Source organism: Osmerus eperlanus, chromosome 13 (assembly GCF_963692335.1).
Source record: "Osmerus eperlanus chromosome 13, fOsmEpe2.1, whole genome shotgun sequence".
NCBI classification, from domain to species: Eukaryota; Metazoa; Chordata; class Actinopteri; order Osmeriformes; family Osmeridae; genus Osmerus; species Osmerus eperlanus.
The window spans coordinates 10784060-10853896 of record NC_085030.1 but is presented as its reverse complement, the minus strand read 5'-3'; the positions used below and the strand labels follow the sequence as shown (position 1 = coordinate 10853896).

General features: G+C 46.4%; 5 protein-coding genes across 9 annotated transcripts in view; 4 read left to right on the top strand and 1 right to left on the bottom strand.

The window, feature by feature from the left end:
- Positions 1–20600, top strand: part of LOC134032558 (neuronal acetylcholine receptor subunit alpha-7-like) — a 21360-nt gene extending 760 nt beyond the window's left edge. Inside the window, exons 2-9 of one of the 2 annotated variants that reach the window (XM_062476553.1) lie at positions 7241–7380; positions 9487–9531; positions 10108–10217; positions 15612–15859; positions 16780–16974; positions 17328–17414; positions 19525–19634; positions 19964–20600. In XM_062476553.1, the coding sequence (XP_062332537.1) occupies positions 7241–7380; positions 9487–9531; positions 10108–10217; positions 15612–15859; positions 16780–16974; positions 17328–17414; positions 19525–19634; positions 19964–20563 (1535 nt within the window). In that variant the 3' untranslated portion in view covers positions 20564–20600. Of the gene's footprint in view, positions 1–7240; positions 7381–9486; positions 9532–10107; positions 10218–15611; positions 15860–16779; positions 16975–17327; positions 17415–19524; positions 19635–19719 lie in introns of both variants that reach the window. The other variant, XM_062476554.1, reaches the window with a different exon arrangement.
- Positions 20601–30469: 9869 nt separating this feature from the next.
- Positions 30470–33782, top strand: LOC134032597 (ubiquitin-conjugating enzyme E2 K). The gene is made up of 7 exons (XM_062476601.1): positions 30470–30871; positions 31827–31920; positions 32166–32224; positions 32392–32474; positions 32672–32771; positions 33181–33309; positions 33681–33782. The coding sequence occupies exons 1-7, from the start codon at positions 30809–30811 to the stop codon at positions 33753–33755; spliced, it is 603 nt and encodes a 200-aa protein (XP_062332585.1). The 5' UTR covers positions 30470–30808; the 3' UTR covers positions 33756–33782.
- A 4359-nt stretch (positions 33783–38141) lies between these two features.
- Positions 38142–42864, top strand: LOC134032462 (neuronal acetylcholine receptor subunit alpha-9-II). Its single transcript, XM_062476432.1, has 6 exons — positions 38142–38218; positions 38541–38686; positions 40192–40346; positions 40513–40693; positions 41484–41835; positions 42075–42864. The coding sequence occupies exons 1-6, from the start codon at positions 38170–38172 to the stop codon at positions 42842–42844; spliced, it is 1653 nt and encodes a 550-aa protein (XP_062332416.1). The 5' UTR covers positions 38142–38169; the 3' UTR covers positions 42845–42864.
- Positions 42865–44663: 1799 nt separating this feature from the next.
- LOC134032667 (putative methyltransferase NSUN7) lies at positions 44664–65486 on the top strand. 3 transcript variants are annotated; one of them, XM_062476685.1, is made up of 13 exons: positions 44664–45035; positions 45663–46060; positions 51161–51219; positions 53817–53944; positions 54154–54306; positions 55078–55261; positions 56323–56554; positions 56738–56881; positions 56997–57098; positions 58566–58695; positions 59223–59355; positions 64542–64830; positions 64934–65486. In XM_062476685.1, exons 2-13 carry the CDS (start codon positions 45727–45729, stop codon positions 65434–65436), a joined length of 2391 nt encoding a protein of 796 aa, XP_062332669.1. In that variant the 5' UTR covers positions 44664–45035; positions 45663–45726; the 3' UTR covers positions 65437–65486. The 3 variants fall into 3 exon arrangements, with proteins under 3 accessions (XP_062332669.1, XP_062332671.1, XP_062332670.1); XM_062476687.1 differs by lacking the exon at positions 44664–45035 and adding an exon at positions 45061–45157; XM_062476686.1 differs by lacking the exon at positions 44664–45035 and adding an exon at positions 45145–45277.
- Positions 65487–66153: 667 nt separating this feature from the next.
- Positions 66154–69837, bottom strand: part of LOC134032669 (amyloid beta precursor protein binding family B member 2-like) — a 5462-nt gene continuing 1778 nt past the window's right edge. The window contains exons 3-6 of one of the 2 annotated variants that reach the window (XM_062476688.1): positions 69020–69100; positions 68653–68768; positions 67729–67911; positions 66154–67438 (exon numbers count right to left, since the gene is read on the bottom strand). In XM_062476688.1, coding sequence (XP_062332672.1) covers positions 67253–67438; positions 67729–67911; positions 68653–68768; positions 69020–69100 — 566 coding nt within the window. In that variant the 3' untranslated portion in view covers positions 66154–67252. The remainder of the gene's footprint in view (positions 67439–67728; positions 67912–68652; positions 68769–69019; positions 69101–69837) is intronic. The other variant, XM_062476689.1, reaches the window with a different exon arrangement.

Genomic DNA, 69837 nt, shown 5'->3' with positions numbered 1-69837 from the left:
TATATGTTTGCATGTGTTGTAATCTTATACCCCCCCCCTCCCTTTCTCCACACATACACATACACACACTCAGCAATAATGACATCAGGGTGCTTTACTTTATGCACTGTGACGCAGCAGTGGGACTTTATAAGGGTTTTGGCACAGAATTGCATGTCTCCAGCGTGTGTCTGTCTCTCAGCATAAATCTCCCTCTCGCTCTGTGTGTGTGTGTCCAATACACATCCAGTTTGCCTGTCCTTAGCTATCCACTCCTTTCAGATCAACTACTTGTCTGTGGATGGATGGAGTACGGAAGAAGGGAGGGAGATAAGAAAAGAAAGTGACTTGATCTGCGTTACTAGCATTACATGCAACTCTCTCACAGACTTAAGTCAGAGAGCTCACGTCTTGACTGATTGAACACACATGAGCATTGAACTTTAATGAGATGTTTGCTTAGTTTCTGTTGACCTTATCTGAGCGTCAGACTATAAAGCAATGCTGTACCAGTTTTGTGTCATTCCAAAACATTTTACAAGATATATTTATGTTAATCACTTCTGATTCATTGTGTCCAAATTGACCTCTAGATGTTCTTATTAAGACGCATTGTGAAAACAGATTGTGAAATTTGATTAGGCAGAGGAATTTCTTTTCTCCAATGAAACCCTGATAGCATTATTCACTCTTTTGGAAGAGGCTCAGAGATCAATACAGTCTGGAGGAAACAGAGGATGGCACCTGTCCATAAACAACTCTGATTCCCATGCAACACCTCACTCTTTCTCCCCCCTTCTCCTTCTCATCCTCCTACCCCTCCCTCTCTTTTTCTTTCTTCCATGGTCAGCAGTTGCTTCCTCCAGAATTCCTCATCTCTCACTTTCTTTAATCTGTAGTTTATGTGAATAGTCTCACCTCTCCCTCCTACTGTTTATTGAGTGTTTTTGCGGTTTCATGTCATTCAGGCTGAATGTGGGATCCCAAGAAAAATCCTCCATGACCTCTACTCACTATGTGGCTTGCATACTGTAGAGCCCACATAGTCTCTTTTATACTCTGCCCACTATTGACAGGTATACCCCGTACATGATCTAACTAACTTTGAAGCAAGATCCTCACACACACATCCCACAGTACAGTGGTTAGTTACATAAATGCACTGTTGCCATGCTTGCATACAAAGCGTATTCATACAGTTCCATGTAGCTGCACTGATGTGATGTTCAGATATAGGCTGCATTCGACTGTTGTGTCGTAGGTTTTGGCCCATGGATTAGGATTATACGATGTGTGTGAGTGCTGAGATGGAGAAATAGGTCCGAGTGGGGTTGTATAGATTATGAAGCCCTCCCATATTACACGCCCCCTCTAAATCCCCAACCCCCAGCCACCCCCTAGCCCCCCAGCCACCCCCTAGTCCCACCACCCCCTAGTCCCCCAGCCACCCCCTAGCCCCCCAGCCACCCCCTAGTCCCCCAGCCACCCCCTAGTCCCCTTCCCCCAGCCCCCTAGCCATAGCCACACCAGACCGGTCTTGTGGATGTTTAGTCACCTTCTGATTTAGATACAAATGCACATTAAGAGACATTTCAGAAAGTGTAGGATAGTACAAAACTAGTGACATTTTGTTCATCTATTCAGTGCAGCGAGCATATGTGATTCTACTAACATGTAGCCAGGCAGCCCATAAGTAGTTGGCCAGAGAGGGAAAGTTGGGAGTGGAGGGGGGGGGGGGTTCACCAGTCACACAGGGAAGATGATGTGTTAACGAAGAGATACTGCCTCCTCAGCTGCTTCAGCATTAGCATGCACACACGCACACTTCTTCAACGCCACACACACACACACTCACACGTGTGCAGAATAGTAATCGTGGGGGCTACGACTTGAAGTCTGAGTACATTCCGTGAACCCCTGCTGAGCCAAACGCACGCTCGCCCTCACACACACACAAACACATACAGTACACACACGTACACAATAACGTGCCTATCAGCTATAGATAGTGACTGTGGGCCCTCATGTAAAATGGATGGACTTCTTGCAGCATTATTTAAAATCTCATCTCTGCCTTTACTGTTCTTCTGCAGCTTCCCTCCTCCGGCTGCCTCTTCTTTGTGTGTCCTTTAAACTGTTATCCCCTGCTTCTGAAACTCCTTTCTTCCCTCCTCCTTGTCTCTGGAACTCTCTTTTTGGGATATTTTCAAATATATAACCAGTCTACCCTGCCTACCGGTATCTCTCTGGCCCCCACCCGTCTCTGTCTCTCTCTCTCCACCTCTTTATGGGCTGGGTATTGAATTAGGTCAGGGAGAGCAGTAGCGTGCATGGTTGTTATGACACAAAAGGAGGTGATGAACATCTGTAGCTGGTCTTCTCCTTCTGGCTCCATCGCTCCTGGAGGTTCCTGACCACCCACTGGAACACCAGAGAGTCTGCCTTCAGACGTACACTCCAAGGTTAATGCTTTAACTTAGTGGGTCAGATGTAACGTAATGTAATAACTGTGTGGCAGGCCCAGTGGCATGGGGTGGGCTCTCACACTTAAGTTTGACCTGGAGTTTTGATCGACGTGTTCTGGGATTCCTGTGAGTTGTAACGAGATCACGGACTTCTATCTACACAGCATTATGCTAGCTTATCATGTACTTAAGAGGTTACGATACACATTACGTTACACACTTCTACTCATGATCATGCCTACATCATTCAGAGCTGTTTAGTATTCATAACGGATTGTTTTACATTATCGTGACACGAGTCCTTTATTTCTTCACCTTGGGGCTGGTTTTCTGACAGGCAGTTAAAAGGACAGCCATGAAGGTCTCGGTCTTAAGTTTTAAAATGGATAAATAGGACCCATTACTTATATCTGTCTGTCCTCTTATATCTCCCCAGAGGGGATGTGCATGTATGTGTATGAAGTGTGTGTATACACGTGTGTGCTTTTGAGTGTGAATGAAGTGTATCAGTGCTGGAGAATCTGAGGCTTGAGAGTGCAGGGTTGGAAGTATTGCCTCTATTTCACCCTAAAGATGAAGGTCCATGGAAACGTACTGTGTAGCCTGTTCAAACGAAACACTCCTTCTGTAAACACAGCTGTTCCCTCATGTAAAATGTTAAGCCTAATCACCCTTTCACTTAGCACCTATATTGTTCCATACTCGTACCTTGAAATGTTTGTGTTTGTGTGTGTGTGTGTGAGTGTGTGTGTGTGCGTGCGAGTGTGTGTGTGTGTGTGTGTGCATGTGAGTGTCTGTCCTCCATGTCTATTCTTAGCCTTTGATATGATCATCTCCCCACAGGGGTGTAATGCAGGCTGCGTTAGTCCCATGGCAGGCTGTCCTCAGGGACTCAGCCCACCCTGGGGGGTCTGCCTGTGGGGACCCCGGCTCTGTTTGTCTGCCCTGCCATGGTTGTCCTCTCCACAGGGAACCATGTGTGCATGGCCAGTCTGTCTGAGAAGGAATGGGTTTCCTCTCTGTCTGTGGCCTCTGTCTGAGCTGAAGCAGAGAGGGACACACATCTGAGATTGGTGACCCAGTAAACATTTACAGATGGGGTGTGTCGATTGAGAGTGTTTGTGTGTGTTTGTGTGTGTGTGTGTGTGTGTGTGAGTGCGTGTGTTTGTGAGCGAAAGAGAGAAATGTGAATGTTGAATTGTGTAGTTTGTGGGAGTGAGAGAGACATAGAGAGAGAATGAGAGAAAGCGATGTTAGTGTGCTGTCTCTCTGTGTGTGTGTGTGTATGGGTGTATATGAGGAGCTACAGATTGTCTGAACTACAGTATACTGTGACTCTCTGCAGATGCTACCCAAAAGACAGACCCACTTTCCTAGTTGTGCTTGAGGGGAGATCAGCCCAGTGTGAGGAACACATTAGAACATGGACCATGGTCTTCTCACATCTATGCACACACACACCCATGAACATCACAATCAGTCTCTGGTTCCAAAGACAATGTGTGAAATAAAGCAGAACTTCTACGCCTATACAGCCCATGTAGACGCCAATACATGTTTGGTTTCCAGACAAAATGCATCAATCCCTATTTTTTGCAACACCACTCTTGTTTCAAACCTCTCATGTCTGGTTTTACATTCAGGACCGTGACCCTTATCCCCTCGGCTAACTCTGCTTTATCAAGATGGATCCAGAACGCTAACCCCGGCAGCACTCACTTGGTGCCAACGAGCATGTCCAGTTTGGAAGTGTTTAAAAATAGAGGCACCAGAGAGCGGTGAAGGCCTGCCATGAGCGCAGCCCCGCTAACAGGGCCCTGAAACAGACGCTCAGTAGCAGGAACAGGGCCGGGGTGACATCAGCTCCACCGATCAAAAGCCTCTGATACAGTACATGTGTACACCCATAGAGAGATGAAGGTGGTGATGGTGGTGGGGGGGGTGAAAAAAGAGATTTGGAGAAATGATGTATGACGTGTAGTGAAAAAACGCACCACGGAGTGCTAGAGATGGAGAGAGAGGCACGGAGAGAGAGATTAGGGACAGATAGAGTATCAATGATTACTGTCGCTCACAGAGTGAAAGATTGCACACAGTCTTTATTGTGTGTGTGTGTGTGTGTGTGTGTGTCTGTGCGTGTGTATGAGAGAGAGATATCTTCTCGGAGAACCTTGGAGAAAGCCTTGCTATTTGAGTTTAAAAAAAGAATGGCATGCATGCAACACACACTATGTACACTGTGTTTCTGTCCATCCACTTGTTAGGGAAAGGAACATTTATTTCTTTCTTTCTTTTTTCTTTCTCTTTCTGTGTTTCCTTCTGTCGACCTGGCATGGCAGTCTTCTCATTTGTGGTAGAGTTGATGTGAAACAGACCTCAGTTTGACGGATTGCGATGATTGTAAGGTGAGAGAGAGAGATCAGAAGTAAGGTCTTCGACTTCTTGGTTAATAACGGAGAAAGGTCATGGTATTTTACACGCCTTTAATCTACGAACATATGTGGTCGAGAGAGATGGAGTCTCTTTCACAGGGTTTGGTGTGAAACAGAACCCATAAAGTATTACACAAAGCCTCTTGGATTACAACTGTAGATCCCTTTCGAGTCCAACCTAAAGTGTGAATGTAAACAAGGATTCTTTTCTTTCATCTCGTAAAGCAGCCCTGGAACTCCTGAAACCTGTAAAAGACCTGCAGTTTAATAGGTTGGCACTCAGGCTCCTTTAATGAGCAAGAGAGAGAGAGCTGAGGGTGGGGGGATGGATGAGTAGAATACAGAGTTAGAGAGATGGAGATAGGTCCCCAGTACATGTTCGATGAATGCTCTCGCCCTCCCTCCCCCCTTACTTATCGTTGCCGGATGTTGCGCCCCACTGTTATTGGAATGGAGAACCCCTCTTTTCTTATATCACTTTAATTATCTCAGAGAAAGAAAAACACACACGAACAAACCGACAAATAAGCAACGACCAAACAACATGGCATCCAACCTGGAGTCCCAGGTGGATGCAGCTTGCTGCTTGTTCGCTGGTGAATTAAAGTTGGTTTAATAAGTTTTTTTAAATTTGATTACATTACAGCTCTCGGAGCGATTCAGGAGGTTATTACAAGCAGGGATAGAGGAGCTGGGGCGGGGCATTTTACTCTGGCAATATTGACTTGATCAGTTTAGGTGTGTTTGTGCACCTCAGTTTATATCTCACTCTGTGATGGAAAACCTTGGAGAAGGTGGTGGAAGATCTTCCGAATGTTGTTTTGTGTGATGATGGCGCTGAATAGATTGTAACAAGATTAGACAGGGTGCATAGATAGATGCCTAAATGTGGTCTGTATGGATTTGCATATTTCCTCATCTTCAGATAAAAGTACCGTAATACAACGGACTAATGCAGCCCCTCTACAAAGCCTGCATGCACTACACCATACATTCAATATTCATATGAGGGAGAACGTGTGGGTGAATGCTCTCACACTTTGTGTGTGTATGTGTGTGTGTGTCAGACGTGTACTTTGTTAATAGGTTAGTGCATAAAAGATATGAGATTTATACCTGTAACAGTGGCCTGAATGGCTGAACAGGCGTGAGAGTGTGTTTTTGCTGTGGTGGGCAGCTTCCTCCTCCTGTCTCTGACCTCCATCACAATCCTGCTATAACTCACCTCATTATGTCCTTAATGGGACCCATCAGCATGACTCCAGGCCAAAGACACACACACATCCCCCCCCCCCCACACACACACACATACACGCACACACACACACACACACACACACTAATCTCTTTCTTTTTCATTTTGGACTCTTCTCTTGCTTTCTAACTTTCACATTTCTTCTTCGCTACTCTCCCTCTGTTTTTCCCTCTTTGCCTCTCACGCTACCAGTGTGGGAGTGTGTGTGCGCAAGCGTACACGCACCTTGGGTCCGCTGTGCAAATAAATGTGTCAATTAACTCTGAATTGAGCCTGGTACTAAACTGTCTAATACATCAACTCTCTATAAACCCTGTCTGGATGTGAATCTCATATGTACCTAATGCTTCAATGTGCATTAGGAGTTGAACAACATGATGTCAATTAGACAGGTGCTTGCGGTAGTCTTTTTTTCTTTTGTCGAAATCTCTCTCCCGTTGTCCGACACCATACCCAGAAACAAGCTAAATAAGAGGAGGAAGGGATTGGGATACATTTGGAAAGAGTAAAACAAGAGCAGAGAGAGGGCACGGAAGGAGGCGGTACAAAGAGAGAGAGGGGGGGGGGGCGGCACTGGGCCAAAAAGCACATCATCCTAATCACTGTTGACCCAGTGGAACCTTCAGGATGAAGCACACGCTATGCCAACTCAACATCCCACCTACAGGAGGGAACATCTCACCAACACCAGCTCTCCCCCTCAGCCGTTTTGTGTCCTAATTGGTTTCCTTGCTCCATTGTTCTGCAACCTTTGCCATCACCTAAAGACTTTCTCCTCATGGACCCGCTTATAAAATAGGTGAATGTGTGCGAAATCCCTCAAAAACTTTCAGAAACGTCATGCTTGTGCCAGTAAGGACATTTTATCAAGCCAAATGAAAAAGTACTAAACTGCTGAATTGGAATTCAGCCTTTACCTACAGACCATATTCCTAACCACAGCCTAGGACCTTCAGTGCAGACACATTCTTTATTTCTAGTACCTAACCGTGCTTATGGGATCACTTGATTAAAGTGCTCTTCTCTGGAGCATGCTCATTTGAACGACTTGGGCAATTTATGTATCTCTATAAAGGGAAATTGAATGTTTTTTCTCTTGCTCTCCTCAGGTTCTCTACAGGGGGAGTACCAGCGCAGACTGTACAAGGAGCTGATGGCTAACTATAACCGTCTGGAGAGGCCAGTGGTCAACGACTCCTCAGCCATCCTGGTAGAACTAGGAATGACACTGCTGCAGATCATAGATGTGGTAAGTGTGAGTCTGTGTGCATGTGTGAGTCTCATGTATGTGTGTGAGATGGCTAGTCTGATATAGTATGTGATCTGGTTCATGGGATAGTCTGGTTTGTTCCTGAGCTTTAGTTTGGTGCTAGTCTGGTCTGGTCTAGTCTGTAGTCCTGGGGCTAGTCTGGTCTAGTCTGTGCTATAGTCCTGGGGCTAGTCTGGTCTAGTCTGTGCTGTAGTCCTGGGGCTAGTCTGGTCTAGTCTGTATTCCTGGGGCTAGTCTGGGCTAGTCTGTGCTGTAGTCCTGGGGCTAGTCTGTGCTGTAGTCCTGGGGCTAGTCTGGTCTAGTCTGTGCTGTATTCCTGGGGCTAGTCTGTGCTGTAGTCCTGGGGCTAGTCTGGTCTAGTCTGGTGTAATCTGGGCTGTAGTCCTGGGGCTAGTCTGGTCTAGTATGTGCTGTAGTCCTGGGGCTTGTCTGTGCTGTAGTCCTGGGGCCAGTCTGGTCTAGTCTGTGCTGTAGTTCTGGGGCTAGTCTCTGCTGTAGTCCTGGCGCCATTCTGTGCTGTAGTCCTGGGGCTAGTCTGGTCTAGTCTGGTGTAATCTGTGCTGTAGTCCTGGGGCTAGTCTGGTCTAGTCTGTGCTGTAGTCCTGGGGCTAGTCTGTGCTGTAGTCCTGGGGCTAGTCTGGTCTAGTCTGTGCTGTAGTCCTGGGGCTAGTCTGTGCTGTAGTCCTGGGGCTAGTCTGTGCTGTAGTCCTGGGGCCATTCTGTGCTGTAGTCCTGGGGCTAGTCTGCAGGGCCCAGATGGTGAGAGGCCCAGGGGTCCTGACTGGCACTCGCTCAACGCATGATTTAACCCTGATTGGCTAACCGGACGAGCACAGCTGCCTCCGCTCCACTGGGCATCGTGTGTGTGTGTGTGTGCGCGCGAGTGTGTGTGTTCACACATGTGTGGATGTGTGTGTGCATAGTGTACAAGTAGTGTGTAGACGCCCATCTTACCACAAAAATAGTTATGCAATGTTATCAGCAGTCCTTTGTGATCCATGTCGCTGATGCAACATGAGGCTAGCTCACCTTCTCCAGCTTTCAGACAATAGCAGGGCTGCCTAATTTGCTGTCAGAGCCTATACAAAGGCAGGAATGTTTCTAAATCACTGATTGTGATCTCAGCTGGTATCGCAGTTTCTGATTAGCATAGTCCATTTACAGATACTGCGCCTGGTCAGGCTAGCACACTCCATACAAGCTATACTGTGACTAAGCTGAAACCTAGCAAGAATTTCTGAGAAAAGAATCAAGGAACATTTTGTTAACTGTTAATTTCTTCCTAATTACTCTGCTAATTAAATCTGTTAATGTATACTATAGTTAAGTAAGTTAGCAAGAAACATGCAAGGACTTGTGTGGCTTTTGTGATATACTCTGGTATGATGATGAAATGTGTGTAGGTGCGTTACCAAATGGTAGAGTATGAGAACACATTTGTTTTGCAGTAAATTGATGGACCTTTAAATATCGCCTCTTCACAAATTACCAACATTTTACCCAAATGTTATTGCACCCACCCAACCACACCCATACCACTCACACCCATGCCCCCCACTATCTAACTGGCTTCAGGTTTGAAAAACACATATACAAACACACATACACAGACATTTAAATTGTGACATTGACCCAGAGAACAGCAGAAAGAAAGCGAGGAGAACAGTTGAGAGAGCAAAGCCTGTTTGACATGTAGCTCTAACACAGCAGTTGAGCTGGGGTTGCCTCTCCCTCTTCCTCAGATAAAGCTGTTTGTTTCAACTCTGGCTTCTCTACGGCCATGCCTCAGCTCTTCCTGTTTTTATTGTTGTTTAGGTCCATAGGGCTTGTTGTTTTAGATTTAAATAGGGCACCTAATATGTATGATGTCTCCACTGAACCTAATGCAAAGGAAATAACTGGGATTACATAAATCCAGTTTTAGAGACGTTTCACAGCTCAGTTGTTCTGCGTTGCGTTGAGGCATGCACACACATGCACGCACACACATACACACACACACACACACAAACATTCTTGTTTATTCTGTAGAACAGTATCATATTGTACTGACCTATTCTTGTCTTTCTTTTTTTCCTTCATCAGGATGAGAAGAACCAAGTCTTGATGACAAATGCCTGGTTACAGCTTGTGAGTGCAGAGGCTTGTGTGTGTACAGACGTGCTTTTGTGTGAACAGTCGTGCTTTTGTGTGAACATAAGTGCTTTTGTGTGTCTTCACAATCAGCCAGGGACACTGGGAACTTTACAGCTTGCATCTGATAAACAACCGCCTTCCATTAGTCACTCATTGATTGGACACCGCAAGCCTTTCTGCCATGATACCCATATTACAAAATCATCCCAACAGATTCTGGCCATCCAATCAGCCAATCACAATATCTTATCCAATAACTCTGTTATTGGATCTGAGTGTTTATATTAGTAATTTGCTTGCTTAACTACACTTGGGGGGGTTCGGCCCTGGCACCCAGGCAGATGACAGAGCCATATTAATGAAAATCAGCTGTGGTGCTGTCAGGAGAGATAGAAAAGACACCAGTCTTAATGGTTCAACTGACAGACAGCTCTGGAAGGGAGCAAATCTGTTTCAATGTGTAAATGTTGATTTTTTTTGTTGTAATTTTTTCTCTCTCTTTCCCTCTTTTTTTTTTCTTTCTCGCTCTCATCTCCCTTTCTCTTTCCTACCCTTACTCCCTCCCACCAGTACTGGACGGATGCTTATCTGAGCTGGAACCCAGAACAGTACCCCGGGGTTCAGAACCTACGCTTCCCTTCAAGCCAGATCTGGACCCCTGACATCCTGCTCTACAACAGGTCAGAACCTGTCCCTGCTTAGCATCCCTCGTCCTCTCATCCCCCTCTCTTCCTCTCATCCCGCTCTCCTCCTCTCATCCCCCTCTCTTCCTCTCATCCCGCTCTCCTCCTCTCATCCCCCTCTCCCCCTCTCATCCCCTTCTTCTCTTCTCATCCCCCTCTCCTCCTTACATCCCCCTCTTCTCCTCTCATCCCCCTCTCCTCCTCTCATCCCGCTCTCCTCCTCTCATCCCCCTATCCTCCTCTCATCCCCCTCTCCTCCTCTCATCCCCTTCTTCTCCTCTCATCCCCCTCTCCTCCTTACATCCCCCTCTTCTCCTCTCATCCCCCTCTCCTCCTCTCATCCCGCTCTCCTCCTCTCATCCCCTGCTTTCATCCCTTCTGGCTCTGCTGTCATCCAAAGACCTACAAGAGGTCAGGCCCAGTAAATTTCTGCTCTCATCCCCGTCCCCACTGTCCTCCCTCACTTCTCCACACGTAACCCGTGTTACCCACGTAACAATACGTAACCCTTATTGTTCCCAAAGTCTGATCCACTGCGCTCTGCATATCATCCACCATCTCTCAGTCAATGGAAAATGATGACATGAAGTATATCTATGTATAATCTCTCTGTTTTGTCTGTTGGCCTATGTAATCTCCTAGAACTCCACAGTTGCGTTACTGTTGGCTGGGTCTGACTGGGGTGTGGTTAACAAACCAACAGCACAACCTACACTACAATCACAGCACCCACCTCTATGGGATTAGAGGGAACACAACAGTGATTTGGGAATTAATCTGTATCTTTAAAAGCCCTGCTTTTAGGATGGAGATTATACCCTCACTTCTCTCTCTCTCTCTCTCTCTCTCTCTCTCTCTCTCTCTCTCTCTCTCTCTCTCTCTCTCTCTCTCTCTCTCTCTCTCTCTCTCTCTCTCTCTCTCTCTCTCTCTTTCTGTTTCTCTCTCTCTCTCTCTCTCTCTCTCTCTCTCTCTCTCTCTCTCTCTCTCTCTCTCTCTCTCTCTCTCTCTCTCTCTCTCTCTCTCACACACACACACACACACACACACATATACACACACACACACACACGCATGGTCGCCTCCAACTTAATCACTCCATCAGATTGTTGTATAAACTGTATTACGTAGGTATGTCATAGATAGGGTTAACTTCAGTGAGTGCTGAACAGATCCCAGTGAAAACTGGGATGAATTAGAAGCAGGTAGCTTTTGTCTTACAGCAAGTCCTCTAAGGGTCCGGCAGCCCCAAAGGACAGCTATAATTTACTCTCTCCTGCAATGATACGCTCAGTGGACACACACATGCATGACCAGATTCATTATTTCCTGATGTGCACATACAAAATCACCTACACACACAAATATGCATACACAGAGAAACCCAAACACACACACACACACACACACACACACACTCTGGCTTTCTAGCTTTCACACACAAACACATTTTAATGGTGCACCATTAAACACCTCACCATCAGTGTGCAACCAATAACACGCCAGTGGGGCTGCAGTGAATAGCAGAGGAATCCAGACTGATTAGTATGCTTTTCAGACGAGAGCGTGTCCCTGGCCCTTTGTTTTCTTCTATGGTGTGTAATGCGAGGTTAATGGCTCAGTTTAATATCATGAGTGCTGGATTTAAAAAAAGCCCATTTCCAATATGGCATGCATTAAGGAGCACACACGTGCAGATGACAGGAAATGACACACACACTGAATGCGAACGAAGGCGCAGAAAAACAAGCTAAACAACGTGTTGACTGTTGTTCATTCATTCATTGCGTTCGAAACAAACTCATCTTGTTGTGAGTTCGTTTCAGCGATGACGAGGCTGTTCAAAATGTCTCAGATGTGTTTTTCTATTGTTTTCATTACAGAATGTTGGTTAGATTATGTGTACGTTGGTTAGATTATGATTGTTGTTGGCTATACTGACAAGTAAACTCATACACAGAAGCGCAAACTCACAAACAGTTCAAACAGCATAAACGTCACCCTCTTAAGTTCTCACACACACACACACACATGCCTACACACACACATGCCCACACACACACACACACACACTAATAAGAATCACTTTTCTTGAGTTGGAGTGTCTCCAGGAAGCCTGGAGTGGTCAGATGACAGAGTAAGAGAAAGAGAGACAGATAGAGAAACAGAACAGAGAGCGACAAAGAGAGACAGTGACTGAGAAAAAAACAGAGTTAACCAGAGAGAGACGAATGCCAGTGGTCTCATCTCACAGCAGATCCATCAGAACAAGGACAGCCACCAGCCAGCTTAGGATGATGAGATGCTGCTTACATACACGTGGTGTCATTGTCCCTTCTGACCTACAGTACTCTGGCAGAGGACGGAACTCTAACAGAAACTAGCACAAAGTCGGCTACATCCAAATCATTACCCAGGATGGATTGAGCTTTTCTGGTGTGAGACCTAATAGTATAATGTGCTCTTCCAAGTCTTACCCTTTAAAGCAGACTTGCGTGAAATAAAACATGTATTTGATTAAGTACAGAGACAGTGCACATAAAGCTAAACACAAACAGTACTGCAGAAATAGAGTCGAAATCCCCACCTGGAGTTTGTGTCAACTAGACTGATGAACCCAGAGAGTGACCTGTCTAATTGCTGTTTTAATTGAGTCTGACTGGGTGTCAATGGATCTGGTGCTAATAGTTGTCTGGAGTGTTTGTGTGTGTGCTTCGATCTAATACCTGAGCTAAATCATAGCAGACAACCAGTGATACACAGCCTGCTGCTGTGGTCTCCAGCTGTTTGTCAATACCAGAGATGTGGGCTGTGGGCTGTGTGTGTGCACATGCGAGTGTGTGTCTTTTCAAACATTGCTTTAACCCACAATAAAGAATGATCACCCGTCAGCCTCGCTGCAGCACGCTCTCCCCTCCTGCTTTACTTTCCTCTACCTGCCTTTTATTCTTTTCATCTCCTTTCATCTCTGTAGCATGTCGTCCACAGTGTTTATGGTTATTTTTGTTCAAATATCCTGATGACGTCTTGTTTCTAGTCAGTGCAGCAGAGCTCAGTGGGTGGAGGTGTACTGGGTGTCCTGCTCCTACTGTACCCACCCCAGGACCCCGGGGCTGTCTGACGACATGCCTGTGAGTCATGAGATGCCTGTGACCCTAGGGCTCTCTGGACACATCAGCATTGATGTGCATGAGTGATATGCATGGATAACTCTGGCCTAACCCTAACACAGGATGGCATCAGCATTTCCCCCTCTTCTCTCTCTCTCTCTCTCTCTCTCTCTCTCTCTCTCTCTCTCTCTCTCTCTCTCTCTCTCTCTCTCTCTCTCTCTCTCTATCTATCTCTATTCTCCCTCTCTCTTTCCCACCCTCTCTGCTCTGCTCCCCAGGGAATGTTCTTTTCCTTTCTCCTAGGGTCATTTTCTTTTCTGTAGCTTCTGCTTCCCTCTGTGTTTTGCTGTGACCGTATCTCTTTTCATTTCCATTTCTCACAGCTCCCCTTTAGCGGGTTGTGTGTGTGTATGCGTGTGTGTGTGTGTATGCGTGTGTGTGCGTGTGTGTGTGTGTGCATGTGTGCGTGATGGTACAGGAGGCAGGAGATCCAGGTGTTGAGTGAGGAGACAGGACAGTATGGTGACTCACCTCCCTGGGTACAGGAACCTGTCACTACCTCCATTGTTGGTCCACTTCCTCTGTGTCAACCAGACTCCTCGTCCCCTCTCTCTGTCCCAACGTGTCTCGAACATTTTGTGTCTGCCCTGTGTGTGTGTATGTGTGTGTCTGCCCTGTGTGTTGGTGTGTGTATGTGTGTGTCTGCCCTGTGTGTGTGTGTCTGCCCTGTGTGTGTGTGTGTTTCAAATATGGCCCCCCCACTCAGTTCTCTCCCAGGGCTATCACCTGGCCTGTCATATGTGAGTGTGTATGTATCCTTATGTAAGGTGTGTGTCTCTCCTGTTGGCTTGTTTGTGAATGTGTGTTCGGTCTTTCTGTGTTTACGAAACCTTTCTGATTGACCTTTTGGTCTTTTACGTATCGATAGTGGAAATGTGGAAGCGCTATACATTAGCTTATGTGTGCAAGTTCTGATTGCAGCGGTAGAGCAGACAAGCATTCTTATACAATAAAGCTAGACCCTGAATAATTCAATGCTGCCAGCGACACAGCTTCCTCCGTGCGTCCCCAACCTTCTGCCCTATCTCCTGCCTCACCCAGTCTCCATAACAGCACACACAATAGACATGAATTACACCACTAAACCTTGAATAGATCATTGAATGTGATCGGCTGAAAGGACGAACGCGAGAGAGGAAAGAGGGGAGAGAAAAGAGGAATGCGCTAAGCCTCTCCAGGCGGGGCAAGCTTTCTTTTGTCCGTCTGCCAAGTGTGTGAGTGCTTCAGAGGGTCTTCCTTATCTCTCTTAGAGGCTTCTGGCTGTGTGTGTGTGTTTGGAGGATAAGTGGCTGTCGATAGGGGTAAGAATGTATCTGTCAGTAAGATGCTTGAATGGGTCTTCACTGTCTATGGGCCAGTTAGGAAGGGAGGGGCCCATTCTGTTTAAACTGTACCGTCAGAGAACGACAGGAGGAAGAACAGCCTTCCACATGTTCACGCTCCCAGTGCACGACCCCATCAACCATTACATTGAGGATGTAATGTCTGTTACAATTACTTCTTCAGTTTCCCGGTGTGTGTGTGTGTGTGCCTCAATGTGTGTGTGCTTCTATGTGTGTGTGTGTGTGTGTGTGTGACAGTAGAAGACCATGCAGCGTGAAGTTGGCACACAATGCTGTTGGCACTAAGTGGGTTTCTATGTACCATACTCATACACAGGTTTAGTCTCATCTCAGGATCTGCCTGAGATGAGATGTGTGTGTGTGTGTTTGTGTCACGGTACCATATCTGTTCTTCAGGTGCCCAGAGGCTAATAAAATAAACATTTTGTGAAAGAGGAGTGGATAGTGGCCTTGGGTTAGATTTAGTGCATTTTGGTGTGTGCGTGTACTCATCTGCGCGTGTTTGTGTACTGTACATATGCAGGCTTGATAGTGCTTAATAGTTTGATGAAAACGCGTGTAAATATAATGTTGCATTTTACAGTTAACTTGACTGTTCTACTGTAGGGGACTGTGATTGGAAAGATGCTTATAATCTTGTTTTCCTCTCTGTCTCAATGCATGTATCAAAGCAGCTAGCTAGAACGGGATGTAGTTTCACCTGGGTGGGCCAGAAGTGGACTTATCTTGACCTTGTGGCCTTTTTTTTGCCTTTTTTCCAGGCAATAATCGACTGTGTAGTGGTGATTTTCTCCATGTCAGTGCTGGTATGAAAACTGTCTCAGTAGTTTCCCAACCCCCCACCCCCTTCTTCCTCTCCCCCTTCTTCCTCTCCTCCGCAGTGCCGACGAGCGCTTCGACGCCACCTTCCACACCAACGTGCTGGTAAACGCCTCGGGCTACTGCCAGTACATTCCGCCGGGCATCCTGAAGAGCACCTGCTACATTGACGTGCGCTGGTTCCCCTTCGACGTGCAGAAGTGCGACCTCAAGTTCGGCTCGTGGACCCACAACGGCTGGCTGCTGGACCTACAGATGCTGGACGTGGACATATCTACATATATCCCAAATGGGGAGTGGGACCTCGTAGGTATGGAACAGAGCAGAGAGACCAGGTTGAAGCTCTATGTTTACTCTACACTTTGTCTTTCCTTTTTTTTTCTCGTTCTTTTTCTCTCTCTCTCTCCCTCCCATGGCCACACACACGGTTTCTTTCTCTCAGTATATCTGTCTTCAAACAACAGCTCAGAAGTTGCTCTCCCTCAAACTTGAACTCCCTTTCTCTCTCTCTTTATTTCCCTCTTTCTCACTGGCTCCAGCCTGTCCAATCTGTCCTGTCACTCTGTGTATCTCCTATTCTGTCAGCACAGACAATCTCTGGTGGATATTTGTCTGTTGCCACAGTCTCTCTCTCTCTCTTTCTCTTTCTCCCTGTCCCGCTCTCTATCCTCCTCTCTCTTTCCTTCACTCTCTATCAGTGTCTCTGTCTCACTGTGTCACAGTGGGGATGTGTCACACTGTTTAGGATTGGGATTAGAGGAGTTGGGACAGTTGGCCTGGCCAAGACAGTCCCATCTGCGATAGGAGAGAGGGGGGGGGGGGTGTCCCTGAGGTGGAAGCTGGATATTTGTTGGGGGCAAACAGTAGTTGACATACGAGAATAAAGAGCAAGATGTTCTTTGCAACGTGTGTAGGCCTACCATATTGAAAATGGCACTGTCTACCAAATAGCACCCTGGATACCAATGTGTGTACCTGTGCATGTACATATGTAAACAGGGAGTCAGATGGCTGAGCGGTTAGGGAATCGGGCTAGTAATCAGAAGGTTGCCGGTTCGATTCTTGGCCGAGAAAAATTACTTTGTGTCTTTGGTCAAGGCACTTAACCCTACTTGCCTCGGGGGAATGTCTCTGTACTTACTGTCGCTCTGGATAAGAACGTCTGCTAAATGACTCAATGTAAATGTAATGCATGTGGGTGCTTGTGTGCGTGTTTCTCTCGGTGCCCAGGAGTGCCAGCCAAGCGTAACGAGCTGTACTATGACTGCTGTAAGGAGCCGTACCCCGACGTCACCTTCACGGTGACCATGAGGAGGAGGACGCTGTACTACGGCCTGAACCTGCTCATCCCCTGTGTGCTCATCTCTGGGCTGGCCCTGCTGGTCTTCCTGCTGCCCGCTGACTCTGGGGAGAAGATCTCCCTGGGTGAGGAACCAATCAATCAACAAGTAGCTTAGACGATCAACCAAAAAGTAGATATACTTTTCACCAATCAATCAACCAATCAATCAAGTTGGAATCCTTGTTTATTAAGGAATTCTGTCTAGATAGTTCGATTTGACAAATAGATCGCTGTAGCTGCAAACTTCTCAGTGTTTTTGTGGAATGTTTGGAGCAGATCTTTAGTGTGTCAGATGACTGTGTCTAACAAATGGATTTAGTGGCGTGGATATAACTGATGGATGAGTCTGATAATCCCATTTCATATTTCTCGCCCCTCCTCTCTCTCTCTCTCTCTCTCTCTCTCTCTCTCCCTCTCTCTCTCTCTGTCCGTCCAGGTATTACTGTGCTACTATCTCTAACGGTCTTCATGTTATTGGTGGCTGAGATCATGCCGGCTACCTCTGACTCTGTGCCTCTCATTGGTAGGTTATTTGTGTGTGTATGAAAGTGAGTCAGAGAGAGAGAAAGAAATAGAGAGAAACAGCAATATACAGTATATACTGTGTGTGTGTATGTATATGTGTGTGTGAATGTATATATATATATAGAGAGAAAGGGACAGAGATAATATAAAAGTAATCGTCAGAGTTAAAGAGAGTTGAGGAAGTAGAGTCAAGATGTGTGTGTTCCTCCTAGAGTCTATAGTAGAGTCTGCTATGACTTGCCGTGTATTAACCTGTCAAACAGTCACAACACATTGTCAGTCCCAATCTCTTAGAAATCGAAATTTGTAAGGGTGTGTGTGTGTGTGTGTGTGTGTGTGTGTGTGTGTGTGTGTGTGTGTGTGTGTGTGTGTGTGTGTGTGTGTGTGTGTGTGTGTGTGTGGCTGAGAATCAGGATGATGATTCTGTCAACATCATTAGTGAGTCGTGACAAGACAGACTTCCCAGTAGAGAGGGAAAAGAGGAAAAGAGTAGAGCAGAGGGCAGGAATGATGGACGGATGGCAAGAGAGAGGTAGAGATGAATACCCCTTTAGGGGTGAAGTTCTGAGAGAGACACTTCAAAGGCTTGTGATGCTGTTCGGAGCTGCTGATGAGACAGGCGTGATAGGAGGCTAATGCAGCTGCCAACCAACTTTACTTCAGGCTAACCAAGTGTGTGTTTGTGGGATAAGTTTCTATAAAGGTATCCATGGTATCTATCTAAAAGTATAATTACATCTACCTAACGACAAAGTAGTTATGAAAGAAAGATTTCATACATCACTAGTTGGTTGGTGAATTTGGCTTTGTGTGTGTGTTTGTGTGTGCTTGATTCCATTGAGTTAACAGAGCATGTTCCCTATAAAGAAATGCTTCATTAGTCTGTGTTTAAGATGTATCAATACAGAAACCAACCTGTTTTTATTTGTCACTGACCACAGGAAAGCCTCAGTGCTTAAAAGCTCCTAGGAGTCAAATAAAGGTGAATCATACCACAGCAATGAACTACATGGAATTCACATAAAAATGACTCGTAAGACTTTATACCGTTACAGTACACAGGCCAGTAGATAAATAAAAATAAATCCAGCCATCAACTGAATGCAAAGTATGTGTTTACAAACACAGGGGTTATAGTAGTCGTCTGTAAAATCAGAAATAAAATGCAGAAGGTGTTTACTTTGGGGAGTGGTGACGTGCATTCCAGTAGTAGCAGATAATATGTCCTCTAAAGTGTTGATGCCAGCACCTTGATCTGGGTCTCACTCTAACTGGCTTATAATAGTTTTGTGTGTGTGGGTGGGTGCATGTGTGTGCCTGCAGTAAGTAAAGTAGGTCTCTGCGTGTGTGTTTGTGTGTGATGCTGACTTGCCCAGATGGACAGTGTGCAGTAAGTGAAGGACAATGATAGTCAGCAGTCTGCCGGTCCACAGGGGCACCACTGCCTGAACCGTCCAACACTGGGCTCTTTCAGTCCAACTCCCCCAAACCCCCGTCCAACATAGGCCTCATCAGGTAGAATTATAATCCTCACCTCTGACAGTCATTTGCTGAGTATATTATAAAAGACCAATCATATTACGCCAAGAACTTAATTCCTCCTCCTCCCGTCCTCCTTCCACTCTCCTCCTCCCTCCTCTGACCGAGAGCAATCCCACCCCCTGACAAACCCCACTTTGACCCTTGCCCTTGCCCTTGGCCGTTGTCCGAAGACTTTAGAAATTGTTGTCTAGAGACGGATAAAGGGAGGGACGGAGGAGGGAGCAGAGAGCAGACAGGACGGTGGGCTAGCCTACGAGGGAGATGGATTTGGTTACACTCAGCTGGAGCTCCCTCTCCCTGCTTGACCTCCTCCCCTTCTCTGCCCCCCTTTTCCCCCTTCTCTGCCCCCCTTTTCCCCCTTCTCTGCCCCCCTTTTCCCCCTTCTCTGCCCCCCTTTTTCCCCTTCTCTGCCCCCCTCCCTCCATTCTGAATGGGGAGAGAAGTCAGCCTCCACAGTCAGCAGCAGGAAGACTGTCTGATTTTTAACAGATTGTGCTTAGTATATAATGTAAAGGTGATATGTTATACAGTGATATGTACGTTTTATTACTTTTGTTGTTTTGTAGCCCAGTACTTTGCCAGCACCATGATGATTGTGGGTATGTCTGTGGTGGTGACAGTTATAGTTCTGCAGTTCCACCATCATGACCCCCGAGGGGGCAAAATGCCCAAGTGGGTGAGTGTCAGAACCATCTTGATGTTCTTCATTGATGACTTTTCATTATTGTCATTATTGCCATAATCTTCATCTTTATCATCAGCATCGTCAACTCCTTTTCACAATGTCTCACTCGCCCATCATCATCCTTGTGTTCCTAATCACCTCTCATCATCATCATCATCATCATCATCATCATCATCATCATCATCATCATCATCATCATCATCATCATCATCATCATCATACTCATACTCATACTCATCATCATCCTCATCATCATCATCTTCATCCTCATGGCACTGTGTGTGCTTCATCTTCTCTGACTGCCCCTGGTATCTCCGCAGGTCAGGATAGTTCTCCTCAACTGGTGTGCCTGGTTCCTGCGTATGAAACAACCCGGCGAGGAGCGCAGGCGTGCCGGCTACAAGTACCGCCACCCTCCGCAGCACCACTCCAGCGCCAGCTCCATTGAGCTGGGCACCCTGCCCGGCCTCTCACAGCCCCTCTCTGTGCCCGTCTGCCCTCCCTGCCCCACAGGCACCTCCAACGGCAACATGAGCCTCCACTACAGCTACCCCTCCTGCCCTCCCTCCAGTGACTCAGGGGTACTGTTGGGGGCGCCCCAAGCCCACAGCTCCACCCGGGAGGGGTTGGAGCTACCTGGGAGCGGGTCCAGTGGAGGAGTAGGCCTGGGGGGCATGGGGGTGGGGTTGGGGATTCCCCCGCCAGAGGTCCTGCGTATCCTGGAGGAGGTGTCCTACATCGCCCAGCGCTTCCGCAGCCAGGACGAGGAGGAGGCCATCTGCAGCGAGTGGAAGTTTGCGGCGGCGGTGGTGGACCGCCTCTGCCTGGTGGCGTTCTCTCTCTTCTCCATCATCTGCACCTTCACCATCCTCATGGCGGCGCCCAACTTCATTGAGGCCGTCTCCAAAGACTTCACATAGCTGCCCCATAGCTGCCCCGTGACGCGATGGAGGCGGAGGAAGGGAGGGAGGGAAAATAAGGAATAACACAGGAAATGGGTGGCAGTGTACAGTAAGTTAGTTACAGACTGTAGTAAGCAGTGAGGTAGAGAAGTGCAGTGAGATGGATTCAATGAGTGAGAGAAGGGAAAGAGATACGTTGGCGATTTGAGACAAATGCTGAACATACACATATAAGTACACAGGAAAGGTGTGGGATGTGGCGTAATGTTTGGCTTATTAAGAAAATTGTGTAAACATGTGTTTAATTCATATACCATTTGAGAGTCTTTTACTGTAAATACTGTAGATGTATATATGAATCAAGGCAGGGTAGTCCACAATTTCTCCCCTACCAACCAGGTTGTCCTAGTGTGTCATCATTTAGGTACATAACTAATAAACCAGTTAACTGTTCAATCCTGGATGCCCTTTAAACTTTGAACCCTTGTGGACAACCTGCTGTAGCATTGCTGTTGTAAGAGTCCGTACAGAGATGTTTCACTGTGACTTGTGTTTGTCTGTTTCTACTTTTAACGTGTTTAAGTCAAGATGTACATTAATCGTTTTTCTGCATTTCTACAATGGGTTAATTCTCTTACAGGTGAGTGGGATGCAGGTCTACACACATTTAAATGTCTACACACATTTAACAATATCTGACTGTATCAAAGCTTGTCACAGAACCTTTCAGTGACGGGGCAGAGGCAGCAGGATCTGACACCACTGTAATTATTTACCTGTTCATTGGAGGAGGAAGTGATTGATGAAGCAACAGGAACTATTAGTACCACTGAGCAATAACTGACCTGAAAGGTGGACAGATTCCTCAGCAGACGAGCTAATGCTCTAAGCCACGCCCCCATCTTAACGTACTATGTGGAACTGATTCAGTGATGCACCCGTGAGATGCCACAGCTGTCAATCATTCCACTGGTTGTCAGAAAATATAAACAAACTAACATTCCTGTCGTGCGATTCAAATAACCAGTTATCAACATGTTGGAACAGTGGATCCAACCCAATGCGAGGATGTGCTTCTTTTCTTTGAATAACTATTGTTGTGGACAGGACAGCCTCCTGTGTAATTATGATAGTATCTGTAAGAACGCATCATACTCCCTGTGATAACACATCCTATGGTCTTGGTTATCGTTGCTATCAGTTATCCTGTCTTGATCTGATTTCTCTGTTGCTATCATTTATTTTCTCCACCTTAATAAACCTCATGTATGCTCCACCTGGAACCCTCACGGTGCTGACCAGGATCTGTGTGTGTGTGTTTGAGTATGCATGTCTGGGTTTTGTGGATTTACACCATCTTTGACGTTAAACCAATCTGGACCTTGTTGTCTCTTATTGTGGTCGACTAAGACTGTTCCTCCGGTGAGGATCCAAGAAACGACAATAGTTCTCCACACCACGCGCCCCTTTGTTATTTGTGTATGTGAGAGAAACACACGTTCATGGTCCCGCAGTTTACTGCTCACATCCTCCATCTGCTCTGTGTCCCCCGCAGTACTCGTCTCATCAGTTGATGTCAGAGAGGGATGGAGTGAAAGGGAGGAAATGAAGCTGAAAGAAAAAGAAGCATGTGACGTTAGACTTAGAAACTTTCCATAAGACCTATCAGAATGAAAGATTGTACTACTGTGGTCCAGACCGGAGTGTTTATATTGTGAATTAGAGCAGTGTAGACAAGGATTATGTATGCAAGAAAGTGCTAATCTAATTGCACCCACACACTGCACTGCCACATTAAATTGACATTGAATTGAGACTGCCATTCTTCTCCTGAGTTTAAATGATCTCAACCCACTGCTTTTGAACTTCTGTTCTGTGGATTTGACACGTTTACTTCTGTTTCCAGTTTTGGACTTAATGAAGAGGTAACTCAGTCCCTTCTGGGTCTGGTTGAAGCTGGCAGTGGAAGAGGAGATTTAGATGGTGATGTCACACAAGGTAACCACACAGACTGAGAGGAATTACTCATACGAGCCATATGTTCACAGGGCGTGGATAATGATAGAATCTGAGATGAATGTGTTTGTGTACGCGTGTGAGAGAGAGAGAACGAGATGAGTACCTCGAGGATTTCTGAACTGTGTAGAAGAGAGTGAGTGAGATAGAGGGAGATAACAACTACAAAGGGGACATAGAGAGATGGAAAAATATGTAGAAAGATAAGGGCTAAGGGGCTGGACAGAGAATTAGATAAAGTGATAGGTCAAAGTGCGTGTGTATGTTCACTTTCATTCTCATTCCCAGCCTACTTCCTGGAACATTCCTGGGAATGTCAGATACTCGTCACACGATTCCAGCTTTAACACTGTGTGTGTGTGTACGCGTTTATTTGTGCACAGCTCCAAATATGGATTCATTGCCATAACCCCCATTATGTCTCAGTATTGTTGGCATGGTGACAAACATACCCTATTTTGTATGAGTTAATCCCTATCTGTGTGTGCCAGAGCTTTCAGACTATCTTTGCCTGCTTACCTCAGCTTCTGTCTCACCACCAAGTGTGTGTGTGTGTGTGTGTGTTTGTGTGTGTGTGTGTGTGTGAAAGAGAGTCTATATTTGTGTGTTTGTGTGTGCTACTGTCTGTATTTGCTGACCTCAGCCCTAAGCAGAGAATAGTGCCCCGTGTCCAGACTATACAGAACATCAGTACACACCCTACGGCAACTCTGCTTTCTTTCTCCTTCATACCATAGATTTGAAAGAGACTATATGTTATTGAGCTACAGCATAAAATGTTTCAGAAAATAGTGCTAGGAATGAGAATTGGGAATGAGATGCCCTCTCTTCACTAAAGGTTTAACACGGTTGATTGTGTGCTCTAACTTACATAATATCCATCAATTGACTCTGTGTATGATGAAGTATATTTCAGTAAACACACATACACATTAACTCATTAACACATGCAGGCTGCATCCACACACAAAAATGAGGTGACAAAACAAGGCTCAGGTTGTGTGAGTTGCTGATGCAGGGAGACAACCAGACATGCCTGCAGCTGTGTTCAGGTGTGTGTGCGCGAAGCCGAGAGATTTTTATCTTTCTCTGAGGGGCTTTTCTCCTCCATCCTAATCCAGGTGTGACAGAGTTTGTGTACAGGAAATGATTTTCAAAGTACAGTACTTCCCAAATTAGATTATTCCGGGTTAGACATGAAATCCTTGTTTTACCTCACAACATAATCTGTATGTTATCTGTACCTTACTTCCAAAACTGAGTTGAACAAGAAATGGAAGGGTGAGGGACTGTGAGAGTTCTTGTTGTGTAACAGGGTTTCTCCTTCGCAAAACAAACAGACTAGGATGTAAGCGCATGCCACTTCCATGACACAAACACATCACCACCACCCCGGGAGGTGTGTAAAAACATTAGTTCATAGCCCCCCTCCTCCAAGCCTCCCCCTTCCCCAAACTCCTGAAATATCAAATCAGAGACTCCTCATTTTTCCAGCCCCGGGGAAGTCTGGAGAGCCTTCCACAGGGAGTAAGGAGGTGATAGTGGGTAAACAACTGCAGCTGACTGGGCATGATGATGATGATGTTTGTTGTTGTTTTCTTTTGTGTCTTGTTTCGAAAAAGCAGCAGGGAGCTCTGGTGGAGGTTGTGCTCAAAAGGGCCATGTGCTACACCTCGATGTGTGTGTGTGTCTACTGTGGACCACAGGATATCACAGCGAACACTAGTCAAACGGTCTATTCTGGCAAGCACAGTTTGGTGTCTGCATTTCATCATTCATCAAAAAAGATATTAGCATTGTCAAACTTCCTGTAGTAAACAGGAGTACTGTACAGTATCTCAAGGTAGAAAGAAAGGAATTTATTGACTACAGGATGAAGTCCTGAGCTGACTATGTTGGGATATGGTGTCACACACCCAAGGTGCAAGACAATGCAGCCAGAATAGCCAGGAAAGAAGAGGCTGAAACCAGAGATGAACTCTATATAATTGAATTATATTCCAATGTCTGATATGGCAGAGACCTTCAGACTTGCTAAAATGCTGGGCTGGCAGCTATGCTTTATGAGAAAGATGGTGCAGGACACACATTCTGTGAGTGTGTCTGTGTGTGTATATTTAAGATGCTGCCTGAAGCATGCCCTTGCTCACTCACCTTGTGGGATTATATTGTAGGTCCAGGATTCAGGAACCATCCTCGTTTTTTTAAACTTTCTTACATTACTATGCTGCTTCTGCCAAACTAGAGAGGATAAAGAATCCTTTCTTCCTGTCTGGATGCAGAATGTAATGACATCACTTCCTGTGACACTGGCTCCCGTCTGTTTGGACCAGGATTTGTTTCATGCTCCAGCACTTTGTGCTGCCTGGCAAACCCCTTCCCCACAGCAAGAGGCTTCCAGGAGAGCATCGTACACAAACACACACGCAACCACACACACATACACACACACACCCAATTACAGAGAAGCAGAGACATACACACAGCCACACACACATACAGACACACAAACATACAATCCCTTGCAGAGAAAGACACACACAAACATGCAGACCGATGCATGCAGACACATAGCCATACACACATAAACATGTAGATACACAAACACACACCCACACACTGATACCAATGTGCAAATTGCCCAGATCACTGTACCAAAACTAATGTCGTCTGCAATATGGGAACAGTGCAGTCTGGTGATATGCAAATGATTTGAACAGAAACAAGTTTCTTTTTCTTTCATTGGAACATTTTTGAATTGGGAATGTAATGGGAGTTGGAAAATGCTAAAGCAATTGAACTGCAATTGATCTAGGTCATCAAACCAGATTTGATCTCTCTTTTCTCACGCACCTTTAACTCACCGATCTTTTATTCTTTAAAAAATACTCTTCCATCACTCTCCCTCTTTCAAAAAAAAATCAACACAGTGATTAGCATCTCAATACCTAAAAGCTCTTGCTGGGGCAGGAATATCTTGGTGCCTTATTCACAAGTCACAACACACACCCCCAATCCCCTCCAACCACGCACCATCACTCTAACTGTACCCAACCACGCACATACAAACACTCAAGGACATGCAACACGCACACCTCCCTTACCTGCTGCGCCCTCACAGTTCCTCTGTCCTCAGCAGGCTGGAGGGCTGCGTGTGAGGCAGCAGGTGAACCAGTGTATGAATCTGGGCTGTCTGACGTCAGACCATGCAGTCCCAACACAATGTCCCAGGAGGCTCAGAAGATGGGGAAGGGATAGGAGAGACATGGGGTCGTAACATGAATAGAGAGAGAGAGAGAGAGAGAGAGAGAGACAGAGAGAGAGAGAGAGAGAGAGAGAGAGAGAGAGAGAGAGAGAGAGAGAGAGAGAGAGAGAGAGAGAGAGAGAGAGAGACAGAGACAGAGACAGAGACAGAGATGGAACTACGATTTGCGCTCCCGGGGGGGGGGGGGGTTCTGTTGATACATTTCTCCTAGGGCGCCAGATGTGCTAGGACCGGTACTGAGTATGGATGAGAAGGTGCCTCAGAGATGGTGATGTTTAGAGTTACAAGGTTACCCACAATACCATGAACAACTGATTGCGTTAGAAAGTTAGTTAGTTAGAGGGAAGTTAAATCGACATAGTAGCCAGAAATGTAAAATTACAGAAGACAACAAAATATTCAAACACAGTTTAACATGGAGTCAATACCACACAAGCAAAGAACAAAGCAATCAGAACAATAAGTTCATCAGCAGTACAGATATACTCGTGTGTTAAGTGCACCTTGAGCTACAATTCTTGTATGAAATGTGCTATATAAATAAAGTCTTACTTACTTAAGATGCTGTATGTTCACGTGTTCTGGTAGTCCTGATGTGCAAAGAGCATAGTGTTAAAAACAATAAAAGCTATTTTACTCCACGAGCAATGTCAGCAGGCCTTGCAAAGGCAGATGAATTGTAAAAAAAAAGATATGAGGTCATCACAAAAGACAGGAAAGCCATCTCGTTATTACATGAGTCATTATATGAGTCAATTTCATTTCATATTCACTTACTTCTCCCAATATGCTGCCTTTGGGATGATGTAAAATGAAAATATGCAGATACGTCAGACACATTTTGAACTGACTCAAACTGCAGTTTTGTTAAACGTTTCAAGCTAGTTTGTTGCATCAGCGTCTCAGTTGGCAGTGATGTGTGCAGGGTGCCTGTCCAGTCACACACTGCTAGTAAGTGACCTGGTATAATCTCAATCTGTGGTCTCCACAGGACACTAAATGCACATGCTAATGCTGTGTCCTCCACCATTACTCTCAACAGCAGGGGTTGAGTCAAGTCAGTCCATCCTGGGCTCTCTCATCATCTCACTCTTTCCTTTCCTTTCTCTCTCTCTCTCTCTCTCTCTCTCTCTCTCTTTCTCTCTCTCTCTCTCCATCTCTCACCCTCTATCTATGCAGACATGAGATGATACAGTGCAAATTGCAGATAATCCCTAGGAATTAAAATCATCTGTGGATGTCCATTTGGATTATGAGTCTAGGACATTCAGATACTTAGAGTCAATGATTATTGTTAGCAGAGGCCCTGTGGTTTCAGTTTGAATTCATTAGAAAGCTAGGGTATGTCAAATATATTGGCAACTGTCCAACAGCATACAACATGTTATTGGTTGTCCTTATTAAAAGGGGAAGGGTTTATAGATCTCCTCTCCTCCCCCCCTCCTCAGTGTCAGTGTAGCGTAGCCAACGGGAGACTGGTCCCACACAGGCCAGACCTCTGTGCTTAACCTGAAAACCACACATACACACACTCACTCACACACACACACAGAATATTTGGGCCTACGCTACACCCTTTCTATCCTGGACAGTATCATCCATGTGGAGACCATTATGTATCAACACATGGCACAACTGTGACGACACTGTCCACTTCCTGCAGTGCTTCTATAAATTCAACAAAAAAACAACTCCTGTCACATTCAATTCACACGCTTCAATGCACTTTATGATCACGCAAATCAGGTTAGGCTACATTCCTGTTCTCAGCAGTGCTGCTTCTTGAAGGCCTTCTCTCTAAAGCCCTCTGGTTATCAGTAATGATAAGACTCCAACGTGTTTCTGGTCCCTGGCCTGTTTTTGCCTGCATGCACGCTATCCTGGCCCATGTTAACCAATAGGATCAGAGTTCAGTTGTGGATAGAAGACAAGGGAGGCAGTACAGCTGTAGCTGTTAGATCAGCTTTTCTTTTGATCCCTGTTGTGCATTCCAACAACATCATTCGACATCTATCAGCTCTGTCACCTGTACATTCACATCCAATTTCAGTCAGTACTGGATGTGAACTTAACATACGTGTGCGTGGGTGGAAATATTGGTAGTTAGAGTTTGGAAGTGTTATGATAAAATAGGAGTCCATAACCATAATGCAAAGTCTCTCAATGCGTCATAAACAAACATCTCCTAAACAAACTTGCAACGGAGAGAGTGAGTTGTCTGAACTCTCTAGAAATGTTTGCATTCATTTTAACCGACTCTTCTAGAGGCTCCTGTAGATGTCAAATAAGTTTCTCAGGTAAAATAACTGAATAAAACACATCTCAATTGAAACTACAGAAACAACTCCATACCATGAGTAACAAAATGGAGATTTAGCTGACACTGCCACAGTGAGTCTCTCTCTCATAAACTGTGAACAGTTTACGTGTGTAATGCACATCTCTAAAGATTTATTTCATTAAGTAGATTATGTCTCCCATTTTGCTCCATTTACCTTCACCTGGAACTGTAAAGAATAATGGCCCATTGAACCAATGGGTTAGCTGGGTTAGTCTTTTTGGTCTTTTGGTGGAGATGGAAAATGTGAGTTGAGGAAGGGATGGAGGTAATGTTTAACTCATGCATCCCAGGACAGCAGTGTCTGATGGCTACTGTCTGTGAGATAAGACATCCATAACATACAGATATACAGCTCTTTCAGTCATCACACACACACACACACACACACACACACACTGACAGTCACACACGCATACACACAAACTGAGTTTGAGGGACGTCCAGAGTCACTTTGTTCCTGTCTCACCTTGATAACAGAGTGTGGCAGCAGGTGCAATAGAGACAACAGTAAAAATAGTGTCTCTGAAAATAAAAGAAGCCTGCACACGCTAGCAAGCCAGAGACATGCACAAGGCTCTGACTCACTGGCCCTCAGGCAATGGATCTACCAAATTACAGAAAAAAACTTTAACTTCAGTGTTTGCATGTACATAAACCTACTTTTATTGAAACATTTCCTGTGATTACATTCATTCAAGAAAAATGTATGTTAAAAAATGAAATAGTGCCCTCACTAAAATAGTTTCAAATACTAAGCTTGCAATGTCAGTATTAACACAAGAAAGATGGGTCCTTGCGTGTTTGAATTAATTGAATGTGAGGACAAGTATATTCACACATCTGTCCCAATGTATGCTAGTTGATTAGGGACACAAAGTCACACTAATGGGCTTTGTGTGTGTGACTGGTACGCACTTGCCTTGACCCAACTGACTAACTTTACCACACACACTAACACACCATTACTTGCCACACATTCCTTATCCTATTTCCACTGGATGACAAGAGAAAAGAAGACTTACCCTCGGACTGACACTCCTTGCTATGCAAGACCGCCGTGTTGATCACTTAAACTATGAAATTATGTTGCACCCTGGTGGAGAACCTAGAGCAGCACAGCACTGCCTCCTAAAGGAATGCATTTCCCTATAAGTGTTACTAATCTGAACACAAAATGACTTGCATTTAAATATCTTATGATTCTATGTTTTCTGAAATTATATGTATTATATAATGTAATTATATGTATATCTATATGTATATAAACAGAACGTGATCCATACACTATAATTTTCATAGCATAGCATGTTGTTATGGATGCTGGACATGTCCAAGCCATACACTGCCTTACTGAAATCTAGAGAACACAAGACCCAAGTTCTCTCAACCTACAATGGAAGTATTAGACACTACACCCTTCCTGATAATTGGATTTGTTTAACACAAATCTTTTTTGTTTGTTGTCGAAAAATAAATCTATTTTTTTTGTTTTGTTTGTTTTTTGGGATATTTAACTGTAGGAAGCACTTCTGAATCTCACATATGAACGATGGAACTTTAATTAAGCTTATTTCTCTGGAAAATGATAGCCCTCATGCCCTACAATAAAAATGACAGAGTAGCTAGATTATTATTACTTAATCTTGCCTTAACCCTTGTGTTATCTTCGGGTCATTCTGACCCATCAGTCATTGTGACCCACCGTCGTATTGCGACAGATTTACCGCATACAAAGACAAAGTGAAGCATTTTCTTTTAACAGCTAGGCTGTCTCAGACCCCCCACATTGCAAAGGTTAAAAGAAAATTATTTTAATTTGTTTTTGTATTGGGTAAAATTGGGTAAACACAACGATGGTTCGTTATGAACCTTTGGGTCATGTGACCCGAAGGCAGCACGAGGGTTAATGGTTTAAGACATACACACACACACACACACACACACACACACACACAGTAGGCGTACTCTAAACAGATCCTTGGAATAATGACTTACATAGACAGGTCATCTACTATGATCTCTTTGCATGGACGTTCTTTCATGACCATTCATCCCAAGAAGGGTTTGTAGAGACAGATTGCACAAATAATGACACATGACTTCATAGTCCTATCCTTGTATAACCTGCACTGAGTTGTCAGGAGCAAAACAAAGGCAGATTACATTTCTCAAGATAAATAACTGTGCAATTCCAGAGTCTGTTTTTGAAGGCATAGCTGTCCGAGGAAGGTTATGGTGAGCCATGGCTTCAACCAATGGCATACAGCGTTGGGGACAGCAATGGAAATCACATGACCTGCTTGTCAGATTGCATGCTGCTGGTATTAAAATGTTTCTAGGACCACCACCGAATGTCAACTTCGAAAATTGTTACATTATTACAAGAAAAGACACATGTTCGTTCTCTTTTCCGGTGTACAGTTTTATGTTATAGGTTCCGTTTAGGGCTCACGCTATCTTCACAACTGTTGTTGTTGCACGGACCTAAAATCTGACAGCCAGGCATAGCTGTTAGCTGGAGACGAAGAGCGAAAGTGCGAGAGCAGAGTGATTGCGAATTCGCTGGGTAGAAAGGAAGGCTAGCCAAGTGAGGCCTGAGCAAGAGGATCTTGTTCACCTCCGACCGAAACACGGCGGAATCATGGCCAACATCGCGGTTCAAAGGATAAAACGGGAATTCAAAGAGGTTCTCAAAAGCGAGGAGGTTGGTTGTGTAATTTCATAATCGGTAGTGAAGAGGGAGCTGGAGCTCATGTTTTGTAGCTAACAAGCTTGTGTTGAAAATGACACAAATGATCGTCTAGTTGGTCATGCTACTAGGGTAAATGAAACAAAGACATTGCGCTTATTAAGCATTTGTCTATGTGGTTTGTAGCTTGCCGTTAGCTAACATCGGCTAACTAGCTGTCTGTTTTTGCAGCACGGTTACTTGTTTTGGCTATGCGGTTTCTGTTGTCAGTAACCTTACCTCGCGCAATGCTATCTAGCTAGTAGCTACTGCTGGCGCAGCTAGCCTTGCCCGAGTCTCAGTACAGGAAATCCCCCTGAGTCTGCAGCCAGGTTAACCCTAAACGTAATAGGCCAGATTCCATTCATTTATATAGAAAAGCTAAGATAGATGTTAAGCAAGCTTGCTGTCTGGGAAATTAAATGAGCAAGATTAGGAAACTTATAAAGCTTGATTGGTATGTTTTGAAATTGGGTGAAGTACTCTGACTTTTAAATGCCAATGCCATTAAGCTAACTGGCTGGCTAACAGTCTAGCTTCGATGTTCTTAGGGTTGACACGCTAGTCTGTCGCGAACTTTCATTCTTAAGCTATCGTGCCTCCCTGTGTTGCCACGTTCAGTCGTGTCAACTTCTGCCGCATTGGCTGTTTTGTGTTACCTGTCCTCCAGGTGGATAAATATAGGCTGACACAGTGCATCATGGAATGACAAAGGCTGATAGTGTTAGTTAGCTAGCTACGTTGACTGGTGTTCCCTGCCGAAACATTAGCTCACGTGTTCAGAACCCCATCATTAAGCTGTTTGCTTTAATGTGTGTAGCATGGAATTCAATTCTACCTTTGCACGAGAAGGCCTGCTCCCTACATTTGCACACGTTATGAAAAAGACCAAGGTTTTGCATTCCTTTTTATGTTTCTTCTACTCTGACAGACAAGCAAAAACCAGATAAAGGTGGACCTGGTGGACGAGAACTTCACAGAGCTGAAGGGGGAGATTGCAGGGCCACCTGACACACCATATGAAGGTGAGACTACCAGGCGGATATACAGCTTACCTGCCCTGGGACCAGAGCCCCAGAGGCTTGTCAGGCAGCAGCCCTCTCTGTAGGGGCATGTTGTTCTGGGGCTGGATAGATTACTGCAGGATGGAAAGCAGTAGCTGTAAACTGTGCTGCATAAAAGCTTTGTTTTCTGTGTTTAGTTCTTACTTTGGAATTCAAGGCAAGAGGTCAGGTCTTTACAACATCCCTTCTTTATTTTTTGTTTGCAGGTGGTAGATACCAACTAGAAATAAAAATTCCAGAGACATATCCATTCAATCCTCCTAAGGTAGGTCCACGTATGATGGAATATACATTTTCTGTCTGCAAATAGGATTTCAATTATATTTAGTTCAGCCCAGTGATGATTTATTGTTATAATTTATTATTGATGTACTTTTTTACTCAAACTGTTACATTTTAATGAACCCCGCCCCCTTTGGACTCTCCCTCCAGGTTCGATTTATCACCAAGATCTGGCATCCCAACATCAGCTCAGTCACAGGTGCAATATGTCTGGACATCCTTAAAGACCAGTGGTGAGTCATAGCAAACTTAGTAATAGAGGGCATGACTTCATTTAACTATTTTTTTAGGCTGACTACAGCCTATACCATGGTTTCTCACACCAATTCTATACTGAACTAATTACATCCAGTCCTTCAGACTCGTGAACGTTGAATGGAAAGGAACTAGGGGGCACAATGGCATGATTGTTTCTGTATCTGTGTTGCAGGGCAGCAGCCATGACGCTTAGGACGGTGCTCCTGTCACTACAAGCCTTATTGGCAGCTGCCGAACCAGACGACCCACAGGATGCTGTGGTGGCAAATCAGGTTAGAGGAAGTGTGTGTGCGGGGGGGGGGTGTTGTTTACCCGTTTGTGTACACATTTATGACTCATCATCAAGCTTCTACTTTTAACTACATCTATGATGGCTCCCTGTTGTTCATCTTTGATCCCACTCTGTTGCTTTTTCCCCGTCACTATGCTGAGCTTGATAGAGTGCAGGATTCTGTCCTGCTGGGATTTCAACCAATGACATTTCCTGCCTCTATCTTCTCTTTTTCTCTTGATTCTCTCTCTCTCTCCCCCCCCCCTACTTCCTCCATCTGTCTCTTTCTCTCCCTCTGTTTCTCTTTCTCTCCATCTCTATCTCTCTCTCTCTCTACCTCCTCCCTCTCCTCTTTCTTCTGCTGTTGTGTTTCTCGCTGTCTCCCTCCTGCCCGTCTCTCTCCCTCTCAGTATAAGCAGAACCCAGAGATGTTCAAACAGACGGCTCGGCTCTGGTCCCATGTGTACGCTGGGGCTCCTGTGTCTAGTCCAGAGTACACCCGCAAAATAGATAAACTCTGTGCCATGGGCTTCGACAAAGTGAGTAGGACCGTGTCTACCGTGTTCTAAACATACTCCTTCCCTCGAACGTCTAACGTATCCTGATACAAAAAAAGTATTTTGGAATCATGTAGTTGCTTAATGTATCAGTGCTTGATTGCTCTTGTGTAGCATGGTAGAACCAATGCTATTATCCAAGACAACCCACACAACCACCTGACCCTGCTGCCACTCAGTTATTTGAAAAGGTTTCAAATTGTGTTGACCCAGGTCTTTCTACAGGTTTATTAAGCTTTGTAATACATATCAACCTGTGGGATTGCATTCATTGTGATGGTGTATATATCCATGGTTAAGAGATTGGTTTTTATAATAGTTCAAAGGAGGCTATGTTCTCTCTTTGTCCACAGAATGCAGTAATAGTGGCATTGTCGTCGAAATCTTGGGACGTGGAGACGGCGACAGAGCTACTGCTCAGCAACTGAATCTCCAACCCTTGCCCCCCCCCCCCCCCCCACTCCAGGACTTCCCAATCTCCCCCCACCACACCATCTCTGTCCTCTATCTGACCTTTACATATGCTCATCCTCTCTCCCCTTTGTCTCCCCCGCCTCTCTGCTGTCTCTCTCCTCACCTCTGATCCCTGTGTCTCGTGGCGGCCCCTCCCACTCCCGTTCCATCCGTCAACGGCCTCTCCTCTGCATCGTGACACCTCCTACACGTCCTCCTACACGTCCTCCTACACGTCCTCCTAAACGTCCTCCTACACGTCCTCCTACACGTCCTCGTCTGCCACCCCCTCTGTTCTGCATCACACTCCTTCCTGAGCCCCAGCCCCTCTCTCTCTGTCTCTCTCTGTCTTTATTCTCTACCACACCGTCTGTCATTCAACATTCCATCATGCACCTCAGTAAGATGTCTGACCCCCCCCCCTTCCTTGAGCCAAGTGCCATTTCCACCCCGCTCTCTCATTTTTTTGTCCGCCTCAAAGCGTAGCGCCCCACGTAGCTTTCTTTGCCTCCGTTTTGTTTTTTACATCAAGTATGGTGGGACAGATGCCAGGCAAAGATGATTGGACATTTTACACACCTTTTCTAAGCACTTCATGCATCACAGATGTTACCTTGCAGTAGCCACACCCATACAATGTCCAGGTAACCCTCTCCCAACCTACAGGTAACATCCTATCTTCCCGCATCCTCTATCATGGCTACTTTCACTTTCTCTTCTTCAACCCCTCCCCCCCCCCCTTTTGGTTATTGCCTCCCACAGGAATCCATTTGGATTCCCGTTTTTAAAAGAAATAAATCAAAACAGTTGCGCTCTCTTACGTTACTGTTCACAGATTTACGCAACTCAAGCAGAAATGACTGGGAAAAAAAGGTTTGAAAAATATTGCATCCACTGAACTACGCCAACAGAGTAAACTATGTCAAAAAAATATTTCATCTGTAAATAAAGCTATTAAAGTCTGTGTAAAATAAGTTTTGCATCGTTCCTAAATTTGTATGATTATTATTAGGCCTATTACACACCGGCATAATAATGACTGCATATTACAGGATACAGTATTTTAAAAAGGAGGTATCTTATGTATAGTGTGTGTGTGTGTGTGTGTGTGTGTGTGAGAGAGAGAGAGAAAGATCTAGAGTGAAGATCTAAATTCATGAGGCTGAGGGGAACTAAATCTATAGGGATTTATGCAGTCAAAGAAAGTAGAACAAGCGAATTAATGAAGATGCATGCAGGAAATATTATGAATGCGTCGGCTACTTGTATTCTTGGCAGCGCTGCACCTAAAGATGTGTTAACATGAACTGAATTTAAATAATTATAACAATTCCTTCCAATGGCTAATGATTAAAGACGAGCTTGCATACTAAGCGATGCGCTGTGGGTGCAGTAATTCTAAATTTCTCATAATCGCAGAGATTTATCCAGCGAGGTGAGAGGAATAGGGAGGGACAGAGACAGATGGCAGGTTAGGCAGCATGTTGTGTTTGAGCCTGCCTCACTATAACAACTCTCCATCTTTATTAAAGGAGAGGCCTTGGCATGGCTCTCATCAACATATTGCAGCCTGTAGAGGCTTATACTTATGCTGGGAGGTATGTGCACTTGCCCCATGTTCAATATGCACATTTAGCCTATAGGACATGTATGTAGGCCTATGTGTATTGACACTTTTGTGTACCAATGTCTTCTTCCCGCACTCAATATTTATCTCGTCAGTGTTGTTCGTGCGTGTTTAGCTTTCCTGTGTCATGGCTTGTTGGCACCCAAACCGGTCAAGGGGGCCCCGTACAGGTTCCCCTCCCGCTGCTCATGCCAGAGCAACACCTGCTATCGAGCTGCAGGCAAGCCCAGCCTCAGGTTTCCCCCCAGACATCCCGAGTGACAAAAGCTCGTTTTGTACCTCTCTAGTCTGTCTGATAAATATCTCTCTGGCAGCAAGCCACCAAGGTCTGTGAATCCTATGCAGAAAGAATGGATAGGCTACAGTGATGTTTCTCGTTGATTTTCGTTGTTGTGTTGGACCAGTCTGTAAAACTACAAAAGCCTGTACATTACACTTGTGATATATATCACAACCATATACGATGCTCCATTCGAAACCATTATGAAAGATACTTTGGCCTATATCTTCTTAATTGCAACCCACACATAAATGCCAAGAGACTATGTTTTGAATTTTAAACATAATATTTAATATTGAAATTTAACAACACAACCGAATTTGTTGGTTTTGAATTCACCTCTTTAAAATGTAAATATGGCAAAATAATTAGAGCTGAAAAGATTCAAGCCGAAAAAGTGTGAGCCGAAATAATTCTGATTCCAACATCCGGAATTCCAAGCATAGGTAAGGCAATCAAGCCTTACCTATGCCAACTGCAGACCTCTCTCCTCAGACCCCTCTCATACAGGTTTAGCTGCTATTGTCTGTTCTGTATATCCCAGCATCAAATGAGTTAGCTGGGGGTGCATTTCGTGTCAAGAAGGAATACAACAAGCCTGCCATGAAATGCACCCCCTCTATTGTCTGTTCTGTATATCCCAGCATCAAATGATTCTTACTGTACACTGAGGGGACTAATATGAGTAACCAGAGTAGGTTTCAGGCATGTAACACTTTCCTAGTCAGGGTTAGCAGGGGGTGCATTTTGTGGCAAGAAGGAATACAACAAGCCTGCCATGAAATGCACCCCCTCTATAGTCTGTTCTGTATATCCCAGCATCAAATGATTCTTACTGTACACTGAGGGGACTAATATTAGTAACCAGAGTAGGTTTCAGGCATGTAACACTTTCTTAGTCAGGGTTAGCAGGGGGTGCATTTCGTGGCAAGAAGGAATACAACAAGCCTGACATGAAATGCACCCCCTCTATTGTCTGTTCTGTATATCCCAGCATCAAATGATTCTTACTGTACACTGAGGGGACTAATATGAGTAACCAGAGTAGGTTTCAGGCATGTAACACTTTCTTAGTCAGGGTTAGCAGGGGGTGCATTTCGTGGCAAGAAGGAATACAACAAGCCTGCCATGAAATGCACCCCCTCTATAGTCTGTTCTGTATATCCCAGCATCAAATGATTCTTACTGTACACTGAGGGGACTAATATGAGTAACCAGAGTAAGTTTTGGGCATGTAACACTTTCCTAGTCAGAGCTAGCTGGGAGTGCATTTTGTGGCAAGAAGGAATACAACAAGCCTGCCATGAAATGCACCCCCTCTATAGTCTGTTCTGTATATCCCAGCATCAAATGATTCTTACTGTACACTGAGGGGACTAATATGAGTAACCAGAGTAGGTTTCAGGCATGTAACACTTTCCTAGTCAGAGTGAGCAGGGGGTGCATTGCATTTACATCAAATGGAAAAAAAGGCCTGCCATGAAATGCTCTCCCCCCGGATAACATTTTTTCCCTTCTACCCCAGCATGATGTCAATTTAATAGCATGCATTTAATACCAATACATGTGTATGTATAGGTTGGACAGGTCTGAAAACAGAATAGTCAATGGTACGTGGGGGATTATTATGTTTTATTTTTTATTTAATTTAATTGACTTAACAATAAGAGTAATATTTCCTATCTGGTGAGAAAATGTATTTTGATGTTGATACATAGAGGTTTTATAGTAGGCTGTAGGCATGTGAACCTTTGGTCTGTTTTCAGGACTGCTGATGTTCTGGATCAGAAGGCTGTCGTTTTCAACCTGTCTGAGTAGCCCACCCTACGCGCAGGCTAACTACATTAAAATCGCAGGCCTTTGAACATATACATTAGTATGAAGAGCCATGTGATCTGAATTTCACCATTTGAATTTGAGCATCCTTAATTTTGTTATATTTGAATTTCTGTTTTTTATCAGAATAATTGTTTACACTGAAATACATTCTTAAACATTATGTCACTGATTTGCTTCCATAAAAGACTGCCTAAACATGATATGCATGCTATTATTTCAGAACAATAAAACGCTCACTGATCCATAAACGTGGCATTAAAGTGTAGGCCTATCTTCCGCGCATGCTCGCTCCTATGCTGGCCCACGCAAGCCCACCTGCCACGCGTTTGATTGACAGCTGAATAGATATTCGGTAGGCTACTTGCCGATGGTCCAGGAGCATCTGGTTTCCCTCAAGTCTGCGCTTGCTACGTGATAGCCGGGGTCCTATTGCGTATTTCAACGGGCATTCTGCCTGCCCCTGCCAGCAATAGGCAGCTGTCTTGAGTGCGAGAAGGACTAACGGAAATTAGTGTGCTGCTATCAGCAACTGAGTTCAATTGGGGTTGAACGGGAGTCATGTAAACCAGATGGGAATTAATCCCATAGGTGCGCTAATTTATGTTGCTGTCCTCTCATTTTCTGTAGGACATTTTTGTCTAAAATGGACAGGATAGTCCCAGTCTTGTGCTTTGCGATGCTGTTGCTTGAAGGTAAGCACAACACCTGTATGGTGCGGAACTTGTTTTCAGCTGCAAGTGTTTTCCTGAAATGTCGCAAGTAGCCTAATTCATTACACATTATATCTTGTTGGAAATTGCGAAATATATGTTATGTTTTGGTTTCTGCTTTTGTTGATAACACACAATTCTGATGCTCAAATGGCATGTGCGCTTACTCTAGTTGGGAGCCAAGTTCTTACCACTCACACACACATTAATTAACACTACATATTAATATCACAGTGCACAGATATACTGGAGCAATGCTTGGTAATAATGTAGAGGATGTATTCTACTATCTGTGTTACCGTAGTGGCCCACTCAGCACAGGGTCGCTATGCTCAGCAGCTCCTCAACGACCTGATGGAGAACTACTCCAACGCCCTGCGGCCGGTAGAAGACACGGACAAGGCCCTCAATGTCACGCTGCAGATAACCCTGTCCCAGATCAAAGACATGGTGGGTCACCAGGGTCCCCCCCCCATCTCTCTCTCTCTTTCAAGGGATTTGAAATAGGATTTAATGCAGGTCCACAGAACAGTAACAGGTATCCCTAGCATGACACCGTCTCTTCAGCTTTTACGGTAAAAACTAAAAAACATTGTTTCATTTAAATTTGAGTGATATCTTACTTTGTAAATTATATTTTAGCTCCACAACATACTTTCTATAAAGAGTACATTGGCATAGATGGATGTTGCTTTATGTTGCTGTTGGCCCAGTGGCATCTCCCTAGCTGGTGGGTTGTGGTTTTGTACTGGTTGTGTTGTATAGTCATGTTTATATGCATGTATAAAGGTCATTAAGGGCTTTACTGCTGCCCATATTTGTCAACACCTGAGACCCAGGGTCAACCCTCAGAGAAGACATTGATGGTTCCAGTGCTGATGTGTGTGTGTGACAGCAGGCAGCGGTAGACCTCCTACTGTACTGGCCTACTGTTACTAAGACAGCTCCCATTTCTGCTCAGGTTCACTGCCCTGTCAACCCTCAATTCCTGTGTGTGCGTGTGAGACGGAGAGAGAGTTACATAGACGATAACATAGACAAAGGATGAAATTGTTTTTGCGTGTGTGTGTGCTTCAGTGTCCCGTTACCCAGTGGGGTAAAGCTCTCCTTGGTTCCCTGACTTGGTGAAGCCATGTGTCAGGCCCTGGCAGCAATAGTCTCCCAGCCTCCAGCGGTCCACCTCCTCATCCACTTGATATTGACAGCAGGGGTTTGGTTTCAGTTAGGCTGACATTTACTCTGATAAATGTCTTACCGTGTGATGCTAAACACTAATGAGGGTCTGTTTATGTGACAGAGGAAGCAAGAGAGATCGAAAAACAAATACTGAGAGAATGTGTGAGAGTGTGCGTGCGTGTGTGTGTGTGGGGGGTTATAACTTCTTAACCTTTGTGTTATCTTCGGGTCATTCTGACCCATCAGTCATTGTGACCCACCGTCGTATTGCGACAACTTTACCGCATACAAAACAAAGTGAAGCATTTTCCTTTAACCTTCGGGCTGTCTCAGACCCCCCACATTGCGAAGGTTGCTATTTATTTGTTTTTGTATTGGGTAAAATTGGGTAAACACAATGATGGTTCGTTGTGAACCTTTGGGTCATGTGACCCGAAAGCAGCACAAGGGTTAATTTGGATAGTCCTTCAGAGGAACTCTATAGATACTTGATGAACTATCAATGATATTAGATTACTTTCAACCAACATGAATATTTTCTTCACACACTCATAATGATTGGAGCGTAATTATTCAGACACATTGAAAATATTGATAAATAACATTTTTATACAGCAGACCCATGTGCCTTTATGTCACCTGAAAGTCACCTGTTCATGTGTCTATTTGTCACCTTTATTTCCACATTTGTGCTACTGGTGTGTCACCTGTATGTGCCTGTATGTCACCTGAATGTCACTGGTATGTGTGTGTGTGTGTGTGTGTGTGTGTGTGTGTAGGATGAGAGGAACCAGGTTCTGATAGCGTACTTGTGGATCCGGCAGACCTGGTATGATACCTATCTGAAGTGGGACAAGGAGGACTATGATGGCCTGGAGGTCATCCGCATTCCCAGCAGCCTTGTGTGGCGGCCCGACCTGGTCCTCTATAACAAGTACGCCAATGCATCACACACAGACACACACATATCCCAGGAGTGTCTGGCTTGAGTGTCAGCTTGATGGGAGTGTGAAATTTTGCGACTATCCCATTGGTGCCAAGCAGTATCAGTTAAGTACAGAAGTATTTCAAGTGGGATCAAGTGGACCCATGTTCCTCAGGGCTGATGATGACTTCTCGGGGCCCATGGACACCAATGTGGTGCTGAGGTACAACGGGGAGATCACCTGGGACGCCCCTGCCATCACCAAGAGCTCCTGCGTGGTGGACGTGTCCTACTTCCCCTTCGACAGTCAGGAGTGCAACCTCACCTTTGGCTCTTGGACCTACAATGGCAACCAGGTTACGCAAACATACACACACACTTATACATACACACACACTTATACATACACACACACTTATACATACACACACACATATACATACACACACACTTATACATACACACACACATATACATACACACACACTTATACATACACACACACGTATACATACACTCATACATGCAGACACACAAGGGTTCACGTGTAACCAAGTTGAATTGGTCAAGCTCATTTGTCACGTCTACATACCGCCCACCGGGTGAGTCCGTAGTACCCCAAGTTCGAACCACAGTGTGGGCAAGAGAGGGAGGAAACCTGTACTGACAAACGGCACGTCGACAGCTGACACACACAAAAATATACGCACACACACACAAGCACATATGCACACAGCACGCAGAAAAACACACTCAAGTACAAGTACATATACACGTTAAGTGCCCTATTGTCAGTGCAGCAGGGTAACTGACCTGGGTGCCCTGAAAGAAGAGGAGGATGAGACACACTCACCCCCTCTCTCTGTCTCACCGCAGACAGACACACTCAACTATGTGGGTGGTGATGTCATCATGCTATTGGAGACCCCGTGGTTGTGTGTCAGTGTGAGTGTGAGTGTGAGAGAGAGAGAGAGTGAGTTTGTGTTGCCTAAGTAGACTTCAGTTCAAAACCGCACCAAACACTGTTTTCTTTGGCACACAATGCAACCTCTCACGTTCTCAAGCTCTCTCACTCTCGCTCTACCCCTTCCTATCCTTCTCATCTCGTCTTCTTCCTCCTCCTCCTCCTCCTCCGGCTTCCCCCAGGTGGACATCGCCATGGGCATGGACAGCGGCGACCTGTCCGACTTCGTGGAGAACGTGGAGTGGGAGTGCCACGGGATGCCCGCCACCAAAAACGTCATCATGTACGGCTGCTGCTCCGACCCCTACCCCGACATCACCTACACCGTGCTCCTGCAGAGACGCTCCTCCTTCTACATCTTCAACCTGCTCCTCCCCTGCTTCCTCATCTCCTTCCTGGCCCCGCTGGGCTTCTACCTGCCGGCCGACTCCGGGGAGAAGGTGTCGCTGGGCGTCACCGTGCTGCTGGCCCTCACTGTCTTCCAGCTGATGGTGGCTGAGAGCATGCCGCCCTCCGAGAGTGTGCCGCTCATAGGTGAGGGAGGGAGGGAGGAGGAGGATAGGAGCGAGGGAGGGAGGGACACAGATGGAGGCGGAGGGAGGGAATGTGTGTCTGGCACGATCCTCTTTTATGATCGTACAGTCTCTCGTTATGCCATCTCTCTGTTTTCTTCGCTTGCTCACACAGCATGCACACACACACATACGCACACACCCAAACCAGAAGAGCCATAAAGGCCATACTCAACTCCTCTCCTCCATCCTCTCTCCCAGGGAAGTACTACATTGCTACCATGACGATGATCACAGCCTCCACCGCACTCACCATCTTCATCATGAACATCCACTTCTGCGGTCCCGAGGCCAAGCCTGTCCCTCAATGGGCCAAGGTCCTCATCATCGACTACATGTCCAAGATCTTCTTTGTCTACGAAGTGGGAGAGAACTGTGCCTCCCCTGCCTCCCCCTCCTCCTCCTCACACTTAGCCGGGGATGAGTTCCAGCACCAGAACCTCAGCCCTCCCCACCGGGCCAACGGTAAACCGGGAGGCTGTAGTAACGGCCGAGAGGAGCGGTCTCCCACCAAACGGCCCCGACCCCAGACCCCCAAACCCCAGCACCACCCTAGGGCTAAGCCCCAGCAGCACCACATCACTCGGGATGAGAAGAACCGCATCTTCCACTCTCCACCGGTGACATACGAGGGCTTCCAGCCCAACGGGAACCACTCCTCCCTGGGGGGCTGCTCCAAGGAAGCCCCCCTCTGTTGCCCCGAGGACCAGAAGCCGGCCGCCGTCACCGTTGCCACGGTGACTTTCGGCCCCTGTGTGTTCTGTAGCCATGGATACAGCCTTCCCGGGGTGGACTCCAAGCTCGTCCGGAACGTGGACTACATCGCCAACTGTTTCCGGGAACAACGGGCCACGTGTGCCAAGGCGGCAGAGTGGAAGAAGGTTGCCAAGGTGATGGACAGGTTCTTCATGTGGATCTTCTTCATCATGGTCTTCCTGATGAGCATCCTCATAATCGGCAAGGCGCCATGACAGACTGATCATTTGTCTAAATAAATAACATTTCTCTCTTTCAACATCTTCATTCTGTTTTTTTTGTATACATATGGTGTAATGTGGGAAAGCTTTGCCTTCATTTTTATGTCAGCACAGCTATCTTTACACATGTGCAAGTGAAATGTGAAAATGTAATAAACAGGCACACACACACAATATTAGTGTGCTCATACAACAGGTGATGATTACCTTGAAGCATTCTTCAAACAATAATAGCCAACAGCAGACAGATGCAATGTTTGTACAGTATTGTAACTCAATAGTATGTTAAGTTACAAACAGTAAACACAGTCATTACCTGGACTGTCAGTCGTCACTGTCACATACACACACACTTACATACAACCCTTTAGCTTCAGAAGGCTGGTAATCCGATCCTCTGTCATGTTTTAACAGCCATGGGGAAAATATAACCATTAGATGCGGCACATGTCTTATTCACCGGTGTGAAATCAGATGCCTGATCTCAGAGACAGAGAGCAGGGTCCAGTGTGCTCTGGGTCTCATACCTGGAATCATTTTTCTGTTCAAAATCATCTGGTGAATAGTTAATGTCAGAGCTTTGTTTCCAAACAGGGACCAGGGCTGTGAAGATGTAAGGTAATATGGTGCATCAATTATGCAGTACTTTGAGGTTGACCCCCTCCAAAGACCCGTAACTTGAAAGGAAGTGAAATATACTGTATGTGCGTGGGTCAGTGTTTGTACTAGTTAAAGTGGTGCGAATTCTCCGTAGCACTTCTTAAAGACAGCATGATCCTTAATGTGGGAAGGAAATTAGGTGATCATGCTGTCTTCTTTATAGTAGTAAGAAGTCTTTCATATCTTTTCTTCTTCGCTTCTCGCCTCACTTAGGTGCAACCCATTAGAGTCTTCTGTTTATCTTGCTTGTAGTAACTAGTTTATACAACAGAGGGCAGTCATGTTTCAATCGTGCTAACTCAAGGGGGTTCTGACATGCAGCAGGCCACCTGACAAACGGTCCCTAATAACTGGAGTGGTGGGCATAGAAATATTTCAACGAAATGGCTTCAGATAAATCAGTAGCTGCTATACCCTACCCATATATTAGAAGTATAACAAATCAGAACAGACAGTGTTCTTTTTCATGGTAGCCTTCATTTAAGACCATGTGTGCTATAAGTTTTCATTGTGTGTTTACATAGTCTGATGGGGATTGTTCGAAATATTAGTCAGTAATAAAAAAAATTATCCTTGCATTTATCGTCTTCTTCTAGTCTCCAAATGCTGGCTTGTATATTGCTATAATCGTGTGCCACCCCAGCAGGAAAAGCAGTTTCATCACTCAGATGAAAGCTGTCATCTTGTCTGATCCTCTTCTCCTAAGTGATTGTCTCATTTAAGTGAAAATCACACTTGAGCTCTGGGAGAATGTCCTCCGGTAGGCTACATTTTATTTTAGCTATAGTATTGGCAGCAGTCGCGCCACCGAACGGGGCCCTTATAAACGCTACAAAAACTCGGGAATCGGTCAGAAGTGGGAACCTTGAAATTTGCGTTAAGTGGACTCGATGGCTACTACTGCTGCTTGCGAAATTGACAGACCTTTTTCATTTCAACACAAGAGCGCCGCATCCCCATATCACCTTGAGGGAGTAAAATATAAAATGCGGAATTATATTTTACAAAAAAGGTTTACTATATGTCTATGGCAAGGAATATGGCTTTATTTGAGCAGTTTTTCGATCCGGTGCATAAATATAAGTGTGAGATTCCACTCCACTTAATTTGCATATAGTTACCATGGTGATAGAAGCTCCCTCAACCAAGGTGTTCCTCCAATTTGTTTTTGTTATCAAACTCAACCTGTTTGCTCGTCTGTGTGAACATATTAGCAAAGGTTGCTATGCTTAAGGGTTAGAGATTGGCTAAACATTGTTTGAGCGATTTCAGCTCACTTGGAGGTGAAGTCGGGTTGCAATGTAACTTAAAGCTACAGTACAAGGTTAGAGCCACTAAATCACAATTAATACTGTACACCAGTGTCGTGGTGCTGAAGTTCGCTCGCTTATTATGTAAAAGTGTTTGTGGACGAATATTTGCTGGTAAACTTTTTTGTCTGAAAATCATCATGTAAAATGAGAATGTCTGGTAGCGGATACTGGACTTCGGAAAGAATAAAAAGTCAAGGACGCCTCCCTTTACGGTAAATATTAACTACCGCTTCTGTTGTAGGCTAGCTTGCTCAAATCTGTTGCTCTGACTGCTGCATATTACTGTACTAACAACCACTCCTCCTAATACTAGTAGTAGCATCTACCTGTACTTGTACTGACAGGCATTAATTGTTTTATTTATTTATAAATAACTACTAGCTATCTCAAACAGCGTGGCTTTGATCTGTGTCTGTGATTATTTTGCTGTCTTTGATTTAATTATAGGCTGCAGGTGAATTAATTTAGCGTCATTATTTATTTAGTAGCAAGATAAAGTTAGGCAAACTTTTAATTAGCTTCACATTAGACTACAGATACTGTATAAGAATAATCTGTTTTGCCTTGTTTGGCAAGCGCAACATTTCTGTCCGTCATACTGGAATTGTGTAAATTTATATGTAAATGTAGACTGTAGCAAAGGGATTTTTTTTAATGCCTTGTCTTTTGCTATTTTGTTTAATAAGATGGCCTGGTTTAATTTGATACCTGAGAGACCAAAGTGCAAAATCTCTCAGCCATGCAGTTCAACCAACTACAGCCTACTGTTACAATATTTTAACTTCATCAAATTATATAATCTTTCTATAATTTGCCTAAGTGTTTTTATTTTCTTTCAGTTGTTAAGTGGTGAGAGTTTTATTGACTGGAGGCGTGGCGTTTTCAAGGCGTGGACACAAAAAGATGGTTAAACACAGCGCAGGGTCCCAGCGGTCTTCTGTGTCCAGGACCAGTGGTGGGTCCCAGATCTCTGGCCTTAAAGACCTCACCCTCCTGGATAAAACCAACCTGGAGTCAGAGGAGAACACAGTCCTTCCCACACCTGTGGAGGGCCAGTGGGGATTCCTAGACAGTGTCTACCTGCTGGCTGCGGTTATTTTCCAGAACACTCACCAGGAGAAGCCAGCGGCCCACCGATTGGTCAGTTTTGGCAAGAAGTCGGGACTTCCTGTGCCAGGGGCAAAAGATGAAGTGTCCCAGCGCAGTGCCTATGAGCTTGCCTTCAATGCACTCAAATGTAAGTGAGCCAAAGTGACACACTTCTCACAGAACACACACAAACTGATGTTGTTGACCTATATATTATGCTGGTTGAAAGTAGATATGTCTCCTGAGACACTTAGGGGGTTATAACACAGGAACTCAGATAACCCCCATTTGATTAATTTCCAGGGCTTTAAATTGCAACTTCAACCGATTTGATTTAAGAAACAAACAAACCACAATTTGGAAATGAGAAAGAACAGCCCGGGAGAAGTTAATTGACAAGTTGAATTGATTCTTGATAGGATGATGGAGGAAAAGCGAAAGACATAAAAATCCTCGGATAGCCGGAGGGAATTCCGTGCGATGCAAAAACAAAAATCAATTTGACCCATAATCTGCTATCTTTGGAGCCGAGGCCTGAGGCTGGGTGGCCAAACGCACAGGCGTGTGTGATCAGCTCAGTGGTGATAAGGGGGTGGGGGTTTGGGCTGTCAGCACAGGCTCCGGGATTGAATCAATTTATCTCACTCTTCGTGTGAGAGGTGGGCCTAGTCAGCCCATCCTTGTAGTCCTGAATGATTTTGTGCTTCCATACTATCCCCCCTCTGCACCTGGACCAGCCCTGCCTACCTATCCCATAATTATCTTATCTCATTCTAATGTTCTGTTGCCTCAAGGTCCGGGGATGCTGGGCTGTACTGTTTAAATTGGCAATAAGAGCTGCGACTTAAAAGTGCATAGGTCAAACTTTTAAATAGGTCAGGCTATTTTGGATGGTGTGTAGTTAGGAATATCAAAACGTAATTGGTTCTAAGCCCATATTTAGTCTCTAGTCTCCTGCTGTATATTCCGTAGGTGGGAGACCTGCAAATTACTTTGGATAAAAGTGTCATTGGCCAGTTAGATTTTGGTGTATTAGAAATTCTAAACCCATTTCTAACTTCAAGTCTTCACCCTGCTTGGCTCGGTCCATTAGGTGAGAAATTAAGTGATTTAAATCTCTTCCATTTCAATCTCATCTTTTTTTACGCTTTATTAGTTTAAACTAACAGTCCCTCAGTATCATCTGAACTGCTGTTATTCCAGTCATCTCTGCCCCTCTTCCACCCTCCTATCCTAGAAAAGGAGACTCATTTTGAGAGTCAGTTAGTGACTAGATAATGTCACAGAGAGATAATCGTGTCAAGCGAACAATGTGGATTCCAAGTAGACCACCAGACTGACTCAGGGAGCGCTGCACTGTAATCACCTCATACTTCCAGGTGGCACGTTTTTTCAGGTCTTAAATTTGTCCACCCATAATGGAGAAGACCGAGGAAGCACAGTGTTTGTGTGGCTGCATTCATTACCACAATGAAGGCCTGTTGGCCCAATGGCTCATCTAAAGAAATGAATTAATCTTTGCTAGAGTAAGGGGGGGGGGGGGGGGGTTGGATAGCGAGACGAAAGCTAGTATGCTTGTTGATCAAGTATTGTTGAACTGTAATTTAACTTTAGGTAGTTGGTGCTGAATGATTGGAAGATTTGAAATGGCATAGCTGTGCATCTAGTGTTAATCTTTCCCAAGCCTCCCACGCACAGGGCTGACTACCACTGCAGAAATCAATATGCTAGTGACACACACACACTTGCACCCCGCCGGACTGATCCTTTGTGTGTCGCCTGGGAATGACAATGATCCAACATCGAGCTGAGGTCAGTTGTTAACCTCAAAGAAAATGCTTTACCAGCGGAAAAAAAACGTCTAGTGAAAAATATCAATGAGCTGTAGTATTGATCAGGGGATATAAACCCTTATCAGTTGAGCAGAGCTCCATAACAACCTGCACACAGAAGGTCTATGTTATGTCCCATTAAGATGACAGCAGAACCTGACTTGTTGATATGGTCCACCACACCTCAGTCATCCAGCCGTAACACAGGGGAGACCCTGGATCTCTCCGCTTGACTCTGTATGGAAGCTGACGTTTTGTCCCTGTGGGGTATCCTCCCCGTTCTTCATATTGAAATATCTAGCTATGCTTGGAGTGTGTGTCCAGGTGGAAGGCTCTGTCGGCTGTGCATGTTCCTCTCACTTTGTTTCCCATCTCACTCTTTTGCATCTTTGCCCTTGCTCCCATATCTACCATATGTCTTTCTTTCTCCCCCTCTTATTTGGACTATCCTTAACCCTTCTCTCAACCTCTGGAACTCCCCGACCCATCTTTTGCAGCCCCCCCCCCCACCCCCCCCACCCCACCTTTTACAACATCCTATTGAGTGACTGTAAAGTACTCTCAAGTCCCCAAACTCTTGCTTAATACAAAGCAACTCATGTGTGAATTCAAAGTTAGGCTAAATGCAGCCGACGACCTTGTGAGCGACCTTCCCCTCCGTCGCTCCCTCCATCTCTCTGTCCCTCTGAGAGTGTTTCTGCCTCATTGTCCACGGTTGCCGCCAGCGCTGCCAGACAGACGGCTGTGTCCCTCTATCAGGCGTGTGGAGGAAGGGAGAGAGAGAGGTAGGGTGGATGGAGGGTAGAGAGATACAGTGGAGGAAGAGAGAGAGAGGCTACAAAGAAGTTCTGATGGAAGTTGGAAGGAACCAGAGAGGGTGGAGGGAGGGAGGGTGGAGAGAGGGAGAGTTGAGGGATGTTTTTTGGGAGGGTTGAGGGATGGTGTTTGGGTGGGAGTGGGGATGGAGTGTAGTTTGGGAGGGAGGGAGGCTTGAGGGAGGCACAAAGAGAGAGTGTAGGTCTGTGTATTCAGGGGAGAAACTGCTGGGCTGAGAGGAGGGTGCAGTGATAGAAAGAAAGAATGAGGGCTGAAAGTAAAGAGAGAAAGTTAGGGATGAAGGGAGGGGAGAGGGTGGATAGGGGCCTGTTTAACCAGGGGGAGCTGCTTGTTTCAGGCCACAGGAGGAGAGAACATGGCTGTCCTGCCCTTGGCATGGCGCTCACTCAGCCTGAGAAAGCTTATATCGCACAGTGCCAGCTAATGGGCCCCAGCTCTAATATGTAAGCCATCTCTGTCAGCCAATGCAAGGGTGATCATGTGAATAAACTCATCCCAAAGTTCTTGTTGCGTTTGCTCAGGTTTGACCAGATTCATGTGAAGTGGGGTGTACAGATGCAGAACAGAGAGTTGAATTGGATCCGGAGAGAGGCTTTGTTTCACTGTGGATTTATTTGACCGAGGCCATCAACATTCACCAGGTCATTGTGTTACCTGGATGCTCGCCACTGCAAAATAACCCTTTCAGAACCCCCCCCACACACACACATCCTCCCACCCGGCTGATGGTTTTAAGGGTAAATTCCTGAATGTAGTCCTTGGTAATCCTAAAAAAACTTTCTTTTATACTTTACTATACTTTCTCAGAATTAATACAAGGATTTTGTGATTAGCAACCCTTTTGACTAATGAAAGGGTTTTGAAGAGCGCAAAGCAGATATGAGAACTCTCGAGCCTCACCTGGAGCTTGGAAGAGTCGTTTGTTTCGTGGTTGCTCACAACCCAGCTCAGCAGTGTGTCGGGTATATAATGGCTTCCGCCGTATGAGATTTATAGGTGATTTTTCCTCTGTGTTTCCCCCGTCTCCTGGGTGTGATTTATGGGGCGACCAGGACAATGACCTCTATGGACCAACGAACCAGGCTTGTCCGTGGCTCTGTTGAGCCTCACTCTGTGGAGCCGGCCTAGAGCTTATCTTTACCACCTCCTGCTCTAACGGGCGGAACTAGTAAACACTGGTTGAGATATGGCTACTGTAAATTAGCTTAGGGCAAAGCATACAGACGTTTTTGTTTACCCTAAAAAAAAAAAGGACACACCTTTGTGTGTGTGTGTTTGTGTGTGTGTATGTGTAGCCTATCTGGCCCAAGCTCAACATGCAGTTAACATCCCAGTGTGATTTGTGATGTTGTGATAGGCCGGCAGCAGTGGTGTCGGCCGTTGCCATGGCTCTTGCCTTTGGAAGGTCCCAGTCAGGTCGTCACCTCCCAGCGCCAGTTAGAGAAGAGTCATGTGTGTCACTCAGGATTAGAGGACAAACAGAACGCTGAACACACATACACACACAAATCCTCCTTTGCTGTGGGATAAAGAAGATTTCTCCAAATGAAGAAAACGCTGTTTAACAAGATTACCTGGAACATTGCCGTGCATTGGGCAATTCTACCGACGATTCCGTCCATAATGTAGGAAAATCACACCACAAACACAGAGGCTTGTAGAAACAGCTGTTCTCTAATCCTAAACAAGATAGAGCGGAAAATGCCTCGTCTCTCCCCTCGACGGAATGGAAAAGAGAGCCCACAGTTCGGTGTGGAAAGAGCGGGATCAGACTTCCTGTGTGAGAGCCAGAAAGCGGCTTCCTGTGGCCGTGGAGACAGATGCTGCCTTGGTGATATCTCCGCCAGGCCGGCCCAGGGACTAGATGAGACGGGAAACCCATCAGGAGCCCAGAGATGAGGCCCCCAGATAAGGGCAGCCTGTTCAGTAGCTACCTATCTAGGCTACAACCTTTTGATAAACCAGACTAGATAAGGCGATTCTCTGGTTTGTTGTATCATCATGTGTATTAATGCTATCGCTCCAAAAAAAGAAACATCACTGCTGTCCTTGGAATCAATGGATGCCATTGCCAGTTGCTACTAGCAGTGTCAGACACAAACCTCCTAAATTAATGACTCGAAATGATTTAATAACTTGATTAAAAGGAAACAAATGAGCGTTTAATTGGAATTATTAATCCTGTATAATTGAATTATCATTTCAAATTACCACCATATTATTTGTTCTTCTCTGCCTCCAGGAACCTTCACCTCCATTCCAGAAAAGTGTTCTTTGTTAGATATGGATTTAGCTCCCTAATCGTTTCTATCGCTTAGTTAGGAGGGTAATTCTTAGTATCACTATCAGGCAGCCCCCAAATGAACCTGTCTGGACTGGGCTGGGGAGATAATTAGAGACGAGATTGGGCCGTTGTGAATCATGATCTATTAGACACAGAATGATTGAAATCTCCTCAATATTCCCTTCTCTCTTTTCGTCTACTCTCCTCTCACATTACCTCTATACTCACATTTTCTTTCCTCTCATGTCCTATCTGTCCTGTCTTTAAATATTAGTTTTACATGTCCCTCCCATAGATCAAGAACTGTTGGAGGACATCATGATTGACAGCTGCTTCTACTTCTCTCAGCCAATGGTGAGTAAAAAACGGTTCTTCTCAGAATAGTTGGGACGTTTTGTCAAAGTAGGAACACACAGAGCCCTCTATATTAATTCCCTGCTGTTTTACACATGCAAACCCCTTTGTTCAGTTTATCTGATAATGATTATGACATTCATACTGAGCTTTCATCAACTCACAGAAAGTCTTTGTGTGTGGGCTCATCCTCCATGAAATGACTATCGCTCCCTTCTGAAGCAGCCATAAAAACCGCCTCACAGCCCGTCCAGGTCTATTTGTTGCTTTATCACTTCTTCCCTCAAACAAAACAGACCATTAATTAGTTATGACATCAAAATGCTGTCCGGGCACCTTCTCAACAGCTTTCCTCTCCCCTCCCCACCACACCACACCCCGACCCTTGTCCCAGCTCATCCATGTCCGGGACCTGGGCTGAATGTAATTAGTTCCGCCATAGACGGTTGTAAAAAAACTGAAGGTTTCCCAGCTCAGCCATGAAACGTCCCGGCTGGTAGACGGTAAAGGGAACACTCCGTTAGTCGTTTAGCTGATGGGGGGATGGGGGGCAGCTCCGTAAGGGGGCACTGGAAGGGGTTGGGGTGAGGGGGGGGGGCTTGCTCCAGTTAGAACATTTGGTCTAATTTGAAATGAGCGAAGTACTTCAGTAAGGAACTGGCTTTACACATTACTGTTCCATGGAGCACATGACCCCTGTGTCCGTGTCTCCTCTCCCCTGTCCCCTACCATCCAGTCCCTGAAACCAGGAGTAGAGTGTTGTGTTGTGTGTTTAAATACAGTTGTCATGGAGTGTTTTGAGCAGCTGACGCACCCATGTGCACACACACACACACACAGGGTGCACACATACACACGCGCCTACTGTACCTGTGTGAGATGAATTATGACCATGTCTGAAATGAATGGGTCGCCATGCTTCTCAGTGGCAGGTCGTTATTCTGCACCCCACCGGCAGACACACAATAAAGGCCAGACACAAAGAGACGCTCCTTTAGAACTCCCTCTCGGCCCTTTTACACCCACCTGCCATCTATAAAGTTCAACCTTGATAGAGAGAGAGAAAGGGAGATTGAGAGGAAGAGAGGATCTGGGGGGAATGGAAAGGGTGGTGGGAATAGGGGAGGGCAGGGAAGGAGAGCAGAAAGGAGGAGAGATGGAGATATAGATAGGCCCGCTGTGGCTGGGGTGAGGAGTTGATGCTAACAGAGAGAAAAGGCTGTTTTGGGGCTGTTCTGGGGCCAAGAAGGAGAACCTTTTGGAAATGTACATACTGCATGTACAGTGTTTACTGAGAGACACAGCAGAGCCAAGCCCAGCTGACAGTGTTGAATAGATAACATCACCACTCATGTGTGATCAAGACCTCCCTGTCAGGGCTACAACACCCAGTGTGACTAACTAGCCCCCACACCAGGCGGTGTTGACAGCATTCCCAGTTCTAAGTGTCACAGCGTGCAGGCCTTGGGTATCCACGGTGACGTGACGACCTGTTTGCTCTCCGGGCCGCTATCCCTTGGCGGGACGCTGTTGCCAAGCAACGGCAGATGGGGAATTTGTAACTGCCCGCCCCCAAAGGGTTCAACCTTGGTAGAGGGCACGAGGGAGGAAGAGGAGGAGGAGCGGCTGGATCCAACACCTGTCCCCGATATCGACCTTTCCAAAACAACAGATTAAAAACCTACCGAGTGAATTACGAGCGCTCGGCTAATTTGTTAGTGTGCACGTTAGCCTAGCGTAGCCCTGGCACTGCCAGCTAGTGTAGCATATTAGCTTCTCGCCCCATTAGCCCAGCGGCGACGCTGCGGCAATCTGTTGCTGCCGAGCAACACCATCTGCCTCCAAAGCCTCTCACCCAGAGGGAGGCAGAGGGAGATAAAGAGAGACGGAGAGAGGTAGGGGCTTTGGAGAGGTAGAGCGTGAAAAAAAGAGGGAGTGAGGGAGTGTGGCTTCCTCCTGTGTTTAATTAAGAGGCTGGAGCCAGGTCATAGCAGGATATCCCAAAGCTGTGCGTGAGTACAGGTGTGCGAGTGCAGCAGTGTGTGTGAGTTCAGGAGGATTTTAGTGTGTGTGAGTGCAGGGTTGTGTGTGTGTGTGTGTATGTGTGTATGTCAGGCTCACTGGCAGGCCTTCTCTGTATCCTCTAAGCTGCAGTTGGGCCAGAGAGCTTGATGCATTTATCCATCCTAAATATCCTAGACCATCCAGGTGTGTCAGTTCTATCTATCCTATTTCTACGCAGCGTTTTCTCTCTCGAGTCAGGGGACAATACTTTTACTGTTCCCAGAAAGTAAACCGATGAAGTGTGTCAGTTCTATCTATCCTATATCTAGTTTCAGTTTTTCCCCTCTGGAGCTGATGGCTAGTAGAGAGTCTATTTATCTTTTCGTCCACCTCTCTAGTTCCATCCATCTTATCTCTTGCCATGTGTTCCTTTTTAGCTGACGGGCAGTGGACCGCCAGTGCTATCGATCCCATATCTCCATGCTCCCTGTCCCTCTGTCTTACTGATGGACCGCAGGCTCTATCTCTCTTTTCTATCTCTCCTGTCCAATCTATGCTTCCTATCTCTCCGTCCGATGCATGTCTGTCTCCAGCCGGACGACCAGATGAGCCTGGTGGCGGTGATGCTTTACGACTTCCAGGACAGGAAGTTCTTCCCGCGGGAGTGCCCGGGGGAGGAGTTCATACAGGAAGTTCGAGACACAGAGAGCTGTCTTCTCAGGTACAACAGGAGGGAGAAGAGCAGGGAAGTGGTGTGTGTGTGTGTGTGCGTGTGTATGCGTGTTGACGTGTGCACCTTACTTTCTAATACTTTGTGATATAAAATCGTCTCCTCAATGGGCCCCGTGTGTGTTGATGTGTACGTCGCTTTCGTAATTAGTTTGTGATGTAACATTGTCTCCTTAATGGGTCCTGTGTGTGTGTGTTGAGGTTCAAGACCAAGCTGGCAGCCTCCCTGGCGCGTTGCAGGATCAAGCACGACCTGCTGACCATCGACTGCATCCTGCCTGAGAGTGTGAGGAGAAAGCAGCAGAGAGCCAGCAGCCTGCCCCTCCACGCCTGGGTCAACACACTCAGGAGCAGGTCAGGGCACTCCCTCGCACACAGCCGCTGTGCGTACACACACAAAGTATATGTGCTAAGTATGTGCTCACACAGAGACAGTTCTTGTACGTACGCACACACACACAGACACAAAGTACATGTTCTGTATGTGTGAATGTTCACACACAGACACTACGTATGTACACTCACCCACATGGATAGACACAAATGGTACACGTATGTATACTGCACACACACACACACACGCGCACACGCACACACACACACACACACACACGCACACGCACACACACACACACACACTGGTCAGGCAGGGGGGTTGTCCAGTGGTTTATGGTCCAGATGGCCTGCTGACATCCCATTAAACCACAGACTGTGTATGCGTGTGTATGAGTGAAGTGAGTGGGCACGTTGTGTGTGTGTGTGTGTGTGTGCGTGTGTGTGTGTGTACAGACAGCCTGATTCACTAGGGTGTAAATCCCACTGCGGGTGGACAGATCCAATCAGCAACAACCCTCAGCAAGGTCTGGGACTGTGGAGGTCACCTGTGGGGTTGGCACAGTGCGAGTGTGTGTGTGTGTGTGTTTTGCTCTTGACTGACTACCTTTCAAGCCCACAAAATATTGTAACATGTCATTGTTACGCAGTGGTGGTAGACAGAGGCCTCAGTAAAGGTTATAGAAATGGTTTTACATGATGAAACAAGACACACACTCCAGTGTAACGAGTGCATTTGTTCTTTCCTACCCCTCCGCCCTCTCTCCCCGCCCGGCCCCTTCCCCTGGTCAGCCTTGACGAGGTGTGCAGGGTCCTGAAGCAAGAGGGATTCTCCCAGGTGACTTCCGTCAGTCAGCTGGAGGGGCAGACCTTCTGTCAGGACCCCCACTGCGACGACATGCTGGTGTTCCCTGCCCCGGTCAAAGCTGACCTGTACCGCACCAGGCTGCTCAGCCAATACAAGCTCATCATCCAGGTACGACAGGAAGCAGGGAGAACAGAGAAGCCTCTAAAACAACATTTCCCAGTGGGCCCCTGCTCATGCAGGCTCGCACTCACACAATTAACGAGGACACACTATAATGGGTTATTTTCTCATTTTATGTGCCACTAAAATATCTTTGCTCGTTCGAAAAGTGTTTCTGAAACTGACAAATGGATAAATAAATCCGAAAAACACATCATCTTTTGAAAACCCCCTTGAGTTCATCTGTAACACCCTCCTGTTTCGGTGCAACAGAGGAGCTCCTGCTATTTAATTTCACTCCCGTAAACTCCACACGCCACACTAGCACGCCAGCTAGTGAAATCTGATTACGTAGCCAAATTCAATTAAGCATTCAATACCACTGCTAAAATTAATCACTTGTTCTCTCCCCCTCACACATTCTCTATCTTCCTCTCCCTCGCCCCCTCCGCTCTAAATGCCCTTGTTCTTTTCTTCTTTCCCTCTCGTTTTCCTCTGCAAACACGGTGATATGGACACTGAGTAGAGAGTGATGTGAGCTTGGTCTGAGAGGTTGTGCTACGTTCAGCACTATCTCTGGAGAGAGGTTACGTTGATTGAAGGACATCTCCATAGTAATCTGATTTCACTGGCTGCCAATTCTCTCTCTCATCTCGCTCTCTCTCTATATTTCTCTCTCTCTCTTTCTCGCTCTCTCCTTCCCCTCTGTTTCCATCCCCTCCTCACCACACTCTCCTCCTGTTTCTAAACCACCTCTCTTTCTGTCCAAACCACAACGTTTCTTTCTTTGTCTCTCTCTCTCTCTCTCTCTCTCTCTCTCTCTCTCTCTCTCTCTCTCTCTCTCTCTCTCTCTCTCTCTCTCTCTCTCTCTCTCTATTGCAGTAAAGTCATGTTGTTTTCACTTTAACCTTGTTTTTCTGTACACAGAAGTCTGTCTGTCTGTTTGTCCCGTCTGTCCATCTGTGTCTGTCACAGGCACCGTGTGTCTGTCGATGGTCCTTCTCCATGTCTGATCTCGGGCATGTCCGTAGTCTCGTCTAAGTAGTCCTGTTCCCGTGTGTGCGTGTCAGGACAAGTCGTGCTGTGTGGGCCCCTACGTGGTGCGGCCCCTGTTGGCCCCCGAGGGGGACGTCCTGGTGGCGGGCTGCTCGTCGGGCCTCACCGTGGCACACACCGCCTCCCTGCTGGGCCCGCGCCACACCCCCCGCGGCAGCAAGTCCAGAGTGTCCGTCTGCGTGGGCGAGCGCCCCCCCGAGCAGAGGGAGGAGCTACAGGAGACGCTCGCCAACGTGGGCTGCAAGAGTACGTGGGACACGACTGTGTGCGTGTCCCAAGTATGTGTGTGTGTGTGACGCGCACGTGGCATGCGTGTGTGGGGCGTGACGTCACGAGTGTGGTGTGTGTTTCCCGTGTGTGTGTCCCATGTTGTATGTGTTTATGGGAGGGGAGGTATGCATTTCTTCCTGTGCGTGCGTTCCTCCCCAGATGTGAAGCTGATCCCGGAGAGCTTCCTGTCTGTGGAGCCGGCTGACCCCAGGCTCCAGAGGGTCCGGCTCATCCTGCTGCTCCCCCAGTGCTCTGTGTCTGCGCTCAGCAACCCTGTAGACTTCATACTCCAGGAGAACGGAGGTACCAGCCTGTACACACACACACACACCCAGCCAGAACACCGAACCTTAATGAAAGGAAGCCTATGCTGATTCAAGGTGATGTGTGTCTCTTCCCCACTCCCCCTCCCTGCTAGACACAGACCTACTCCAAGACCTATCCCAGGGGGCCATAGCCCAGACTAAGCTGGATGCACTGGTGGCACAACAGAAGAAGAGCATCGATCATGCCCTGAAGTGTGAGTGTGACCCGACCCAGACACACGTGCAAGCATGTGCTGGTGCAGACACACACACACACACTTCCTAATTATCAGACCAGAGCCCCAGGTTTCCCTGCGAGAGCGCCTCAGTGTTAATTAGGTGTGCTAATATTCCCCTGCTGGGGTCCACCATACTGATCCTGGTAAGAGCCAACACACGCACGCACACACACACACACACACACAGGGGCACAGGTGTGTGAACATTTGTACAGGTATTATTGTGACATTCACCATAATTCTGTGTATAGTCAGGGTTATGTCAATATCTGTTGAGAGAGTGTGTGCGCGAGCCTAGGCTCTCTAATAACACCACCATTGATTGTCCCCTGAAGCAGTTTTGCCACCGTAGATGGTTTCTAACAGGGCCGTTAATTAAACGGCAGGTGAGAATCGACCTTACTGCCCGGCTCTGAGTGGGTGGAGGGGAGTGTGTAGTTCTGCCGTAGGCCCACAGGTGATGAACAGCTGGGTCTTTCCACACACACACGGACACACACACATCCCACAGGCTTCAGACTGCACAATGTGGAGGAAACCACAATACGTTGCGCGCAAGGGGACTTGAATTTAAAGAAGCTGCATAGTTAGTATCATGTGGACCAATGGGAAATGGTTTGCAACTATATGATGACATCACTATAGAAAGTGTGGTGTGTATATATACAATTTATACATTCATTATACAGCAATATAATACATAATAGTAGTAATATAAATGTATACTTAGCATTGTCAGAAGAGAATAATACATACACACAACTGTTATAACCACCTGCAGGGTATTTAAAGCTAGAAAGACTCGTACAACAACTACAAACTGGATAATGCCTCAGTCTTATATTACTGCAACACTCCAACCGTCAAGGTCTTCGTCAGGCTTAGCCTCGGATGAAAACAATGCAGTACATTAAAGTGTGCTCCAGTAAACTGAGCTTAACTTCTACAGTATGTAACGGTCAGCTCTGACGTAATGGCTCACGCCTGGTTGTAATTGGTCGGAGAGACAGAAATGAAAGCTATAGAGATAGGCACTGTGTAAACAACAGATGAATGACTGAACAGCTTGACACAGCTGTACTATGAGCAACACAAGCTACATGAAACAGACAATGTTTCAGACCAACATTGTTCAAAGAACGGAATATTTTAAGAACTTTTGGGTTGGAAAACCCTTTGGTGAGAATTTCTCTTTGAAGAATAGAAAAGAAAGCAACCAAAAATCCTATTTGTGCAGTGTGCTGTGAAATCAGAAAGAAATAACAATTTAGGACTTACATTTCCCTGTGCCTATGTCAAGTTCAGATTTAATTAGACTTAAAATGGATGTTCCTTTGTGGGTGTTTTTTGTTTCTTTAAGGCACTGTTTCATTGTTGTGTATGTTTATGTCAAGACAGTATGTACAGTATATATTAATGTTGTATGTGTGTGTGTGTGTGCAGTCCCTAAGGTGCAGGTGGTGGTATATTCCACCTGCTCCTCCTACCCAGAGGAGAACGAGGAGGTGTTAGCGAGAGCTCTGGAGCAGAACAGACCATCACCAGACCAGGAGCCCAAAGAACAGCCCTTCAGGTTAGACACACACACACAGTCTGTCTCTTGTTTTATTCTTTCTACTTGCTTTTCTTTCTTCGAGTTTCCTCTGTCTTTTCCTCCCCTCGGGCTGAAGAAAAGCCAACACACGTCCAGTTAAGGATCACTCAGCCTCTGACTGAAGCAGGAAACGAAATATTTCCTCAGACAATAGTCCATGTACTGTACATACCTAATGTCTTGCCTTGACGTGGACGTCCGAAGTTTGACAGTTTTCTACAGTTGGTGTGGACATGAGTCCACACAGCTTTCCTTCTACATTTACCCGGCCGTCTATGAGGCCTAGATTGCCCCAGGCTACTGTGAATGAAACAGGCCATCAGATCATTGGTATGGGTGGCTTTTGCTTCACCTCTGTCTCTGAGGAGATATATATTTACTCTGTGTTTTGTGTTCCCCCCCCCCCCCCCCCCGTGTGTGTGTGTGTGATGTGCATGAGTACTGCATGTTTCTGGGTATTTACACACTGTGTGTGTGTGCGTGTGTGTGTGCGTGCGTGCGTTCAGGCCCGACTCCTCCCTGCTCGTGTCTGCTCTCCGTGGCGAGGCGGGGGGGGAGAGGGCTGCAGATGGACCCTTCTTCCGACTGGAGCCCTCGGAGCACAGTAACGGCTGTTTCCTGGCTGTGCTCACCAGAGAGGTGAGACACACACACACGCCCACACACGGTGCACCTTGCTGCAGTGCACACAATAGCTGTAATTGCGCATTATGCCACACATTTTGAGTTACTGCATACATCAGAACATCAGCTCCCTCTAAATACACTGCTAGAGAGGGAAGCCCATAGGCCCAGAGGATCTCATGTACATGCATGTCATCCCATACAAACAAGGACAGTTGTCCTTGTTTGTCCTCACTGGGTTGCGTCGTAGCACCCTGTAAGATCTAGTTGTGTTCTATACCAGGCACTGGACTGCACCGCTGGGAGAACCATATTTAGCTCAGAGAGAACATCCCCCAAATTCCGAGCTTGCATTGCAGTGTGTGTCTGTACGTCGCTCCAGGGCTCCAGGGCTTTCTCCAGAGAAAGAGCTGAGGCTCAGTGTAAGTGCTGGATCAGACCGGAGGGGTTATCCAAGCACCAGGATAACCCAGGCCTCACAAAGCACCCCAGGCTGTGTGTGAGGCCTGGGTTATCCAAGCACCAGGATAACCCAGGCTGTGTGTGAGGCCTGGGTTATCCAAGCACCAGGATAACCCAGGCCTCACACAGCACCCCAGGCTCTGTGTTTGGCTGACTGAGTTTGCTTTTTGTACTTGATATGGTCAACGTTCAAAGCGTCACAAAGAGAAAGGCCCTTGTGGGTGAGGGGGGGGGGGGGGGGGCGTGCCACCTCCTCTGATGCTCTGAGCTGTGCACATCCACCAGATAATCCCTCGTTTACCGTCTGAGGAGGAACTCCCCCGTACCCCCCCCTCCCTCTCCCCCACCCATCCTTCACACACTCCACTTTCATCTGGTCCCCGAAATAACACCACTCTGAGCAAGAGGGGAGGGAGGGAGAGAGGAGGGGGGGAATGGAACGTGAAAACGGCAGAGAGGCAGATAAGGAAGAAACACGAGAGAGAAGAGAGGGAGGGAGGGAGGGAGGGAGGGAAAGAGAGAGAAAGGTAGAAAGAATCTCTCAAGACGGGGGAAAGAAATCGGTGCGTTTCTGTGAGACGGAGACTATGGAGGGTTATTAGAGCTCTGTCAGAGGAGCCGGAGCGGCTGGCTGCCTGACAGGAACATACACGGGGAGCTAAGAGCGCGCCTGTCAGCCCCTGTAACCGGGTGCAAGAGCCGGGGTGAGCACACAGGCTGTACACAGCACGGTGGGAGATTTGAGATGTTTGCCAGTGGGGAGGGGAGGTAGTACAGTGGGGTGGAGGAGGAGAGTGAAGGAGGTGAGGTGAGAAGAAAGGAGCGGTGAGGGGAGGAAAGTATCGGGCAAAATAGATGCCAAGGGAAGGGGAACAGTGGGTAGAGGACATTAGAGAAGTAGAAAAAGAAAGAAGGGAAGGAGGGGGAGGACGGAGAGAAGAGGGCTAGGGGAGAAAAAGAGAAGGGAACAGAATGTAGAGGTGAGGAGAGGTGAAAGGGGGGGGGGGTGACGGAGCAGGGTGCGTGAGAGGAGGGGAGAAAAGAGTTGGAATGAGAGGGGAGGGGGTGAGGAGGCGAGGAGCAGTGGAGAGGATGAGGTAAGATGGGATGGTGGAAATGGAAGGATGAGTGAAAGGCAAACGTTGGAGTGTTGACAAGGTGAGCTCCGGGAATAAGGAAATAGCAGAGCTGCAGTTGGGATCAGGTGAAAATGAACAGGGATGGCGACAGGTGCTAGGGCAGACACAGGAGAGAGAGGCTAGGAAAGAGTGCGAGGAAGGGAGAGGGAGATTAAGAGAAGGGAAACAGGTTAGGGAGATCAGAAGTGTCTGGTCACAGACATAGGAACAAGGCCTTTTTCTTGCCTCCTGAGGGAACAACAAAGCACAGAATGAAGGAGAGAGAGAGAGAGCGAGAGAGAGAGAGAGAGAGAGAGAGCGAGAGAGAGAGAGAGCGAGAGAGAGAGAGCGCGAGAGAGATCAGAAGGTGAAAAGATCAGTGTCTGGGTCATGGAGACAGGCATGTTCAGCCTTGGAGGTTTAGATGGAGGGTTGGGAAGAAGGAGGATCTGAAGGATGGAGAGAGAGGGGGGAAGGTAAGATCAGAGGAGTCAGACAGGCCCAAGAGTAGGTCCCAGATTCACACTCCAGGAAAGGAGACGAAGAGCAAGGAGACGAAGAGCAAAGAGAAGCAATTTTACCTCTCTCTCTCTCTCTCTCTCTCTCTCTCTCTCTCTCTCTCTCTCTCTCTCTCTCTCTCTCTCTCTCTCTCTCTCTCTCTCTCTCTCTCTCTGGATGGCTGGCTTTATGTGAAGTCCACAGTAGGAGGGTTCTTTCTACCTGTGGGAGGAGACAGAGTGAGTTCTGAGTTTACATGTGTCATAGATCACAGAGGCATACCTCTGTAGGGAACAGAAACACACACTCACTTAGGGGAGTTATGGCAGGCTCTGTCAGTTAACCTAAATAGTAGGGTGGGAATATTTTGGTAACATATATTACTTAACTGATATGAGTTAAATGAATTATCAACTGGTTTGAGCAAGATTTGAACCTGGGGTACCGTGTTTGACAGTAGACTCAATGGTACACATGCTTACCCACTGAGCCACAGAGGTTCCTGCAAAGTTATTTTCTACAAGACAGTGTAATTGCCCTTATGACACTACTAAATGCCAAAGTACAATGTACGTTTTGTTTCTGCTAATGCCAAGTTATAAAACAGAATACTCTGCCTTCTAATCATACTTACCAAACAAGTTGAAGGATTTCTAAGAACTTGTTCACGAAATACAGTGACAATAAGTAGACTTTTCTTGAATATATTTTTTTTTTTTCTGCAAAATGGTTCAATATTAAACAGAAATGTACACCTTACCGCCTATTAGGGGTGGGAATCTTTTGGTACCTCGCGATACGATAAAAAAGCAATTTTTAATCAAATTTCGATTCAATATATGCTTACATAAAAATAAATAAAAAGATTTTTGACATTTGTGAATCGCGATTCATATGTGAATCGATTTCCCCCCCCACCCCTACTAAATAGTGTATCTGGATCTCCTTCTCTAGGTTTATGATCTTTCTGTCTCTGTCTCCCCCCCCCCCCCCCCCCCCCCCGGGCTCTGGGAGGGTGTTAAGTGAGGCATCTACCATGGCAGCTTAAGCTGTGCTTTACTAGGCTGTAGATGCTAAGTGGGCTGCAGTGGGAATTAGGGTAGGGTCGGTACATCAAAGAGCATGGCTGGATGGATGAAAGGATGATGGCTGGATGGATGGTTCACCATACATACCTCATTTGCTGCCTACTGTAGCTTGCTGGACGTCTAGCTACACTGATATCTGACTGGCTTGCTTACAAAACCTCCTTGCAGCTCCTCAATGTCTCCAAAATCCCCTGTATGTTTTCCTGTTTACGACACGCCGCCTCTTATGAAAATCAAATCTCCAGTTTACGACGCACAAGATTATGAAGCTATTCTCTCCCTTCAGGGTGCGACCAAGTCCTCTTCCTGTTCCCTGGCATCTGGCGTCTCCAGGCCATCCATCACGTTTATACCTCCACCGACAAGGATGAAAAGATCATCAAACCGCCATCATCGCGCCCCAAACAGGCGGTTTTCCTACCTGCAATAAAGTCGGCTAATCAAAAGTTATTGTGGCACTTCGAAAAGCCTCATAAAAAATTGCAATTAGATAAGTGCGCAAAAGCAATCTCTGTGGGAGTGGGCGTTGTTTTGGGCCCAGTAAAATGCTTTTATTAAGGGGTTCTCCATGCAAGAACAACCTGGCATTATAAACAAGTGCTTATTTGATGTGGTGATACTGGTCCTGCCTGTAGCAGGACAGAACAGAACATAGGTGTGCTCATCACTGAACCCTACTGTATGGTTAGGTCCTGCCTAAACGAGATCTCCATAAAAAAGGTCCCCCTTCCAGTCTGACTTTCTGCTTGACTGCTGAAGTGAAATGTCCCTGAAGCTAAGCAGGAGTGGGTGCTGCAGGTTTAGGTGGGGGTCAAGCTGTAACTCTGTTAGGTTGTCGAGTTTAGGAGAGTACCTTTGCCTAAAGAGAGAGAGAGAGAGAGAGAGAGAGAGAGAGAGGTGCAGAAAAGGTTAAGAGACGGGTGCAGTGAAAGGTGAAGTGAGACACAGAGGGAGACAAAAAGCCTCTCGGTGAGTGAGGTAGATTCAGAACTGTCCAAGAAACTGTAAGAGATGTAAATGATGGTGGGAAACTTGTGCTTCAGGTCCTTTACAACAAGCTCAGCTGAGTGTGCAGGCCAGGGAAACGACAGATTTAAGAGGGTTGAAAACTTGCGAGGAGAGGATGTAAGATTTAAAGGGGTGAGAGAAGCAGGGGGAGGTGGGAGGGAGGGAGGGAGGGGGAGGGAGGAGGAGCAGAGAAGGGAGAGTTGCTGATGAATTATTCAGCGCCCCCTGTCTGCGTGAGTTAGCATCAACACATTCAGTGCAACCCCCACAAGACTGCTCTCTCTGCCCCCCCCCCTTCTCTTTCACACACATGCACACCTCTATGAGGGTGCGCGTTTGTGTGTGTGAATAATTCAACCTCGGCAAGCCGTTGTGTGGGCTAGTGCTGAGCCAGCAGGTGACCCTGCAACCAGCAGAAAGGACATGGTGCCTCTCTCTCTCTCGTTCAGTATCACCCTTTCGCTGTCTCTCACATTTTCCATTTCTCGCTCACTCGCTCGCTCTCTCGCTCTCTCTCTCTCTCTCTCTCTCTCTCTCTCCTGCTGCTGCTGGCACCATAAGGTATATTGTTCTCAAAAGTACTGTACACACCTTGTACTGTAGTAAATGCACCCTCTTTGTCCTACTTATGGGACATGACACTCCTTGCCACTATATCTTTTATATACTATTTTATATCTGTACACTTGCCTACATTCTGGTTATGAATAGACAGCGTTCATTAGGCCTACTACCTTTCCAGTATATCCTTTAGAGGCTGGTGCCTCAACCTTCTCTATCCTGCTTTTCTGACAATAACAAGGTTGATTGCATTTTTGGCTTTTTGGCACTATTCAAACTCAAAAAAGATATCCTCTCTCCGTACCCTGGGGTAATCTTTGATCTAAGGATTATTGGATAGGGGATATCTTTTCCCACGTAGCCGTAACCTTGCCTGGTTTCCGTGTTTTTCCGGGGAAGGGAGGGTGCAAGGATGGATTTTTCGAAAATGGAAATGAAGGCTTCTGTCTCTGTTGTCACCTGGCAGCCTGAAGCGCAGGAGCAGGAGTCTGCAGAGGATGTGCTCGCCAGGGCAGCGGCCACAGGCATCCTGGACGGCATCAAGACCACCCGGCCAACCAGGAAGGAGAAGCATGGTCAACCAAACCGCCAGGCTCCTACGGGTCACATTCGTACACCTCAGACACGCCCACATGCCACCGCCAGCTCCCAATCCAGGGTCATGGAGCTCAGGAACCGTGAGACTAAGGGCAGTAGTTCTGCCCCGATGATCGGGCCTCAGGGATTGGCTAATGCAGGACAGCTGTCGCCACGAGGTAAGGACGTGTGATCAAAGCCTGAAGTCTGAATCAAAGTTTAGACATCTACTGTATACAAGCTATTTTGTCCTTGCCTCTCTTAAAACCCACTCACCCATAGGAAAATGCAAGCCTCGTCACCAACGCCCTCCCAACACCACCCCCTCCAACACCACCCCCTCCAAAACCGCTTCCCACCTCTCCCCATACTCCACCCTCCAGTCAACCACCAGCCCCTCACGCAAGAGTCTGACCCGCCTCACCAACGTCTCCACCTCCAGCAAACAGCACCGCCCGTCCAAGCCCACTGCCCCCCAGGCCCCCGCTCCTCACCTCTACACCCCCGCAGCTGGCTCCCCGCCGGCCCAGACGGTGGACCCAGGGCAGCCCCAAGGTCATCAGGAGGTCATGAGGCCGGTGACCCTGACCCTGCCCCTGGTCCTCTTCCCTAAGTTCTCCTCTCCTAGCAGGCAGGTTCTGCCCCCCCCTCCGGTCTGCCAGATGAGCAGCCCCGCCATAGCTCACAGCCAGTGGAGAGGCCAGGCCTTCCAGGTGCCCCTCACCCGCTCCAGTGGAAGCATCAACAAGGAGGCCTTGGTGAAAAAGAACAGACCCTGGCTCTGAGAGGGTGCCCACACAGAGCGCACACACACACACACACACACACACACACACACACAGAGAACACACACACACAGAGAACACACACACACAGTACATCACACTCAGACATACACACATGTGAACACTGGCCAAATACTCTGAAATACATAAAACATTTCAGCACAGTTCAGACATACTGTAACACAAGGAAATCGCATACATAATTAGATAAATGAAACACACAGTCCATAATTCTGTCAGTATTAAACTCTGATAGTCTTCCTGTGCATGTGTCAAAGAAACAAGCTTACCATTGGCTGAAACTCAAGAGGACTTGCGATTCAATTGCTCTAATGTCATGTGACTGTAATTCCCACACTGATCGTCGCTTTTTAATGACCTGAAACATGACAGCTTGTGATGAAAATAAAACCGCCCATTCAAGAAGCCATTCCCTTCACGGTAATGCATTTTTATTCTCACAACAGATCACATTTACATGGTGTCGAGATGAGTGACAAAGAGTAGATGAATTACAGTATTTTCTCACATATGTTTTGGTGTGTTTTTCAATTTTTTTCTTCTTCTTGGACTGGATTGCATTCACAGAGTTCAGCTAGAGTGCATGTGGATCTGGGTCTCTAGAAAAGAGCGTGGTCTGGTTTCCAGCAGTGTGAGACCGAGACTGTGTATCACACTGTGTGTGTGTGTGTGGCGGGGGGGGGGGGGGGGGGATGGGTTCTGCTTTTGTGCTGCGCATCTATGTCTGTGTTTTTACACCCACCCCCATCCCCTCTTTCATCACAATACACACTCCATTCAGGATTTAAACACATGCAACACCCATCCTAAATCCATCTATCTGTACACAACAACTCTCTATCCTCCCATCACCATGTAGGTACAATCTTTACCTAGTACAATCAGATGACCCCCACCGCCCCCCCACCCTCCCCAACCCAGGTATATTGATTCAGTTTGTTTCCTGTTTGTCATACATAGGGCTCAACATGGCCTTTTGCCACGTCATAATGGCTTCTACCCATGACAATAGTTTCAATTTCGTACCAAAGACACAGCACTTCCTAAAATACTACAGAACGTATTTTGTGCCAAACACTATTGGAACAGCTGCTTCTCCATGGCCAGGGAGTTGGATAGAAAATGTGGGTGTATGATGGACCCAGCTACTACCAGGGTGTAGTAATCACTCTGACCAGGCTAGTGTGTACTACACGTGGATGCTTGTTTTTGCTTCTCTCATAGGTATTTCCAAACCTCAGTGCACACTACCCTTACGTTGACTCCGCCTGCTTATTTTCCAATGGCTGCTTACTTTACTAGCAAAGCTACTGTAGCTATGTGCTTTCACTGCTGTTGTGTAGGTCAATGTTGGGGAAGCCTTTTTCTGTCAACATTCTAAATACGAGAAGAGACAAGAGAATGTTTAGATGTTTGTCAATATCGGGTCAATGGATTCCATGGTTCAAACTGTTTGAGAGTTCAGTAGTTGGCATGGCTACAGTAGAGTTGCCTGGTCAGGATCATGTAGCTGAGTTCAGTGGTATTTTGAACTGGTGACGAGGTGGCTGCGCATCTCTCTGTAGCTTTGGCCCTCCTCTTCCTGTTCATTTACAGATTCGTTAATTTTTCTTTTTGTCTTTGAGCAGATGACTGTTCTTTCCACATTTCCTCGGTCTCTTAGAGCTAACATATATGTACATCGTTGGTTACCATGGCTGGCAATCATTCAGTGGGGGTTGTCGTCGTGTAGACGGGTGAGTGACAGCCGCAGGTTGGGGGTGCGGGCTGCTGGGGGTGAGGACTGTGCTGTCGGTCATTGCTGGGGGAGTTCTGATGGCTGTTTCTTGGGTTTGAGAGTGTCTATAAGAGACTGGACGCCACGCTTCACGCTTGTGGTCACACGGCGCGTGACGGAGTCGGAGGAGACTGGGGAGGTGGAGGAGGAGGAGCCGGCTCTCTGGGAGGGGGGGCGGGCCACCAGACACTTCTGATAGCGCAGCTAAGGAAAATGAGGATGGGGGGAGGGAGAAGGACGAGGACGTGTAGAAGGGATAGGGAGAAAGGGGGAAGGGGGAGAGATTTCATTAGGAGGAAAGATGGGAGATAATGCTGCATTTGGGAACGGGTGAATTACAAATGTTTGGAGTAAGATGGTTTGATCAGTTTTCCTGCAAAAATAAATGTCACAATCTGGAGTTGGGTGGTGACGTAAATGCTTGAGAGTGTGTGTGTGTGTGTGTGCGTCTGCATACTGTAAGTGTGGAGATATCTTTAGAAGCAGAAACTCACCACACACGCCGCCTGCACTGCCTCAGACACGCTCCCTGCATTGGGCTCGCACCAGAACACATGGCACTGGAAGTGCTGGTTCCCAGAATCCATGATGAAGGCGAAGCTGTGAATGTCTCGCCCCACGCCCATGAAGGACAGGAAACGCACACGACACTCCACCAACACTTCCTCCTCTTCTTCCTGTGAAGAGGGCCAATGTGAGGTAAGGAGATGGAGAAAGTATACTGGACCACAAATGCCCAAGTTATAGTCCTGTGGCCCAAAAAAAACGGGAAAAAAACCAGGTTTTTTCAGACCTATGAGACTGGATGTTTTCGTTCCCAGACCTCTGATCACATGAGATCTCAGGCCTCCTGTATCATAGCTGAGGTCTGGTACACAAAAAGTTAAATTTCAGACATTCAGCCCTGAAGCTCGCATCTCGTACATCACACATAAGGTGCCACACTTTCGAACCTCAGGTCTTGCACATCTGGTGTCAAATTTGAATCTAAAAACAACTGCAGGGCTGTCTCACACCTCCAACTAAGATCTCACACCTCAAGGGATGTCCTGACATTTGTAGGTATGTATGAGACTGTAGTATGATAGCAAACCTGAGGTTGGTTATGTGACCTGGATATATGCACATATCCAGTGTCATACTTCTGGTTTACCTGAGAACCTGAGTTGTTCGTATGAGACCTGAGGTCTTTAGAACATGAGGTCTGAGACCTGACTGTAGGTTGTCTGAGACATGAGGATGTCCTAAAAGGGTCACCATACTATGAAGGGGTTGCTAAAGTATCACAAAACAACAAACAAAAAACAATATCCTACAACGCAAAGCTTTGACTCAACCAGGCCTCTAATTTTCTCGAACCTTCCATTCACCCAAGTTAGTTTTCCTAAGGTGTGATGACAAAGCGATGAAGTCCTCACCTTCTCCTTGATGACGGCGACGGTGGCGTCAGCCACACTCAGGATCACAGGGGTCCAGTCCTCTTTCCCAGTGGAGGACAGCAGGCTCTCGATGGCCCCGTTGATGATGTCCATACCTGGGGAAGGACATGGGCTGTTATCGATGGATCAGGTACGGCCTGGGACATGGCTAAAGGAGATTTCCTACAGCCTTTTCAAGCAGCCTGTCCTCTAAGCTTACATTTTTGGAGAGTCCAGGCTGGTTTTAAGATAGCAAGCAGGTGAAATTGACTTACTCTAACTTACAATTTTCATTATGTACATTTCATATTCAACAATCTGAGCAGGTGTGATGGTTTGTGGTATAGGGAAAGGGGGAGGGGTTTACCTATGGGGCGGGACACGGATGTCATCCCCAAGTACAACACATGAAACTTCTGCACCAACTCAGTCTTTGGCATGGGAAACTCTGCTTAAGAAAAGGACAGCGATCAGATACCAGGAAGACACACACAGACACTGTCCCTCTGTACCACTGGGACCACACAGTAGCCCAGTAAAGACATTGGAGTTAAGTGTTTTATAATTGCATGAGACAACAAAAATAAACAGATTCTTTCGTGAATATTCAATATTGTGGTGGATGTTGGTTCTAATTAGGTAATGTGAAAGAAAAGGAATACAGTTAATCATATAAGTGGGCCGAACTTCAGAGGCTTGTTGTAATAAACGCTGTGATGAAAAACACGTCTATTTAAAGCCCTGCCCAGGGGTAGGAGGGAAGCTTTCAATTCACAGACACAGACGATAAGATGTTTCAACCAGCACAGCACCCCACATCCGTCAAAACAGAAATAACAACCCACACGCTAATAGGCTCAGGCCCTGGGGCCGAGCAGAAGGAGGGGTGGAACTAAAGGTCGATGGGGTGGGGGGGGGGGGGGGTGGGGGGGGGTGGGAGAGGAAGAGAATGAAAGAAAATTGAGTTTTTGTGTGTCTGGTAACCCAACCGTGTCGTCACTGTAACGACACGAGCGAGTGGTGCCCCTCCAATGATAGCTTTGATCCGTTGGCAGGGGTGCAAGCTGAGGCGAGCAGGACCTCGATCCACACGAGTGTTAATTAGCTTTTAATGAGGCTGGTTGCTTTGCTTGCCGCCTATATATGTGACTTTTAAATTCCACACTTGGAGGTTTTCCTCCAAGT

What these genes read in the sequence shown, in the direction of transcription:
- LOC134032667 (XM_062476685.1), top strand. Translation starts at nt 45,727, where the DNA reads ATGGTTAAACACAGCGCAGGGTCCCAGCGGTCTTCTGTGTCCAGGACC. An exon ending in CATACTCCAGGAGAACGGAG is followed by an intron (nt 56,882 to 56,996) that starts GTACCAGCCTGT and finishes CCTCCCTGCTAG; the next exon opens with ACACAGACCTACTCCAAGAC. An exon ending in CATCGATCATGCCCTGAAGT is followed by an intron (nt 57,099 to 58,565) that starts GTGAGTGTGACC and finishes GTGTGTGTGCAG; the next exon opens with TCCCTAAGGTGCAGGTGGTG.
- LOC134032462 (XM_062476432.1), top strand. Translation starts at nt 38,170, where the DNA reads ATGGACAGGATAGTCCCAGTCTTGTGCTTTGCGATGCTGTTGCTTGAA. An exon ending in TGCGATGCTGTTGCTTGAAG is followed by an intron (nt 38,219 to 38,540) that starts GTAAGCACAACA and finishes GTGTTACCGTAG; the next exon opens with TGGCCCACTCAGCACAGGGT. An exon ending in GACCTGGTCCTCTATAACAA is followed by an intron (nt 40,347 to 40,512) that starts GTACGCCAATGC and finishes CATGTTCCTCAG; the next exon opens with GGCTGATGATGACTTCTCGG.
- LOC134032597 (XM_062476601.1), top strand. Translation starts at nt 30,809, where the DNA reads ATGGCCAACATCGCGGTTCAAAGGATAAAACGGGAATTCAAAGAGGTT. An exon ending in ACCTGACACACCATATGAAG is followed by an intron (nt 31,921 to 32,165) that starts GTGAGACTACCA and finishes TTTTGTTTGCAG; the next exon opens with GTGGTAGATACCAACTAGAA. An exon ending in ATCCATTCAATCCTCCTAAG is followed by an intron (nt 32,225 to 32,391) that starts GTAGGTCCACGT and finishes CTCTCCCTCCAG; the next exon opens with GTTCGATTTATCACCAAGAT.